The following is a 60,948-nucleotide window of genomic DNA, read 5'->3' as shown; positions in this document are numbered from 1 at the left end:
ACAGGCCATTAAAATAGAAAACTGAAACTTAGGCTGAGAGACTTTTTTTTTTTTTTTTAAAAAGGGAAGAAAAGAGGACATTTAGCTTTAAAACATTTATTATGAATTAAACACTTTTTGTACATTTAAATTATTAAAATAGTTAATGGAAAGTATTAAACAGTTCATTTTATTTCTTTTTAATATTTATTATTGCCCTATAATAATAAACACAATGTATTGATTTTTCTAAATAATATTGGCTTGTAGCTGTAGTAAGTGTTGATAGCTACAGTGACTGTTTAGCTTTTATGGCATCAAATAGTTTTACTTATATTTTTGTTATATTAATGCTATTATAATTGACATGTTTTATTTATTATTCTTTTTATTCAAAGAGGTTGAACACTTTGAAAGCCTGATTCTTTAGTTATTAAACTATTTAATAACTGATCAACATACTGATTACTCTACAAATACTTGGGTACACCATTTGAAAGCTTGACTTTTTGCATTTTTCACCCTGACTATGTAACTCAACAAATAATTTTTTTTAAATCTATTGTCCACCTGGCTGTTCCTCAGTTTTTAATCTGATTCAGTGCTGAGTTCAGATAAAATAATCATACTAGGTAATTTTATCATCAGTGTAGATGCTATAAATGAAAGTCTACACTCTGCATTTAATTCATTCATGAAATATTATATATTCTGTCAAAATGAGCCCACCCACCACTTTAACTTTGAGTTTTACACCCAATACACTAAATCCCAAGGTAAGTTTTCAAACACATCAAATGAATGACTTACTGCACTTTGAAGTCACCTGATCTTAGTAGTTGATGTGCACATGAATGATTTGTGTTTCCTCTGCAGGTAGAAAGTGTGTGTGAGCTGAGCAGCATGGATCAGTGTGAGGACAGAAAGGAGGGAGCCCCTCCCTCTAAAAGCACTCTGTGTGGGGAACATGAGAGCCAGACCAAAGCTCAGAGGTGAGATGACCATCTCTAACTGTGCATGACTCTTCTCCATGTCACAGCTCAGCACTCACATCACTGCTGCATCATTATTCACAGGGACCAGCCTGGACCTCCACCCAGCTCTGCGTCCTGTAAGAGTGACTCATCTAATGATCGCTACATTCATTTTAAAGTCAAGCAGGCGTCTCCTGCAGAGAGGTGAGCTGTTATAAACATAAAGTCTTTGATGTCTGACTTAAATGAACTGCTTGATGTTGTTTCCTGGTCAAAGGAAGTCACTAAGCAAGGAATTCCTTTATTCTATAAAACAGGTCCAACATTCAAACTCCTGCTGCTCACACAGGAGTCAATCAGTCGTCATGCACAGTCTTAATGACTGTGTTTACCTCTGGGTTGGGCTCTGTTCTTAATTTAGTTTGGAGTTTCCTCCTGCTCATGCTCAGCTGCAAAGCAGTTTCTCTTTGGGATGATGAAGGTATTCTAAGTCTTCGTGAGCTTCTGTGGCTGCAAATGAAAAGCACATTCTTCTCTCACAGGATCCACAGGAGACCTACTGAACTTGAACCTGGACCCAGCTGTGTAAACACTATGTTGAATCATGTCATTAATAGATTTAAAAAAAAAAAACAGTCACCAAGAAAGATGCAAGTTAAAGTCAGTATTATAATGTCTAAAATGACAAGTCCTTGATTGAATATTTGAACTTTAATTATCAGGATCCAAACTGAACCTGGACCCAGCTGTGTGACCTTTTGGAGTGAACGGTCTAGGGATGAACCCATTCAATTTAAAGATCAGCCTGTGTCTGCTGCAGAGAGGTGAGCTGTTAGTAACATGAAATCTTTGATTTAACTGCTTGATGTTGTTTGATATAAACTGCAGTGCAAACACGTCATTCCCTCAATCCCCTTTAAAGTGTCTCTTAAAAACAAGCTTTTGGTTTCTAAACAACTGAAAATCCGCTTCAGCAAACAGGAAGTGATGCGCGTGCGAATGTTTTCTTCCATCAGTCATGTTGTGCTTTATGTTGTTGGAAGTTAGAAGAGGGAACACTAACTTTGTGGCACAAATTTTCCTCATAAAACTCAGAGCATCAAAAATGACTCAAACACTGTCAGTCAGAGAGGAAACTTTCCTTTCTACATTTTAACAGATTAGACTTTTATTTTTTTTAATGAATTTTCTGAAAAGTGGAGAGTGACTTTAGTTTCTAGAAGTTAAATAGACCAGCATCACTCTGTTATTTTGTGTACTGACACTGGTTTGGCCTTTGGTCTGATGATGAAGTCCACTGCAGATAAACAAGTCAAAGTTAGCCAAACTTTTAAGGTGTACAGCAACCTGAGAAGTTCTAGAGTAAGATGGCTGACGTGTCAAACAGCTGTCAAAGGCAGCACGTGGTAGTCATGATGACCTCTGTAAAGCTGCTTTGTGTATGTGACCTTTAGATAAAAGAATTTGTGGATTTAGTGTCATCTCTTGTAACTCTTAGTGAGGCTAGTCAACAGCCAATGTAGCTCATACTTACTGTTGTTGGTGTGAGTCTGTGAATGTGCAGCTCTGCTTCAGCAGCCTGCAGGTTGTGTAGCACTTGAAGGATACAGTTGTACTCATTGTGTTTCGCTTTGTGAGTAAGGCTGGAATTCTAGTTTTTGTTGTTTGGTGTAGTTGTTGTGAGGCCTACTCCTGCTACAACTGCAGCTCCACATTATTCAGTGTAACATAGTTTTGCGTTATCATTTAGGATCATATACAACCAGCTGCAATATGAACATGATTAAGAATGGTAGAACACTTGAGTATAATTTGTATATTTGATTTCCTATTCATCATTTTATTATCTGAAAGGAAAACTCAGGCAAAAGTGACTATGCCTACATCTTTTAGGTGGTAAAATCACCTAAAATTCCAACAACCAACAGATGCTGTCATTCACGTCGAGGTGTGTGTGTGTGTGTGTGGCGAGTAAAAATGTCTCAATGTGAACTACTTCCCACAATTCCTCCACAGAGTGGACCAGCAGAGCTCAGAGGGTCCCAGTGGTCAGTCTGCCCAGCAGCATCAAACAGACCTGGACTCCATATTTATGGTCTGTACATGTACAGCAACTACTTTTACATCTATTGTGTTCACAATCATCTCCATGCTGCTCTTTGTAGACCAGTGGATTGTCAGTGTGTCCAACATGGATCTGATGTTTGGCTGCATGATTTCAGTGTCTAACTGGGGTAACGTCTACAGCAATCTGGATAAATTAAAAATGCTCCACGTCCACACTATCATTTTCAATTTTTTACAAAAAGTTTTTTATCCATACTGAAATGACTGAAAACACTTGTGTTCTGTACTGCGCATGCGTTAAAAAATAAGGTCATTCGACCTGCGTCATTTCTGTCTGCTGTTTATTTACTTTCCGGCTCTTTGAAACATTGTGGCAAAATGTCGAAGAAAATCAACAAGTTTTTTAAATGAACTGACAATGAGTTGAAGTTGTTGCTGTGAGTAGCACAAAAGTACAAAGATGCAAAGTGAGCGCAAATATAGACGGCAATGCCTTCTCGTTGAATTGGTCACATGAATGTGTCATCGTTTTTAAAAGCCTCTGTTTTTGCACACACTGCGACACAAAAAGGGCGTTTTCAAATGTATCCACTTTGGAGAGTGTTTTTAAAAAGCTCAGTTTTCCTTGACCAGAAACACCATCTCAGTGTAGACAGAAGGCCAAAACGGAGAGAAAAAGATGTTTTTTAAAATTAAAACGTATTAGTGTGATCATGGAATGGATCATTCATAACACATTCTGTTCCAGCTGCTGGAGGACAACATCATCACTTTTGTGAAGAATGAGCTGAAGAAGATCCAGAAGGTTCTGAGTCCAGATTACCCAGAATGCTTAGAGAGTAAGAGAGAGGATGATAAGCAGGGGAGGAGCAGCAGAGAGGCCTTTGTGAAGATCACACTGGACTTCCTGAGGAGAATGAAACAGGAGGAGCTGGCTTATCGTCTGCAGAACAGTAAGAGGATTTCTATCAAGATTTAAGCAGTTGGGTGAATAAGAATTTGCTAATATCTCAAGAGAGATCTAATTTAATTTAATTATTTCTTTATTTGGTCAAATCTATCATGAGCACTTTGTAAAACATGACAATTTTTTAAAAAAATATTATATTTCAGAACTTTCCGCTTCAGTTTGTTGGCAAGAACATAAAACTAAACTAAAAAGTAATATTGACTTTTTAAAAATATTTTCTTTTTTTATTTAGAACTCTATGGTGCAGTTTGTCAACATAATCTTAAGTCTGTCTTGAAGAAAAACTTCCAGTATGTCTTCGAGGGGATCGCTAAAGCAGGAAACCCAACCCTTCTGAATCAGATCTACACAGAGCTCTACATCACAGAGGGAGGGACTGCAGAGGTCAATGATGTGCATGAGGTCAGAAAGATTGAAACAGCATCCAGGAAACCAGACAGACCAGAAACAACAATGAGACAAGAAGACATCTTTAAAGCCTCACCTGGAAGAGATGAACCAATCAGAACAGTGCTGACAAAGGGAGTGGCTGGCATTGGGAAAACAGTCTTAACACAGAAATACACCCTGGACTGGGCTGAAGACAAAGCCAACCAGGACATCCAGTTCATATTTCCATTCACTTTCAGAGAGCTGAATGTGCTGAAAGAGGAAAAGTTCAGCTTGGTGGGACTTGTTCATCACTTCTTTACTGAAACCAAAGAAGCAGGAATCTGCAGCTTTGAAGACTTCCAGGTTGTGTTCATCTTTGATGGTCTGGATGAGTGTCGACTTCCTCTGGACTTCCACAAAACTACAATCCTAACTGACCCTAGAAAGTCCACCTCAGTAGATGTGCTGCTGATAAACCTCATCAGGGGGAAACTGCTTCCCTCTGCTCGACTCTGGATAACCACACGACCTGCAGCAGCCAATCAGATCCCTCCTGATTGTGTTGACATGGTGACAGAGGTCAGAGGGTTCACTGACCCACAGAAGGAGGAGTACTTCAGGAAGAGATTCAGAGATGAGGAGGAGGCCAGCAGGATCATCTCCCACATCAAGACATCACGAAGCCTCCACATCATGTGCCACATCCCAGTCTTCTGTGGGATCACTGCTACCGTTCTGGAGGATGTGCTGGAAACCAGAGAGGGAGGACAGCTGCCTAAGACCCTGACTGAGATGTACATCCACTTCCTGGTGGTTCAGGCCAAAGTGAAGAAGGTCAAGTATGATGGAGGAGCTGAGACAGATCCACACTGGAGTCCAGAGAGCAGGGAGATGATGGAGTCTCTGGGAAAACTGGCTTTTGATCAGCTGCAGAAAGGAAACCTGATCTTCTATGAATCAGACCTGACAGAGTGTGGCATCGATATCAGAGCAGCCTCAGTGTACTCAGGAGTGTTCACACAGATCTTTAAAGAGGAGAGAGGACTGTACCAGGACAAGGTGTTCTGCTTCATCCATCTGAGTGTTCAGGAGTTTCTGGCTGCTCTTCATGTCCATCTGACCTTCATCAACTCTGGACTCAATCTGCTGGAAGAACAAAAAACAACCTTCCAGAAATCTGAAAGAAGTGAATCTGTAGAGAAACATTTCTACCAGAGTGCTATGGACAAGGCCTTACAGAGTCCAAATGGACACCTGGACTTGTTCCTCCGCTTCCTCCTGGGTCTGTCACTGCAGACCAGTCAGACTCTTCTACGAGGTCTGCTGACACAGACAGGAAGTAGCTCACAGACCAATCAGAAAACAGTCGAGTACATCAAGGAGAAGCTCAGTGAGAATCTGTCTGTAGAGAAAAGCATCAATCTGATCCACTGTCTGAATGAACTGAATGATCGTTCTCTAGTGGAGGAGATCCAGCAGTCCCTGAGATCAGGAAGTCTCTCCACAGATAAACTGTCTCCTGCTCAGTGGTCAGCTCTGGTCTTCATCTTACTGTCATCAGAAGAAGATCTGGATGTGTTTGACCTGAAGAAATACTCTGCTTCAGAGGAGGCTCTTCTGAGGCTGCTGCCAGTGGTCAAAGCCTCCAACAAAGCTCTGTAAGTACATATATATTAATACCTTAATTTCTAAAAGGATTTTTTTAAACTACAAAATTCAGATTACAATTCATTTTTAAATTTTTGGTTGTTTTTGTGGGTTTTCTCCTGGTTCTCCGGCTTCCTCCCGCAGGCCAAAGAGGTGGGGTTAGGTGAACTGTTAATTCTAAATTGCCCATAGGTTTGAATGTCAGTGCAAATGGTTGGTGGTATCTCCATGTTAGCCCTGGGTAAGAGTTCCAAGAGCTTTAGCCTGTAACTAGGTCAGGCTCCAACCACTCCGCAACCCTGAGAAAAAGGATAATTCTCAGGATCAGTGCCCTGCTTAGTTGAAGATATGACTTCACTTTTCAAATGTCACAGTCACTTATATACCCAGGTACTTCAGTTGCTGGTGAACTGAATCTTAGTCATTATGTTGCATTTGGTTTCCTGCTGTCAGCACTTATTAATCTTATTCACCGATTCCTAGAAATCAGTTTTTGTCCACTTATTCAGTGTAGATTGATTTGATTTCAGTTTGTCCCTGTGGGTAACAAAATTCATAATCAGTGTTCTGGAAGGAGTATTGTTAATTCTCTCAGATCTGACCTGGTGTTCTCTCTCCAAAATAATTTAGCTGTCACACTCTTTAAACAGGGACACTTTTTTTATAAATTTCATATTTGAAAGACTAAATGCAGTAAGAAGTCCTCAGTAAGAAAGCAATGATTTTGTATTTGTTGACGTCCACTATCATATTCCAGAATCAGGCTCTGAAATGTACAAATGGATGCGAGAAGATTTTATTGGTAATTGTAAACCAGAAATTGTCTATAAAGGTTTTACCATTTGCACAACCTATGCACATATAGTGGACATGGTGGAGTTCAAAAGGACAGAGTGGTGCCTTTAACAGGCATCCTTAAATTGGCTAATCAAAAGAAAGTAGGATTTTAGGAAGGGCTTAAGAGGAAAAAGCTAAACGAGCAAGTATAAAGGATTAATTCAGACGCTAAAACACGGTCAAGTATGTAATAAAAAGTATTGGTTTGATTGCCATTTAGCAACAGTAATTGTATATTTTACAATTAGAAATATGAACAGGGCCTGTAGCCCTGCAGGTACTGAACTAGAGTTACTAAATGAACCAGCTCCTTACTGGTTTACATTTAATTATAGAGTTATCATTAGGTTGTTACTGGTGCAATTCCAAATCTTTAAATGTTTTTCCAGATTAAAATGTATTTGTAAGTTAATAAAGACTTGTGCTCCACACTGATGTTTGATTTCTTCATCTAAAGTGATTTAATTTTAATACATGCCATTCTTTTTCCTAGATTGAATCACTGTAAACTCTCAGAGAGTAGCTGTGAAGCTCTCTCATTGGTTCTCAGCTCCCAATCCTGTTGTCTGAGAGAGCTGGACCTAAGTAATAATAATCTGCAGGATTCGGGAGTGAAGCTTCTTTGCAGTGGACTAAAGACTCAACATTATACAGTGGAAAATCTGAGGTCAGATCAAAAGAGCTTTTGTTTGTTTTTCAAAAAACAAGTAATAAAAGTCAGCTTCATCCATTTATTGTTGTTTTATTAGTGCTAATTGTATCTAAAAACTACCACACCTCTGGTCTATTTATAATAAGACAATAAGAGTTCCAGCCAGTTCTAAAGTAAGATTAGAACCGTCAAATCTACAAACTACCACTATCAATACACTGTAAAGCTAGTGTTTTCTTTGTGTGTGTCCTTCAGATTGAGTGTGTGCAACCTCACGGATAGAAGCTGTGATGTTCTGTCCTCAGTTCTCTGCTCCCAGTACTTTAGTCTGAGAGAGCTGGATCTTAGTAACAATGACCTACGGGACTCAGGAGTGAAGTTTCTGTGCATTGGAGTGATGAGTTCATATTGCACACTGGAAATTCTAAGGTCAGGATTCTGATTGATACTGTTGATAATTAAAATGTTATTTACATAAACTGCTAACCTACTGTATATAGAAATTGCAGGTGCCATTTTAGTTGCTTCTTCAGTGGATTATTAAACTCTAAAATTTAAAAACTGTGACACTTAGTGTGACAATAGAAACATGTTTTATGCACTGGTCTTTTCAAAGATTTAGGTCTATTTTGCATCCCTATTTTCATAATGGAAATTGTGAACATTGGCAACCTTGAAAGAGTGAGTTTTGTCCTTTAGAGGAACAGCTTAATCTTGTTCTGCCAAGGTGGCTCTTCTATTTCGCTCAACAAGGTCCACATCAGGTTTTGAGGAACCAGGGCACCCTGATGAGAAGTGGACTATTGAAACAAGAAGGCATCGGTGGGTAGAGCTGTTCGATATAACGATATATACCGGATGATGGTATATAAACATCTATAGTTTCATTTTACGTTATCGTTTGTTTTGTGGTGTCACAAAATAAACGTTTACGGCAATATTGTTTTGATGGTCACTGTAGTGGCTATATTAATTTCTTAAAGTTCTCTCTTTCTCTTATATTTAATATGTCCACACAACGGACAGACAAGTGCCTGTTTTTATGCGTTGTCGTTAGCAACAACAATGGTAAAAACAAAGTCTGCTTGTTTATTTTCCACAAACCTTTCACAATAAAGCTCAAGATCATGTTGAGACTTTTCAAAATAAACTGAATGATGTGAAAAAGTATGCAGAGTATTTATGGCTGAGAAGTAAAAAAGAGCCGCCACGTGCTAAAAAATAAACCTTAGACTCAAACGTTAGAACAGGCTTTTCCCGCAGCACGCCGTGTCTGACGAGCTGGAACACACCTCAGCTGTGGCTCATGAGGCAGATCTGCAACACAAGAAAAGGAGAAAAAAACCTCTTCCACAGAGGGAGAGCCACTATATCGTTCTAATGTGAGGTTGTTGTCCCTGGCTGTCTTTCTCTCTTTCCCTTCCGCTCTGTTCCTGTGGTACTGCGAGTGTAACTACCGCACCTCCCGCCTCTTCCCAGCGTAAAGCACAAGGCTCGTGTGCCGAGTAAAGAGGAAAAAAAGGGCGACGGAGAGGGTGAGAGAGAGAAAAAAAAACAGGGCAAGGAGCCGGCTAACGTCGTTCACGTCAAAGATCCGGCTCTAAGAGCCATTTCGTTCGCGACCGACATATCACTAGTAGCTCAGTGTTACAACATTCGAAAGAAGAGATTGCTCTTGCAGCCAGAGATTGGGTACCAAGCCTCAAGTGCAATGGAAGAAGGATCGTTGAGTGCAAGAGGAACTGGGAAACCTGGGTCCCCGTAGCTGGTTAGCAAGAATAAATGAAGTACCCTCAGCAGATCTACTAGATGATGTAAATGCAGCGCTATGGACGATACCTACAGCCACGATTACTGAGACTAACAAGCTGATATACACTACAGCAGGAGTGATCAGTGAGATGCTTGGCTACAAGTTGAACAGCCATAAGAAGCAATACCCCCTATGGGGAAGGAGTCTGGAGGCTAGTATCAAGGTAGCATGGAGAGAGGTTAGCCAACTGTCGGAGCTGCAGAAAGGTGTGACAAAGGTGTCCAAGAACTATAGCAAGCTGTCCATACCTGAGGCCTGCCTGAAAAACTGCCAAGCAATTACTCACAGCCTTGGCCAGCCGATTGAAGAGGTACACTTGGGAGAGAGAAGGCAGAAGGATAAACCAGCTGTTCTCCAGAGAACCAGCTAAGGTGTACTCTCAGTGGCAAGGGAACAATATGAAAACCACACGCTGGAGACAAAGCAATATTGGAAGACAATATCGGAGAAGGATGCAACCCATAACGGCAATGCTCAGTGGCTAGTGGACCTAAGGGCAGGCTACAACGACCTCCCTGAAAAGGGTCCAGTAACCATCACGGTGGCAGACATCCAAGAACAGGTCTCCAGTATCAAGAATTGGACAGCATCAGACCTGACATGGTTCACACCTGGCTGAAGAAGATGACTGCACTCCATGAGTATCTGGCAGCACAAATGAACCAGCTGCTAGATGTGAGTGAAGTTGGCCCCCCACCTTCTTAAAATCCAACAAAAGTGGTATCAAACGTTTGTGCTGTAAAACTTTTAATTTGTGCCAGGATCATTTTAAAGATATTAATAAAAATTTCTAGAGGTCATCAGAGGTCAACCAGCCAACTACATTAATGGAATCAAACAAAATTGATGTCACACGTTTGTGCTGCAAAAATTTTTGTTTGTGCTGCTAACATTTTAAAAATTTTAATAAAATAACGTCTTGATGAGTGCTTAATCATCCAGGTAAGTAAATCCCAAAAGGTTGATTCTGTTCATCTGGACATTTTCAGTTAGAGAAACGTTTCGTCACTCATCCAAGTGACTTCTTCAGTCTCAGCTGACTGCAGGTTTCCCCAACCTTATAAACACATGTGAGTGAAGTTGGCCCCCCCTACCTTCTTCAAATCGAACAAAATTGATGTCAAACATTTGTCCTGCAAATTATTTTGTTTGTGCAGGTTATGTTTCCCTAATTTTATCAACAGTACATGTACAGTGAGAGAGAGATGTTACATCTGTCTTCACTTGCATCCCAGTTATAGAAGTGTTGGAGGTAGTTCATAAGAGATTACAGGATCACCCCAACCTCAGCAACAGGACCAGTCTCAGCACTGATCAGTTGTGTTTGCTTTTGGAATTGTGTCTTAATTCCACCTATTTTGCATAAGGGTCAGTACAGGCAGAAACCTAGGTGTGCCATGGGTTGCCACAGGCCCCTGGTCAAAGTCACCAAACCAGTTCGTAAGCAGGTACAGGTGTGGCCAGAAGGGTCCTCAGAGGCACTGCAAGACTGCTTTTCCACCACAGGCCGCCACACACGACAACACCACAGACTTTCAGGAATATACAGAAACTGTTACTGCCTACATCCCAAAATGCATTGATGATATCACAGAGACCAGGACTATCACTGTCCGGGCCAATCAGAAACCATGGCTCACAGGTCAGGTTTAAATGCTCCTAAGGTTGAAAAATGCAAGCCTTCAGAGCCGGGAATTAGGTGAGCCTAAGAACAGCAATGGCAAACCTGTCACGTGACATCAACTACAGCAAAGCTTCAGCGACAGCAGAAATACTTGGAGGCAGTGGCAAGGAATACAAACCATCACAGACTACAAGCCCACTCTACAGACCGTGGTGACACAATCCCCAGACAGTGTGTGGAGATCCCTTGCCAAAATCAATACACTCAAAGCTCCAGATCCTGATAACATCCTTGGACGAGCACTGACGGACTATGCTGTGGAACTCACAAATGTCTTCACAGACATCTTTAACACATCACTAGGGTCAGGCCGTCGTTCCCACATGCCTCAAAGCCTCCAACATCATTACTGAACCCACGAAGTCATCTATCTCCTGCTTTAAGGACTACCGTCCTGTCAAACTCACCTCCATCATTATTAAGTTAAGTGCTTTGAACGGTTAATTACCACTTTCCCCCAACCTGGATCCATTTGAGTTCCCATCTTGGTCAAAACGCTCAACTGATGATGGAATTTCAACTGCCCCTCACTCAGCCCTCACACATCTGAACACTAGAGACTCATATGTCAGAGTGCTGTTCATAGACTTCAGTTCAGCCTTCAGCATCATCATTCCCCAGCAACTCATTCACAAACTGGATCTGCTGGGGATCAGCACCTTGCTGTTTAACGGGCTGCTAGGTTTCTTGACAGGAAGACAGCACACAGTACGGGTCGGCAGCAACACCTCCAGCCCAAGAACACTAAATACGGGGGCTCCCTAGGGATGTGTGTTGAGCCCCCTTCTCTTCACTCTGCTGACCCACGATGAGATCTACTACAGGGGTGAAGTTAACCATCTGGCAGAGTGGTACAGCAACAACAACCTGTCCCTGAATGTGGAGAAGACCAACAGCAACTCTACTTCCTCTGCAAACTGAGAAGCACAAGAGATTCAACCCCCATTATGAGCACCTTTTACAGAGGCACAGTTGAGAGTATCGTCACCAGCTGCATCACTGTGTGGTATGACTCCTGCACTGGGTTCTGCAGGAAAAAATGACAACGGGTAGTGAGAGCAGCCGAGAGCATTGTGGGGACCTCTCTTGCCTCCCTCCCCAGGAGATCTACTGCACCTGCCTCATCTGGAAGGTCCTCTCCATTACAGGTGACTCCACTCATCCCTTCAACAGCATCTTCAGTTTGCTGCCATCAGGAAGGACACTGAAGAGCCTCCGGGCCAAAACACGCAGACTGAGAGACAGCTTCGTCCATTGGGCTGTCAGGATGCTGACCATCTCTGAATCGAGAAGGGGGGCCCAAGGGTACATCTTTCGCCATCTTACAATGCTGTGATTGTAGCCAATCCCCACTTTCTGTGAATGGTACTCATGGCCATTGATCAGTAGGCTTTGATTAGTTGTCATTGATCAATGGTCATAAGAATTTGCATACTAACAATCATGGAACTAACCCCCCAGCACATTGTTCATTCAGTGGCGCTAGTTTCCTTCACTATGCAAAAATGTACTGTTTATAAGGTTGGGGAAACCTGCAGTCAGCTGAGACTGAAGAAGTCACTTGGATGAGTGACGAAACGTTTCTCTAACCGAAAATGTCCAGATGAACAGAATCAACCTTTTGGGATTTACTTACAGTACCTGGATGATTAAGCACGCATCCAGACGTTATTTTATTAATATTTTTAAAATGATCGCGGCACACACAAAATGTTTTGCAGCACAAACCAGCACAAACATAGCACAACTGATTGAGATCAATTTTGTTTGATTCCATTAATGTGGGGGGGGCTGGTTGACCTCTGATGACCTTTAGAAATTTTTATTAATATCTTTAAAATGATAGCAGCACAAACGAAACTTTTTGTAGCACAAACCAGCACAAACGTAGCACAAACGTTTGACATCAATCTTGTTTGATTTGGGTAATGTAGGGGGGCTGGTTGACCTTTTGACCTTTACATTTTCATTAATATCTTTAAAACAAGCAGCACAAACAACAATTTTAGCAGCACAAACCAGCACAAACATAGCACAGTTGATTGACACCCATTTTGTTTGACTTAATTAATGTGGGGGGGGCTGGTTGACCTCTGATGACCTCTAGAAAATTTTATTAATATCTTTAAAATGATAGTAGCACAAACAAAATTTTTTGCAGCACAAACCAGCACAAACGTAGCACAAACGTTTGATACCACTTTTGTTGGATTTGAAGAAGGTGGGGGGGCCAACTTCACTTACATAGCTGCTAGTCGATGAGAGACATCCACAATGGCTAACCAAAGGCCAGACAGTCCCGATCCTCAAGGACCCTAGAAGGGACTGGTCCCATCCAACTACCAATCAATAACCTGCCGTGATACCACGTGGAAGCTCCTGTCAGACATCATAGCGACCAAGACGAACAAGCACATGAGTCAATACATGAGTAGGGCACAGAAAAGGATTGGCAAAAATACCAGAGGTGCAAAACACCAGCTACAGGTAGACCGAGCAATTAGCCAAGGCTGCAAGACCAGGCTGACCAACCTGTACTCTGTCTGTATGGATTACAGAAAGGCCTTACGACTCAGTGCCCCTGGAATGCCTAGACCTATACAAGAACAACAGGACCCTAAGAGCCTTCATCAGGAACTCAATGGGGATGTGGCGTACAACACTAGAGGCCAACTTCAAGCCCATAGCACCAGTTCCCATCAAGTGTGGGATCCACCAAGGAGATGCTCTGTACCCACTGCTGTTCTGCATTGGCCTGAAGCCCCTCAGTGAGATCATTGGCAAGACTGGCTACGGATACTGACTACTACCTGCCACCCACTGTACATAGATGACATCAAGCTGTATACCATTGTGTCACAGAAATGACACTGTAATGTCATTTGGACTGGAGGAGTGTAGTCAGTGGTAACAAAGAGAGGGAAAGTAGTGGGAACTAAAGGGATCAAACTACCACTAAGCGACATTGCAGACATAGACAACAGTTACAAGGCAAATGGGAACCATGAAGAGGCTGCTAGAAAAACGGTAACCAACAAGTAGCTGCAGAGGGTCAGGCAAGTCCTGAATAGTCAGCTGAACGGTAAGAACAAGATCCAGACTATCAACACCTACTTCCTGCTCGTTATCAGATACCCTGCTGGGATAATAAGTGTGTGTGTGTGTGTGTGTATACACACACACACACACACACACACACGTAGGAAAATATTTAGTATACACATCCAGAAATGCATACACTATTATATATTGTACATATATTTATTAGTTTCAGATTAGCCATTCTTGTATTTTGCTCGTTTGTGTTGTTGTGTTTGCACATCTCTGTTGCTTGTGGGGCTCGCACACAAGAATTTCACTCGCATGTGCTGTGCCAGTGTGCCTGCACATGTGATGTGACAATAAAAGTGATTTGATTTGATTTGATTTGAGATGGCCAAAGGAGGAGATAAAAGCCACTGACATCAAGACAAGAAAGCTCCTGACCATGCATGGAGGGTTTCACACCAAATGCAGCACCCTTAGGCTGTACATTAAGCAGAAGGAACAAGGCCAGGAACTGGTGAGTGTCAGCACCACAGTCCAGGATGAGGCAAAAAAAAAATGAGTACATCGGGAGAATGGCCCCAACTGACAACGTGCTCATTGAATACCTCAGGCAACAGAAACCAAAAAAGATGAGGAAGAGGAGGAAAATCCTGTAAGGACAAGGCACTGCACGGTATGTACAATTGGCAGATCAAGGAGATTGCTGACATCCAGAAATCCTACCAGTGGCTGGACAAAGCTGGACTAAAGACAGCACAGAGGCACCAGTTATCGCCACACAGGAACAAGCTCTGAGCACAAGAGCCATAGAAGCTGGGGTATACCACACCAGGCAACACTAGGGATGGGTATTGATAAGATTTTCATGATTCCGATTCCATTTTCGATTCTGTTTAACGATTCGATTCTATATCGATTCTCTTATCGATTCTTTTTAAAAAAGGAGAACACTAAGTTTGATTAGCTTAGAACTTTGTTTTATATCTTCTCTTTGAGAGTAACATGGCCTTACAAACCCAACAGTGAGATCTTAAGAGATCTGCAGCCTACAGCTCTTCAATGGGGTGTCACAGGGACCCCGGGAAAAAAAATTGTAAATGTAAAATAATAAAATGAATATTCTTCTGTAGCAATAACAAAGTATAACATAAATGATTCTATAGCAATTACACAAGAATATCCAGTAATGTCCCTGCCTACAATTAAACACATTCACTTACCGAAAATCGGGGGCATCTGCTGTGGCAAACGGGTGCAAGCCTTTGACCACAAACTGCTCGGTGACATTCGTCTATCCTGGCTTGAAAGGAGACGCTACCGGTAGACTGCAGCGAGAATTGCCAGCGTCTGAGCCAGACTCTCTCTCATCATGGTCACCTAAATGCACAGTAATGGCAGGTTTTGTAATAAGGCAGATCGCGCTTATAATATGCACTGTTAGTTGATTATTTACCTGCCGCATTAACGGGAGAGGACGTGCAAACGTTACTGCTGCTGCTGGGTTGAGATTCACGAGTCCGGAGCTGAATTAAAAACACGACATTCATTTAAGGTCGTGTGTTTTGTGAGCAAATGGTTTTGCATATTTGTAATGTTTCCTCCCTTAAATGAAATATCTACTTTTCAAGTATTGCAAGTTGCACTGTTGTCATCCGCTCTTGTAAAGTATAACCAAACTTTTGAGCGTTTCAGCCAACGCAACGTGGTGACGTCATTCGGGACGACTGCAGTGGCGGTCCTAGCCTGTTTGGTGCCCTGGGCGAACACTCCCTCTCTAACATAATGTATTGTTTGGAGTTTAGTCTGTTACTGTTGCTATTTTTACCATTTCTTCTTGGAGCAACTGTAACCCACATTATTTCCTTAGGGATTAATAAAGTATTCTGATTCTGATTGTTTCAGGATGACCTGCCATTATCCAATGACACATCTGCTTATCTGCATCTTTTGCTCGTTTCTCCTCCTCTTCTTTTCTATTTTTTCTAAACTGAGCACCTGATGGTTTTGAACTTTTCTTGTCCATCTTCCATTGGTTTTAATTTTGCACTCCAGTATGAACACCCATCCTTCATCCCGAGGATCACCACAACATAATCACACCTACACCTTAGTTCACAGATTCACTTTGTCTAGGGTGCATTTCTGAGATTTCACACAACCCAGGATTCAAATCATGAATCCATAATGGGCTTGGATTTACATCATTATGAATGAAATGTGCTCTATTTGGAAGCAGCAGGGCCCCCTCCCCTTTCGACGGGTTGTGTGTGAGACTTTAAATCATCAAGCTTTAAAATTTTAATTGTTATTGATCCCTTTACCCCAAGTCCTAAAGTGTATATTTGTTTTCTTACTCTTCTTATATATATTGTTTGTTTACTTGCACTGCTCTAACTGGAGCCTCGTCGTCTCGTCTCTCCATATACTGGACTGTATGTAGCGGAGATGACAATTAAGTTTACTTTGACTTCAGCAGCGAGCAGGCGCACCGAGGGCTCTTGTGCTCACCTTTCCTGTATAGAATTTTGGAAAAACATCAGTGCAAATTATAAGTCTGTATCATGATGTCTGGTGTTTTTGTTGGTTTGTTTTTATTTTGTTTTATTTTGCGAGTTGGTTATTAGATGCCGCTCCAGCCGGTCAGAGAATCCCCCGCCGTCCTGCCCTCTCCTCTCTGCGCCGCAAGCAGCAGGCGCACCTTGCAAACGGAGGGCGCCCTTACTCTCAGCAAATGGGCGATAGAAAACCGATTGGTGCCTATGCCATTCCCAATATGCGCTGGCTGACATTGGGGCAGCATGAGTACGAGCATTTTTTTTTTTTTTTGCCAATGCCAATGCCCGTGATCCCACCCCCCACCATGATGCCGCCCCGGGCAACCGCCTGTGTCGCCCGTATCTAAAACCGCTACTGGGCAACTGGAATCGACAAGAGAATCATTTACAAAAACGGCAAACAATTCCAGGGAATTGAAACAGTGGGAACCGGTTCTCAACAAGAACCGGGTTTCGATACCCATCCCTAGGCAACACCCTAGGTGTCACTGTTCTGGGTCCTTGTGACCCAGCAGTTTTGAGTCTTTTGTATTTTATATTATGGTTTCTGTTAGGAAATAAATATATATTCTTAGTGCTTATTTTCTGATTATATTGTTTTATGTAGGCCAGTATACTAAAGCAGGCCATCTTTCAGTCATACAGTATGTGAAAGGTCATAGATTGCTGAGTGAGACAGGAAACTGTGCAGAACGCTTTGTGCAGAGCTGCAAAGGAACAGGATGCAGACAGAAAAGAGGAAGTAGGCAGAGTGAAGCGCAGAAGTTGTTTTGATCGAAACTGTGTGTGACATATAACTGACTATGTTATACATATCCAGCTTAATGCTTCAGATCTGCAAGTGGCTTAGCCTCGTGCACATCCCTTTCCGGAAAGTAATGATTGAATAAAATAATTATAAATACTTTGCATACTCTCACTCCGCATTTTCTCTGTCCAGTAAAAGAATAAAAAGAAGAGGATTCAATACTTCTGTTCTGAGTTCTTTGTTGTGCTGTTTTGATCATTATAGATAGTATTATTACGCTAGGTTTGATTATGGCTATTATCTACATTATAGAAAGTAACAAAAATAAAGAAAACACATTAAATGAAGTGTGTCCAAACCTGGCTGGTAGTATATATTTTAGAGCTGAAATTAGCTAAAATGAGAAAACCACACAGAATTATGTAATGATGATATGATAATGATTTTCACTCCATCTATTCTTGATGTTAATGAATTCAGCGGTAAAATAAAAACTTAAATTCAGCAGATTGATGTTTTTTTCTGCAGCACTTATCTTGTCTTATTAGCATCAATTGTACTCATCTATGAGTCTTTATGATCTGAGGCACCATTTCATCTGTAAAACATGCACCATCAATCCAATAGTGCATATGCTCAATTTTTTTCTTCCTTCTCCTTTGTGTATGCTTTGTTCTTGTATGTCAGTGCTGTTTGTTTCCCACCTAAGAAGCCAGTCCATTTGGGAGTAATGGGAGACAAGGACATGCAATGTTTGTCACTTATGTCAACCATACTTCACAATTTGGTTTGGATCACAGTTTTTTTCCTGGAATAAGTCTCGGCACAAGCTTTCATTACTCAAATTCTGACCAAGGATCTCCCTTTAGTTAGCCATCTTACTTCTGTGTGTAAGAGAAGGCATTTGTGCTTTGCATCCATCTCATCACAAAGCCGCTTGAATAGACCTGAGTTTAGGGCATTCGCTTTGATGTAGTTAATGACTTTAATGACACTGTTTATTGTGTTTTTAGGTTCAAGTAACATTTTTTGGATAATCACAATTTCCCTGTAAATGACAGTGCATAGACTTGCAGTCAAGTGCAAACTCCACTCAGCTCTCTGTGTATATGCAGACCAAGAGAAACCAATCCAGTTTTTCTGATATGTAACCATTCAGAATTTTGAATAGTTCTACACCACTGGTTTTGCTTGGTAGTGACAGCGCAAAAAAAAAAATGTTGTCATGTACACATATATCTTTCACATACAAGTAGTATTAGCCGTCAATTTCAGTAGACTCATTAACCTGAATTATGTACCTCTTCAACAACTGTGTCTTAGTGTCCCCTGCTATATCTTCAATTTGCCTGGTGATGGTATGAGCCAAAGGTGGAACCTACATATTTTTTTTCCTTTTTTTTAACAGCAGTCTCTCCTAGAAAGTTGAATCGTGACCTCGATTTGTAGGGTGCTCTCTTACACTCTTAAGAAACGTGAGATGACTGATGGGAATAATCACTTATATGCTGCTTAATTCAATTGAAAGGATGCAAATAGATTGAATTGTTGCTGTTTTTTTTGTATGTAGTCTGTCAGGCTGTCTGATCACAGAGGAAGGCTGTACTTGTTTGGCATCAGCTCTGAGTGCCAACCCTTCCCATCTGAGAGAGCTGGACGTGAGCTACAATCAACCAGGGGGCTCAGGAATGGAGCTGCTGTCAGCTGGTCTGAGGGATTTAGGCTGGAGACTGGACACTCTCAGGTATGGATCTGTGCTCTTTTTCAGTCCAGTTTTATCCAACCACTGATAGGATTTCTGGATGTGCGAGGAAGTGTCTATCTGCCAGTGGTACATATCGTGCAGGGGCCTCTCCTTACATGATGGTTCCTCCTCTTGCTTCTCTTTCTTGGGTTTCTGCTGCATGAAATATTCACTGGGCATTGGGTTGTCATGGCCATCATTCTCTTGTATGTATTTACCATCTCTTGACTCAGTGGTTTTAGCTAATTATAGGCTAAACTCCAGCCTTCCTTTCATATCAAAAATTCTTGAAAGAGTAGCTGTCAAACAAGTCCTCTGGAGAGGAAGGTCTTATTTGAAGAGTTTTAGTCAGCTTTCATAGAAACCGCTTTAGTGAAGGTTAGAAATGATCTTTCTGAACTTGAATTAAAAGCCAAAGTGAAAAAGTGAGCATTAAGATGTGATTTAAAAGACTGAATAGACTTTGAAGTCAAATATCCTCTGGCAGATTATTCCAGTGTCTGAGTGATACTACTGTAAATGCCAGATCTCCTCTATGCTTCAATTGAGACCTTGGTTGTACTAAGAACATCTGGTTAGACAATATCAGTGCTTTTTTGGGGTCATCCATGTTGAGGAGTTGGCTTAAATAACTGGGTGCCATATTATTTGTAACTTTAAAAGTAAGTAAACTAATATTAAAATTAATATGATATTTGACATGGAGCCAGAACTAAAGTGATGTGTGCATTCTAACACCCGATAAAGACGTGCAGCAGCATTTTGGACTAACTGTGAGCAATGAAGAGAAATAGAGAGAATCTCAGTAATCCAGACTAGAAGTGATGAAGGCATGAATTTGTGTTTCTTGATCTCTTCGAGAAAGATAAGGCTTTGATTGGCAATTTCGCGTAACCTGGTTTTCACTACAGTGGATGCTTGCTTCTCTAATTTAAAATAGTTATCTAAAACACTCCGAGATTCCTTATAGTGTGAGAAAGATGAGAAGTAAGCAGACCGAGGGTATCAGTTAACTTATCCAAAGGGACTTGACTTCCAATAACCTTAACTTCAGGCCTCCAGGAGGCATCCTTCTCTAGATCATCTCTAGATGAGGCATCCTTCTCTAGATCAGCAGCGGCTCTACTCTTAGCATTTCTCAAATGGCTGAGCTTCTCACCCACTTGGCTAAGCCTAGAAGCCTAGAATTTCTGTCCATAAAAATTATGAACAGAATTGATGACAAAGGGAAGCTCTGGCGAAGTCCACCACCCACCAAGAACAAGTCCAACTTATTGCCGGCTATGCAGACCAAGCTCTTACAATGGTGTATAAGGATTCTGGCCCGTAGTGATGGGCCAGACACCCCATATTCCCGGAGCACCTCCCACAGGACCCACCAAGGGACATGGTCGAATACCTTCTTCAAGTTCTCTAAACTCCTATGTACCCTAAAGTATTCTTGAGATGATGAAGAGCTGATCCAGTGTTCCACGACCAGGACGACAACTGCATTGTTCCTCCTGTATCCGAGGTTCAACTAACGGATGGACTCTCCTCACCAGCACCCTGGCATTGACCTTCCCAAAGAGTTTCATAACCAGCTTGTTTGGTTAGTTGTGACTTACAGCTAACGTAAACAGTGGCGTGTCTAGAAAACTTTTGTTGGGGGGGGGGCAGGTAGGGGCACAGATTTGGAAAGGTGGCAGATGTTATTGGCAGATAATGCTAAAAACAATTCTACCAACTGTTAACCATAATTCAATAACCCTATAAACCTAATAACCAAATGCGCTTTTAACTCTTATTAGAATGAGATTTTAACCACTACGGTGCAAAGTTTTTAGATACTGCGTTGATAAAGTACAAGAGATACAATCAGTCAGTGTTCAGCAGATAAGGACATCAATATTTGCATAGTATTTTTACTGACATGTAGTGCACATATGTCCATCCATCCATCCATCTTCATCCGCTTTATCCGAGGCCGGGTCGCGGGGGCAGCAGCCTAAGCAAAGAGGTCCAGACCTCCCTCTCCCCAGCCACCTCCTCCAGCTTGTCCGGGGGAATACCAAGGCGTTCCCAGGCCAGCCGAGAGATATAATCTCTCCAGCGTGTCCTGGGTCTGCCCTGGGGCCTCCTCCCCATATGTTTTGGGCAAAAACATTTTTAACATACAATTGGCAAACTAGCCAATGCCAATGCAAAACCAATGCCTATTAAAAAAAGAAGATAATCTTCTCACAAACTGGTGTTTGATTTTGAAACAGGAAAAAAGTGGGGAAACGAATGAAAAGACTAACATTTGAATGAAACCTGAAAGCAAGTAAATACTTTCTATGCTGCCTTATGGTAAACTTTGGTAATATTGATAAAGAACAACACTGGCTGATGATGAAATACAGTCAGCTGGCATGGTGACACTGCCAGTATTAACCTGCAGGGCTGGACTGGGACAAAAAATTGGGCATTTTGACTACAGACCGGCCCACCAGGTATTAAAGCCATAAAGTCTTTGAATGAAAACTATGGGTTCAAAATATGGTCATAAATATTTTGTACTTGTAAATCAGTTTTGTATGTGTAAAAAGAATGTGTGTGTGTGTAAAAAAGATTTGTGTGTGGACTTAGCAAAAAAAACCCCTGCAAGTTACAAGTACGAATCTTGACCCTATTTTTCTTCCTCTCATCTGATTGGTCAATGTCATGTCAATCACAAATGTAACAATCCAATCAGAGAACAGATGGGTTTGGCTGTCGGAGGGGCACTTTTTTTGAACATAACTTTCGCCGAAAAAATGTTTTCTGCGGTGCCGTCTTTCGTGCTTGGCTCTCCTACCTTTGCTAACATGATGCTCATAGTGCAGAAGCCAGTGCTACATTCACTTAAAATTTAGTTTTTCTCTTTAGGGCCTTTATGAGCCTATACTGGTGGTTTTTAAAGTCATTTTTGGCTTTTCTGTATAGTTTCTGGCATGCTTAGAACTCAAATTTCACTGTGGAAATAGTCTATGTTGATGCACAAGCTGTTTTTTGTTGTTGATAAGCTCTGGTGGACAGCAAATGCAGGCCAGTTTCCTCCCCAGCTTAACATAAGAGGAATATTAAGATAATGAAGGTCAGAGTTTGAATCATTCATATTTCATTCAATACAGCTGTGTACAGACAGATACAGGATCAATCCAACTTATCAGCAGTTTGATCCACATATGGATTGAAGTGTATTTGTGAAAATGTTGGACTGTTCCTTTATCAATGTCTAACAGTATGTATATGAGAGCCATGTAATGTCCATGTATGCATGCTGACTGTGCTGCTCTGACCCCCCTCCTCCTTTCAGGGTGGAGCCTGCTGGAGAACGATGGTTGAGACCAGGTCTGAGGAAGTGTAAGTGTGTTTTTAATGGGATTCATGAAAACAAAGCAGCACACATTCACATCTCTGATGTCAGGAGTCATCATCAAAGTGTCGATCAATGAACAGATGATGGATCAATAACTGCAGCTGGATTGTGTTTGTTCTCTCCATCAGATTCCTGCCAACTCACAATCGACACAAACACAGTGAACACAAAACTCCAACTGTCTGACAACAACAGGAAGGTGACACATGTGGAGGAGATTCAGTCATATCCTGATCATCCAGACAGATTTGATGGCTGTTACCAGCTGCTGTGTAGAACTGGTCTGACTGGTCGCTGTTACTGGGAGGTCGAGTGGAGAGGAAGAGTTTTTATATCAGTGAGTTACAGAAGAATTGGATGGAAAGGAGACAGTGATTACTGTGCGTTTGGATGGAATGATCAGTCATGGAGTCTTTCATGCTATGATGGTCGTCCTGATTCCGTCTATCATAACCAGACATCAGAATCTGTCTCCTCCTCCACCTCCTCCTCTGTCTCTAACAGAGTGGCAGTGTATGTGGACTGTCCTGCTGGCACTCTGTCCTTCTACAGAGTCTCCTCTGACACTCTGATCCACCTCCACACCTTCAACACCACATTCACTGAACCTCTTTATCCTGGGTTTGGACTGTGGTTTGGTTCCTCAGTGACACTGTGCTGAGTTGAGTGTAAAGAGTGTCTCCCTGTTAGAGAAACACTCCAAGGAACTGAGAATCGAGATCTTGAAAGCAAAACAGAGCTACAAAAACCTTCTTGAAAGCAAATTTGCTGCAACAAATATTGGGTCTGCTTGGACTTGTATGAAAACCACAGCAGGGTTTCAAAATCCCCAGAGCAGCAGTCAGATCATTTTAGATGGTTTTAATTCAGACAGAGATTTTGCAAACGCTTTAAATATGTTTTATGCTCATTTTAGTTCTTCTGATTTCAGCGAGGATATTTTGGAAGTGAAACAGAAACTGAGAGATACTCAGCACTTTATCATTGACCTCAGCGATGTCAAAAAGGCCTTTCATACAGTCAATGTGAACAAGAGCCAGGGTCCTGATAATATTAGTGGCTGCCTAATTAAATCTTGTGCTGATGAACTCAGTCCTATATTTCAGGTTATTTTTGATAAATCCTTGCAAACACAACATGTGCCCACTCTTTGGAAAGAAGCAGTCGTGGTTCCTGTCCCTAAATCTAAACGACTTCAGGCCTGTTGCCTCACTTCAGTTGTCATGAAAGTCTTTGAAAAAATCCTCAGAAATGTGATTATGAAAGAAACTGAACATCAACTGGATCCAATGCAGTTTGCATACAGGCCCAACAGAGGAGTGGAGGACGCACTTTTGACTTTACTAAATCTGATTCTTAAACATGTAGAGAGTAAAGGGACTTTTGCAAGACTTCTTTTCATTGATTTTTCTTCGGCTTGTAATACAATACAGCCCCATATTTTAATTAAAATACTTTTTAGAACAGTTTGAAATCAGGAAAAACCTGGTGTGCTGGATTTTAGATCTTTTAACTGACAGGTCACAAAAAGTGAGAATAAATGGGGTTCTGTCTGACCCAGTGTTCTCCTCCACAGGTTCTCCTCAAGGGTGCGTCCTATCGCCCTTATTATTCACTCTCTATACAAACATGTGTCAGAGCAGATATGAAAACAGGGCCATCATTAAATATGCAGATGACTCTGTTATTGTCAGCTTTCTGAAAGAGGGTGAAATTAACCACGGCCCAGTCATTGATGACTTTGTTCAGTGGTGGGAGGAGTCTTATCTCCAGCTGAACATATCTAAAACAAAAGACATGGTTGTTGATTTTAGGAAACAACAAAATGGGCACGGAGTCACTTTAATTAAAGGTCAGAAAATAGAGCAAGTACAATCATATAAATATCTTTGGACCATAATAAATGAAAAACTGAACTTTGATCAAAATTGCAAATCAGTTTGTAAAAAGTGTCACCAGCACCTTTATTGCCTTAGGAAACTTGTTCATTTCCACATTGACAAAATTTTTTTAACTTTGTTATCTCGTTCTTTTATTGAGTCTGTTTTATCCTTTTGTTTGGTGGCATGGTTTGGTCAGACCTCTGTCACAGAGAAAAACTCTCTAAATCTGATAGTGAGATGGTCCAGTCGTCTGATAGGTGAGCCACAGTCTTGTTTAGCCTCCCTGTACTCTGAGCAGGTACAGAGGATGGCTTTATCAATCCTTAAAAATGGTTCCCATCCTCTAAGGGGTGAATTTCAGCTTCTTCCCTCAGGACGGAGGTTTCTATTTCCGAGATGCAGGACAAAGCGTTATAAAAATAGCTTTGTCCCCGTTGCTGTCACTGAATTAAATAAGAACTGTTTTTGATTCGAAATATTAAAATTACTATATATGTGCCACAGTGAGGTTTATATCTGTACTAGGTATGTGTGTTTTTAAAGGGATGCCAAATGCTGTCATTTTTTCTGTAAAGGAAATTTACCTTGCCTATGAGTATAAATAAAGTTACCTTGACCATAATAGACCCATTTCTGTAATATACTTACATATCTATATTATTGCTAACATATATTGTAATATATCTATATCATGGCTAAAGCACTTCTGGATGGATGCAAACAGCATTTCGTTGCCCTGTACCTGTGACATGTGCAATGACAATAAAGTTGAATTCTATTCTATTCTATTCTAAACTGTTCTAAATTATCCATCTTGAAATGTTTTGTCTCTCAGTTAATAGCCAATTAAATTAAAAATCAGAGGTAGCTTAAATTAAAATAGTTGAAGTTTTTTCTAGTTTGATGTCTTTAGTGTGACGATGTTATTCTGATGTGAATAACTTTTTTATTTATGCTCTTTTATGAATAAATATTTTATGTGTATATTCATGTCTTGTTAGTTTCTTACTTCACGGCTTCAGGCTGCCCAGGCATCCACTGCACATCTTCCTGTTGCAGGTGTTTGGAGCCTGACAGGAAGGGCATGGTTTGGTTTTTGGCTTTCCCATTCCTGCAAATGAAGATAGTGTCACGGCGGAGCAGGGAGGACTCGGCGCAGACTGAAGTCTCAGAAAAACAGGTTTATTTACACACTCCAGGTGCACTATATACAGGTGAAGGAGAAGGGGCCAGGGTTCCCAGGGGTGCAGAGAGGAGTCGGGAAAAGCATCCAGAGTCCCCAAACCAAGCACGAGAGATCTGCATACAGAGAACAAGAGTTAACACGGAACTTTCACGGACAGAGCTCAAAACTGGCTGAGGCTAAAGTAGCACTGACGAGCGTTACTCAATAGTCCAGCGGCGAGGTGCTCTCAGTCACTGCCTTAAGTAGCGGGAGCAAACAAGGTGAGGAGCCACAGGTGATAGCCTACAGGTGGTGGAGGCCGGGAGCTCACAATGAGCTCCGCCCAGGCAGCGAGCAGAGAGAGAGGAGAGAGAGAACAGACAAAAACATAACATGTAGCCACACAGGGCCAACCGAGCAGGCACGGGGACCATGACAGATGGAACATGTAGGGATTATTTCAGGTCTGTTTTGGTGAGAAGATTACAAAAATAATTTCTGACCATAGAAATAAATAATATTACGAGGCAGTTTTACACCATATTTAGGGAAAAAAAAGTCAGTTACGAGATTAAAGTCATTAATATTGAGTTAATTACGAGAATAGGGTTAAAAATACTGAATTAATTATAGAAAAGATTGCTAAAATAGAGCAGTACTAACGTTAGCTGGGTTGCCAAGCAAGTGTCTTACACATGAGAATATATCACAAAAGAAAAAAATATATAAACTTTTGCAGAAAGTGTAAAGTGTAAAGACCTCAGAGCTGGACTGATGTGGTCCACTTTTTTGGTCTTAGTGAGGACTCGAGCAGCAGAGTTCTGAGTGAGCTGCAGTTGTCTGACTGATTTTTTACGTAGACCTGTAAAGATGCTGTTACAGTAGTCAAGCCTACTAAAGATGAATGCATGGAGTAGTTTTTCCACAGCCCCATCCTCCAGGGCATGAGGTCCCAGATGAGGGGTCACTCAGAAGCCGCAGAGCATAAGCTAGGGGGGGTTGCAGTCACGTGCCCATGAGCTCCGCCGGCAGCCAGCTGTGCCAGAGTGACCGAGCCCCAGGCCGAGAGGCCGAGGGCACCCCACCCCCGAAGGGGCCCGAGCAAGCCCCAGGCTCCAGGCCTCGACACGCAGCCACCAGGAGTGAGCCTGTGCGTACCTGGATGCATACATACTCTTTTCTCTATCATACTTTTTTTGGTTTACAATAAAAGCCAAATTGGTTTGCAAAATCTAATGTCATGTAAGAAGCATATAATGTGTACAAGTCTGTATAATCCCTTGACAAATAAAGAATGGATAAAAGGGAATTTTTCGTTCCCACTGTCGCCAAAGTGCTTGCTCATATGATTGTTGGGTTTTCTCAAAATTTGTAACATTTTACGGTCTACCTTAATATATAAAGTGCCTTGAGGTGACTGTTGTTGTGATGTGGTGCTGTATAAATAAAATTGAACTGAGTAACTGAGTGCTATGAGAGGAACTTTAGACTGGCAGCGTGTCCAGGATGTGCTCCAACTTTTGCCCTCCTGAATCTGAAATGGGTAAGCAGAGGAAAACGGATGTATAAATGCTGTTTATTTAACCCTTTACGACCTACCATAGAAGTCTGCCACAGCTTATCTTTATATTTTTTCATGCTGCATTTTAAGTTGCCATACATCAATACAACTGTTATAGACCAAATTGTAATATGTGTATGCATTAAGTCCATAGTAACTACATAAATTGCAAAAAAGTGAAATAAACAACAAAAAAAATTAAAATTGTTCTTCATTTTTTTTACATATATTTGTAGTTATAGAAATTTCAGATGTTTATCCCTCAAAGCTGTAAATACAAAAAAGTTGCACAAAATAGCTCCAAGAACAAGAAATTTATTTTGAGTGTCGTCATAGTTTTATTTTTGAGATACACCAATTTTTATATACTGCAGGAAAAACGAAAATAAATATTGTAATCTAAATTTGCAAAAAAAAGCCCAGCATGTGCATCAAAATAAATTATTCAAAGCAATTTGAGTTCTAAGCATTCCAGAAACTATACAGTGTAAAAACACCAGTGTAGGCTTTAAAGGTGTGTTACGAACTCGCATGTCCATGTGTTTGTTTTGTGCAGGTGTTGTGTCTTTTTATGTTAATTTAGCTGTGCCAGGGCCCTGCTCCGATTGGTGCGTGGATACACCGCCCCGATGTGACTGGTCCCAGCTGGAGGACCCGCCCATTAAAAGGAGGCTGGAGTGCTACAGCGGGGAGAGGTCCTCGCGTTTCTCCTCATGACCCAGCAGTACTCCTGTGGCAGCCGCTGGCTGCAGTGCGCTTGAAAGTTGTGGAAGTGGAGTGGGTAGGGGTGAGCTGCCGTTTCTTTTGATCACCCGTTTTCTCCAGTTTTGAGTTAGTTAAGGAGGTCAGACTCTGTCTTTATTTTCGACTTTGTTTTGGTAAGGTCAGGGGTGCGGGATTTGTGTAGATTTGTTTTGTTTATTGTTTTGGCCTTGGCTCACCCTGAAGTGTTGACACTCCCGTTTTGGTTCCTTTATTTCACATTGTAAACAAATCACCTCATATCTAACGGATTTGTTTCTTGTGGCTGCTTGGGTCTTGGGGGGGGGGAAGCGAGTGCCTCACTCATGTTATGGCCTGGCCCTAGACGGGTCGTAACAGGTGTCGAAGGTAAAAAACCCCCAAAAAAACAACCTACAATTTTTGTGAAAATGACGTTACTTCCAGTTTCAAGCAGGTAACATGGACATGCCATCGTTCGTCTAAGTCTATTTCAACATAGGAAGTGTTACAAACAGCTGATCGGATCGGCAAAGCGTGTTTCTGGAATATTATGTTTTTGTTGCTGCAAGTGCTTTTTATGCAATTTTTGCAAAGCTATATGTGGGAGGAAACCATGACCTAGGACAAGCTGATGGCATAAGATGTAAGTACAACTCCTCCGGTTTTATCCATCCATCCATCCATCCGTCTACCGCTCCTAACAGTTTTAAAGGGTTAATGAATACTTGTGTACCTTAGTCTATATAAAATGTTCATTGAACAAATGTATAAATGGTGCTTCACATTCTTTCACATCACATGCAGATGATATTGATATATTTCTTGCACTGTACTTTCTTCATGTTACTGAAACAGCCAACAGTAAAGTGACACTGTTGCTTGTCTAATCATACTGAGAACTGACAAATATGAGGACAGACTGTTGACCTCACTGAGACTAATAACAAACAAAGGGCTCAGTATCAGGTGAAATCATCTTCCGCCCTTCATCCATTGTCTGTTCATGATGTCCTTCACGGACCTTTGCTCTTTGAAATCAGATTAATAATGAAACGAACACATCAAACTGATTGATCATTGGACCTGATCCTGATGTTATCTGTTTGTTTCTTGGCCTGGTTATTCCCTGCAGAGGAAACAGAAGAGAGTCACACAAACAAATAAATAAACCAACATGAAAAATCATGAACTAACTCACTAACTAACCTATGACTGTGAGCCACACTCTCTTGTATCTCCAGGTTTCCTTGTTGTTGACCTCACAGCCGTATCTCCCACTGTCACCCTCCGTGGGGTTTTTCAGGGTCAGACCGAGGTCTCCAGCGGTCAGCAGGTCTTTCTTCATCTCCGTTCGATCTTTGTAATGTTCGTCCTGTTTGTCAGGATGGTCAGAGCGGTTCTCATACACATAGACCTTCATGTACTTGGGTTCAAGGCATTTCCACACCACTTCAGTGTCTTCAGGCAGGTTTTCTGTGGTTTGAAAGGGCAGCAGGACAGACTCTGCCCCGTCCTTCACTTCTACATGACAGTCTGAGAGGACAACAAACACAACATGAGCTCTATAAAGACAAACATTTGACTTTTTAATCCACCAGTTTTTTTTCTGTTAAATCACTTGCAGATGCTTTCTAACATGCAGTACCATGAAGTAATTGATTTCTTTCTTCTTGTTTTTGCATATTTGTCACCCATAAATGTTTCAGATCATGAAATGTTTTTAATCTTAGACAGAATAGTCTAAGGAGCTTGGGAAAAAAAGCATCTGGTAAGTTGCTTGAAGACGTTTCACCTCTGATCCGAGAAGCTTCTTCAGTTCTAAAGGTCAAATGGTGGGGAGTCCCAGATTTAAACCCAGTGGGAGTAACACCCCAAAGAGGGACAAATGACCCCCTGATGATCCTCTACAAAATCACATGAGCCAAGGTATGAAAACGGGTGTCACAATCAGCCAGGGTTTTGGGTGAGCTCCTTGTGAACAAGAGAAACTCAGCTCACTGTCATCCATCAGCATTTAAAAACGTATCTTATCTAACGTTAAAAACCATATTAACCCTGGAGAACCAATGGGGTCAGAGCCGACCCCATTGGTTTCCTGAATTGTTCAAATAATTATAAAAAGGTAATGGTGAACTGGACTTTACGCAGAAGCAGAGCATGGGTTCTCCAGGGTTAATATGGTTTTATTTATTTGTCACCCATAAATGTTTCCGATCATGAAACAATTTAAAATTTTAGACAGAATAACCGTAGTATCTGCTGTGTTCAAATTTATCTTCGAGCTTGGTCGCCTCATTAACTGCTAATATTTAACAGTTTCTCTTCCATCAATTTCCCACAAATAGCTTCATTAGTTCTTCCAAACCATCAAATTGTCACACACAATCTGTGAATAAGGATCATTTGCAACACTGACCTTTGACTTTCAGCTCCACTTTTTTCTCCATCAGGACTTTTCCCTCCCTGCTGTAGACGGTGCAGGTGTAGGTGTCTGTGTCAGTTTCTGTGGGGTATGTCAGGGTCAGACTGAGGTCTTCATTCATTTCTGTTCGGCTCCTGTAACGTCTGTGCGGTTTTTCAGGCTGATCAGAGTCTTCCTGATACACGTGGACTATTCTGCCATCTCTGTCCTTCCACACGACTTTATTTACCTGAGACAGGTGAACTGTGGCTTTGCAGGGCAGCTTGGCAGACGTCACACCTGAACCCACCTCCACCTCACGAACTGAAAGAACAACCAAGCACAACATGAGCTGCACAGCATCAGCAGCAAACTTCCTTTGACAGATTCCTTTCTGAACCTAGCTGTTATGAGCAATGTGCAATGTCACCTGATGCTTTTAAGTTTCATTTTGAAGCAGGGATACAAATAACAAAGAGATCACAAAAGGGAACTAACATCAATGAAGCAACAGAACCAGAAACAGGGTAATGAAACTCAGAAGTGCTGCAAAATATTACACTCAAGGAATGAAACACTGTAGAACTAAGTAATGGATCAATGACACTAAGGATTATGAGGGATAGAAGCATCCAGATTTTTCATAGAATTATTGAGTAACACGCAGACATACACTCCTACATACCTTCTTTATTTTTCAGCCTTTTATATCCACAAAACATGCCGATACCACAGCAAATAGCCAGGACAACCACAGGAACCAAGACAGCTGAGAGAACTTTGGGCCAGACTGGAGGAGGTGGAGGAGGAGGTTCTGTAATTAGCACAAACACAAAAACCTGAACATCATCCAGCAGATTTTGATAAATTTAGAGTTCACTTCTCCTCTAACCTCTGTCTACGTCACTGACCTGTGACCTTCAGTTGTAAGTAAGTCCAGCTCACATCTCGTCCAGCGATGCGGAGGATGCAAGTGTAGGTTCCACTGTCAGAGATTGTCGGGTTTCTCAGAGTGAGGCTGAGGTCTCCAGTTTGCAGAGCATCAGCACTCATTGATGTTCGGTTGGTGTAACGCTGGTTTTGGTCATCCAAATCATCACCACTCTTCACACGAACATGGACTGTTGGGATGTTGAGGTCCTTGCGGTCCCACACTGCTGCTGTGAACTCACTGGGAGCAGCTAGTAACTGACAGGGCAGCAGAACAGACTCTGCCCCCTCGTACACCTCCACTGCTGTGGCATGCTGGGAAACTGAGGAGAGAAAATATGAAGCAGATGAATGCAGTGATTTTGTAACATCAGGTGAGACAGTATGAGGACCCAAATGCACACGAGGTGAAAGTTTAACTACAGATGCAAAGGTGGGTTCTGTTTACAAGTGATCAATTCAGCATCAGAGATTTTCACACCTATGTCATGGTCTGAGCTGGTGGACCGTGAGGAGTGGAGAGTGAAACCAAAAGCAGACACTTGCAAAAGAAAGTTATTTTTATAAAAAAGGCAAGCTGTTTATTAAAACTGGATGACACTACAAAACAAAAGGCAAAACAACAACTGAGACACAAAAAAAACTAAACTGAGCAAACAAAACCTAAAACCAACATACAGAACACAGGGAAGATGGAGTCATGAGGCAGTGGCTGGTAGCCAACCCACTACCTTTAGGAGAGTGAAACTAAAAGCCTGTCTAAGAGCATCAGTTTTGTAGCAATGAGTTTATGTCAAAGACAAACCACGGATATACTGTCCACTTTAATTCTCTGTCTCTTAAGCTGCAAGTGATTAAAGAATTAATAAAACATTATTCATTAGAGAAGAAAGCAAAATTCAAAACAGACTTGTGTATCTTGAAGTGTGTTCTTACAAGTCTGTGTGCATAGTTCAGTGATGACAACAATCACATCAAAGAGTTTTTGGTTATCAAGATTTCCCTGTGAGGTTTGAAAACTTGGAATGTTACATACATTACATTTTTCGACCAATAAGAAAGGGCGGAGTTTTTTTGGAGTCGTTTTTGCTCACAGGCTTTCGAGCGTTTTCTTTATAAAACGCAGTTTTTACCGTTTCTTCCTGCAGTAAATATAAACAACGATAGTATTCAGGAAGAAAAACAAACATTGCAGATATTTTTATCATAACTCTGGTTTTACGTGGCCGATCAACACAATTTAAAAACTGGTATAAAGTCCACACTTTTCCCGTCAATTGTTCCGTCTGTCCTGCTCACATCTCCAATGGTTGTACACGTTGTCATTAACGTGGCTTCACTCCACATCAGCAGCTTTGCTCGCTAAAACACCGGCACATAAGGACGCTGTCATAGCCTGTCAACCACGTTGATTAGCTGCATTTATACGAATGTGAATCGCATCATTAGCTGGACTATGAGATAAGGTGGCATCGTTGTAATCCCATACAGGAGCAGCCAGTCACTTACTGACTAACACTGCTGATGAACATAGCTGAGCAGTAACGCGTTGCAAGAAACGTGTTACTGTAATACCATTACTTTTTTCAAGTAAAAAGTAAGGGATTACTATTGCAAACAAGGTAATTAGATTACCGTTACTTTCCCGTAGGAACACTGCGATACTGCGTTACTAAAACCGTGATTTTTTTTTGCGAGAATGTCTCATGACAGTGACGTAAGCAAGGGCGCCGTTAGTGACAACAGCTGTGTGCAGATCAACAATGGATCACATATCGATTGTGGGAGAGAGTATGAGCGTGCAGCGTTTAAAGCGTGGAAGTACTGACCTTACTTTGAGTTTGATTCCATAAAATGTGACGAAAACATTAGTGTCCACTGTTCACTGCGTGGGAAGAAAACTTCTTTTTACAGCGAAAAAACCCCCTAAACTTCAGAGCAAGCACCGGGTACGCTACCACGTAATGGGAAACTCACAGACAAACTTGCTGATTCTTCCACTGACCGCTGCGGCACACCTGCACCAGGGTAAACACCTGCCTGCCACACTCCTGCTTTACAGGTGAAAATAGAGCAACAGGACCGCTGAGTCTTTGATTTTATTTATTTTCTGCTGTGTTTTACTTGCATCTATTTGAAAGACTGAGTGTAAACACAAAAGCCTATTTTATTTTATGTCCTGGAATGTGCAGAAAATAGGTTCAAATGTTAAAGAAATCTCTTCCAGTTAGGGAATGTTGCAGATAATTAAATCTTTGCTTGAAACATGAAGTTAAAAGATTAAAACTAATACAAAAAAATTAAAATGAGACTTTTTTAAAATTTGATTACATTTTGTATGATGGATTATGCAGAAAAAGTAGAATTGGGCTGAAAGATCTATCAATTTATCAATTATCTATTTATCTAATTTATCTATTATCACATCCGGTTCTTTTATATTCTTTTACTGACCGAGAAAAAACACAACTCAGTGTGGTCAAAGCTCAAAAATCATCTTTATTCTACATTTCCAGAAAAGGAGAGCTGCAGATGCTAGCAAGCATCAACAGGTCTAAGGCATTACAAGCCGAATGGGTATAATATAATTCGGTTATACGTCACACATGGTCACACAGAGTTTCAATCAAAACAGCTCCTGCTACCTAGTCTCACTTCCTGTACTCTGCAAGCCTGCACAAAGCGTGCAGTTTCCTGTCTTAGACATTACTCTGTGACCTTTCACACTCCTTATAACTTAAAGTGGCATTTTTCTACACTGGACTCTATAAAACAGTATAAACAGAAAATAAGCACTAAGAATATATATTTATTCCATAACACTATTCAGGTTGTAAATCATGTTTTTAAAAAGTAACTAAGTAACTAATTACTTTTGAAAATAAGTAATCAGTAGAGTAAGAGGATTACTTTTTGGGGGAAGTAATCAGTAATGGTACTGATTACTTTTTTCATGTAACTTGACAAACACTGCTGATGAAGAGGAAAGCCAGATGATGTGATGTCGGGGTAGTGATAAAGAGTGTGGAACTGATAGGTGACCTAAGTGCTGCTGAGCCTAAATGCCAAAGAACTGTCTCAAAGATCCAAAGACTTAAAATGAAGATGCTTCAGTGATCTGACAGCTACTGCACTGAACAATCAGCCTAATGGCCTTTTGGTCTGTTGACACATGACGATTAGTTCATGTGGTTTCATATCTGAGGAGAAAGGACATATCTGAATGAGAGAAAACAATGATGTTAGTCAATGTTTATAATGGTTATAATTTAACTGTTCTGACAGATCTGATAAACAGTTAATTTTTTTTCTTTAAGCATAATTGTACTGCAGAACAGTGCTAGTTGGTAAGATTCATGTATTTACTTTATTTCTTTCTCATTTACAACTACCCTGACCACCCTGAGTCTGGTCCATTTCCTATTGACTATTAGAAGGGTTAGTCATTAACCCCTAACCCTAACCCTATAATTTAGTGGTTTGGGCTTGGAATGAACCTTTTCTGTGTTATATCTCTCGGCTGGCCTAGGAATGCCATGGTTTTCCCCCGGACAAGCTGGAGGAGGTGGCCGGGGAGGGGGAGGTCTGGACTTCTCTGTGTAGGCTGCTCCCCTTACGACACAGCCCCGGATAAGCAGAAGGAGATGGATGGATGGTTTATAGATCAATATATTAAATAAACACCTTAAGAAAATCTAGCTAAATAATTTAATTCATTCATAGTGACAGAGGAATCAGAAAAACAATGAAAAACGTTTTTCATTGAACTTAACACAATTACATAAAAGTTTACATATAATTAAATACACAAAGTCACCATTTAGGCATAGGTACTTTTGTGTGTGTGGTGCTCCAAACAACTATCAAATATGAGAAAGTAATTTGAAATTAATTTAAGTCCTGATTGATTTGGTCCCCCCTGAGTGAAAGCTGCAGAGAGAGGGTCTTCATTCAGGAGAATACACACAGCAGTCATCAGTGTCGTTGTTACAATATGACCTCAAGTTACAGACGTGTGTGTGTGTGTGCGTGTGTGTGTGTGTGTGTGTGTGTGTGTGTATGCATGCATGCAGAGGATCAGAGTGTCTTTCTTACTGAGTAAGAGGAGCAGCAGAATCTTCATCCTGCAGTCAAAATCCCATTAAGTCTAATCCTCAGTCAGACTGCGGACACATAAAGCAGCACACTGCAAACACTCCCAGAGACTGAAGCACAAACACCAGTTTACTTTCAGGTTCACTGTTCAGTCATGGGGGAGGGGATCCCGAGCAGAGAGTATATAGTGTTGCAGTGCTATAGTCCTATTTTTATCTGGGAGAAAACAGAACTACACTGTAAAAAATGGCAGTGAAATTGACATAAAAACCATGTAAAATCCCTACAGAAATGTATAGTAAACCCCAAAACACGTTTTTCTGTTTCAATCACAGTGAACTTTTGTAAACTATTAAACAGAATGTTTTTGTTATATTTACAACATCAATGTGTGATTATAATCAAATTTATTTGTTAAAACTACAAATATTGGGAACAAAAACAGTGAAATACTTTAATACTCATAACAAAACAATTATGTTAATTTGACATGCAAATATTGTAAAAACTATAGTTTTAGTCAGTTGTTTTTAAAAATACACGAATTATATGTAAGTCACTTTACAGGTTTATACTGTAGGCCTGTAACGGACCTACTTTTAACATGATTCATGAAATTATTCAAATTCAGGTATAGGGCTATTAAAAATGTTTTCACAGAAAATTGTGAACCTGAGAGGTTACTTCTCTATTTTTATGCTATATAAAGATATACAATTATAATGACATTGTCATTTTTCTAATCATTCAGGCTATTTGCAGCCTATTGTAGAGTAACCTATAAGAAATTATTATTATCAATAGCCTAAGTAACACTTCTGTTCAGTCATAATTCTTGTGTTCTTTATGTTTCTTTTCATTGTAATGTGATACTTAGACTAGACTACTGTTTTTGGGTTAGGTTAGCAATGTTGTTAAGCCCATAGAATGTCTATGGTGCCTTCTCTCCACAGAGCTGTAGGCCACTGTAGCCTGCACTGAGTGCGCCTAATTTTGAGAAGGGTCTGGCTGCAGCCAGTGGGGAGCGCCATATTGTGATCTCCACAGTCACCGGAAACACGTAACCTCCACATTTTGTTCACAGAAAAAGGCTGAGTACTTTGAACTGCCACTCAGTTCATAAGCGCAGACAACAGTTAGGACCCTTCCCTCACCCTGAAGGTGCTGGGAACAAACCCTCTTGTCCACTGGAAGAAAACCCCGGTGAACCCCAAGCTGAGGGGATATTAGATACCTACTCCAGCCCGCCGTCATCTCATAGGGGTCTTCTGAATCACACTTTGTCTGGTCCCTCACCCAGGACTATTTTGCCATGGGAGACCCTACCAGGGGGCATAATCCCCAGACAACATATCCCCTGGGATCCCTGGGATACACAAACCCCTCCATCATGATAAAGTAGCGATTTGTGGAGGGTAAGTAGTTTGTCTGATAGATGAGCTCATTTTTAGTAACAACACCACAGCAGAGGACAGGTGCAAGTGTCTGTCTCCTGAATCCAAACTGGAAGCTGGTTCCACAGAAGAGGGGCCTGAAACCTGAAGGCTCTGCCTCCCATTCTACTTTTAAATACTCTAGGAACAACAAGTAGGGCTGCAGAGCGAGAGCGAAGCACTCTAATAGGGTGATATGGTAAATGGCCTGCATTTGTATAGCGCTTTTCTAGTCCCTAAGGACCCCAAAGCACTTCACACTACATTCAGTCATTCACACACACATTGGTGATGTGGCAAGCTACATTGCTACAAGCTACAGCTGCCCTGGGGCGCACTGACAGAGACGAGGCTGCCGGACACTGGCGCCACCGGGCCCTCTGACCACCACCAGCAGGCAAACATGGGGTTAGTATCTTGCCCAAGGATATTTGGCATGCAGGAGGCAGCCTGGGATCGAACCACCGACCTTCTGATTAGTGGCTGATCTGCTCTGCCACCTGAGCTACAGCCACCCCATCATAATACTAATGTGTTGTACATTATTATTTGTATATTAATCTATTTTTTATTTATAGTATTTACCAACATCAAAAAGTTGCAAGCAAAGAAAGACCACACCATGGTGCATGTTTAAACAAGGAAGGTTTATGCATAAAAAATATTACCGTATTTCCTGGACTACAAAGCGCACCTGAATATTAGCCGCACAAGCTAAAATCAGGGGGAAATCCTGTTTTGTACCTACATTAGCCGCACCTGACTAAAGCCACAGGTGTTTCAATGTTGACTTATCATATGTAAGAGAATATGCACAAAGGGAATTGTCAGGAAAGAGATGGCTGTTTGGAGACACACCCCTTTTATTAATATTTTGAAAAACAAGTTATGGGTACATATTTGCATAACCTTTTAGGTATATGTACAAGTAGCGGTAATTACAAGTAGGAAACATGTACTGTGCTTCATAAATGAGTAACAAATGTAGTACATAACAATAACCTGCAGCACACCAGAAAAATAGATCCGGCCTACCTTTTAGGCTCAGGTGCAGCGAAACGGCTTTAACAAGAAGAAAAGTCAGTCATTCACCATCTTTCTCTTCTTCCTGCCACTAAAACCACCAAAGTCCTCTTCTCCAGTGTCGGAAACGAACAGGCTCAGGGTGGCTTCGTCATCCACTCTCAGCTTCTTTCCTTCGTTGTCACTTTCAAAACCAAAGAAATCCTCGTTGTCAGTGTCAGAGTCGAACACCCTCTGAAGGGCCGTGGCGGTGTCCTCCTCTCCATCATGCAGCATTCAGCCCTTCGAAATCCGTTGGTGATCGTGGATGTTTTCACACTTTTCCACACTGTCAGATTCCACCGGTGGAGTTGAGCATAACTTGCTTTTCGCAAGTTTATCACCGCCCATCATCCATGACTCCCGCTGAACGTGTAGCGCTACTTTGAAGTTTGTTTTTCGCGCTACTTGTACGGCACTATGTTGCCTGGCGGATGGACACGTGACCAACATACCACTCTTGAACCCCGATCCTTCCGCCAGGCAACGTAGTGCCGTACAACAGCGGAACAAACAAAACAAATCATCTTACGATATGACAAAAATCAGGAACAATCCATAGAAAAGCCGCACCTGACTAAAAGCCGCAGGGTTCAAAGCTTGTGCAAAAAGTAGCGGCTTATAGCCTGACAATTACGATAATTAAACATAAGTCCTCTCTGCTGACATCTGGCCACCAGATGTCAGCGTCATTTAACACAAGCTTCAATGATTTAGAAAGCTTCGTTTGGCCCTCACTACATTGGGACGTTTGAAATTGAGTCAGTGGGCAGTCAGTCATAAAATAAATTACTATAAAACCAAAGTACCCCAGAAGAGGAGCCCTTTCTGTTTTCCAGATTTGCTGAATAGTAAATGGGGAACTTTATAAGTGCTTTCCCCCATGCAGTTATCGTTAACCATTACACAAATATTTGATTGTCTTCAATTTATTGCTTTATCAATTTATTTATTATAAACAGTAGGGAACTGAAGCCAGCCCATTGTTCCTTCAGTGGGCTAGTTTCAGTCATTATGCAATGTACTGTTTATAAGGTTGGGGAAACCTGCAGTCAGCTGAGACTGAAGAAGTCACTTGGATGAGTGACTGAAAACGCTACGTCCAGATGAACAGAATGTGGAAATTACATTTTTTCCAATCTGTAATTATCTCAAAACTTTGGCAGTTAATTTAGTATATTTTGAGTTATTTCAGTTGTGGAAAACATTGTTTAACCTTGCTGAATCGTGGTGTAGCCGGTCTGGCCTTAAACTCTGATCGCCATTAATATATACCATATATATATATGATATACCATAAGGCTAAGGCGAACTAAGTGAGAAAGTGATATTAATCAATACATAAAAAAAAAAAATCTGACACGACACCCTCCTGAATCTGAATTTATTTCATGAATTCTTGTGTACATTAGTTCAATGAACATTTTATATAGACTAATGTATAAATTGTACAGGTCAGATCAATAATCGAACAAACATATCAAACTAAATGATCAGTGGAGCTGATCCTGGTGTCTTCTGTGTGTTTCTTGGCCTGATTATTCCCTGCAAAGGAAATAGAATAGAGTCACACAAACAAAGAAATAACATTTCAAATCTGCAGGATGCAGATAATCTTAAACAAAGAGGACCCAAAGCAGGCACGTGGAACAGGGAAAGCAAAACTGGACACAATGCACATGAGACAAGGACTATCAAAATAAACCAGGAAACATGGCAAATGGGGAAACCAAGATCCAACACACATAAACCTGATGTGGGAAGAGAACAAACACATGGCATTACATGGCCGAGAGATACAGAGAGAGAGCGATTGATACATGAAGAGACATGATGGGCTGAGAGGCTGAGGTGATGCTGAAGTCAGAACACAGAGACAAAGAGGCGAGATGCTAAAACAAAGAGAGGACTGAGGGACAAAAGGAGATCACTTAAGGAAATTAAACCATCTACAGGCATCACACACACAAAAAAGACAGAAAATTCATAAGCACAAGGTAACTAAATTGTACCAATAGGGACTAGAAACATTAATCACTTAGTAACATCACAACATTGATAAGTGGACAAGACTCAAAGATTAAAAAAAAATACTGGTTCAAAGACCGAGAACCATGACATTAACTAACAAACATGAACTAACTCACTAACTAACCTGTGACTGTGAGCCACAACCTCTTATATCTCCAGGCCTCCTTGCTGTTGACCTGACAGCCGTATTTCCCACTGTCTCCCACTTTGGGGTCTTTCAGGGTCAGACTGAGGTCTCCAGTGGTCAGCAGGTCTTTCTTCATCTTAGTGCGACCTCTGTAATGTTCGTCCTGTTTGTCAGGCTGGTCACTGCCGTTCTCATACACGTGGACCTTCATGTATTCGGGTTCATGGCGTTCCCACACGACTTCAGTGTCTTCAGGCTGGTTTTCTGTGGTTTGAAAGGGCAGACAAACAGACTCCGCCCCTTCCTCCACCTCCACCTTACACTCTGAGAGGACAATAAACACATCATGAGCTGTATAGTGACAACCGTGCATGTAAAATACGAATTACTCGTTATTGATGACACATCACTCACATGCCCACTAACATAAATCACACCATATATGCATAGTATATCAGAGTATTCGAGCCCATATGGAAAAGAAATAGAAAAAAACTTGCATAAGATGTGGCCTACTTCATATAAAGCTCATATGATTTACTCATGAAAGTGGCCACTTTCTCATGACTTTCATACATTGTTTTAGTAAGTATCCAAAACATACAAGTTTCATTATATAATTTTTCAAGAGATCTTATATCTGTTTTCACTCTTGTATGCTTTTCATACAAGTTTCACACAAGACAGATACAAACTTTATAAGATTTATATATATATTTTCCATATGGGAGGAGACAGGGCAGTGCATGTGTCAAACTCAACTTTGCTGGCTAATCACAAGCATAGGCTTGGCGAGGTTGTGCTCACTCACAGTTGCTGCAATCAGAGTTCACAACAATGTCAGACTCTGTAGTTCTCCCTTCTCCATCTGACTAGTACGTACATAGCTCAATGTTATGCTTTAATCACTGGATTTCTAAGTGGCTTTTAGAAATTAGGTGGGCCTTTTAGATTCTTGGGAAAACTGGTCTGATGAGGAGAGACAACATCAATCCAACTTTGAATGAAGCAGGTCTCATTTAGAGAACCTAGGAGGCTAGGAAGCAGATTTCCAGGCTTACACTCCTCTGCAGATTCACTGCTTGTGTTGGAAAGTTTTTCATCGCACTGAAGAAATGGGGAACAACCACAGGTTTCTTTTCTAGACTAGCCAGGCTCACAAAGACCGAGAGCTCTGAAGCCTTATACTGAATTCCCTTACACTCGTCTTACTTTCCCACAAACCTATCTTTGAACATTATCTTTCATTAACTGCTGATATTTATTGAGATCTCCCACAAAGAACTTCAGTCATTACTTCCTCCAAACCATCAACTTGTCACAGAGAATCTGTGAATAAGGATCCACTGCAGCACTGACCTTTGACTTTCAGCTCCACTTTTTTCTCCATCAGGACTTTTCCCTCCTTGCTGTAGGCGGTGCAGGTGTAGGTGTCTCTGGCTGTGTGTGTGGGGTATTTCAGTGTCAGACTGAGGTCTCCAGTCTTCAGTGGTTTTTTATTAATTTCTGTTCGGTGTCTGTAATGTCGATCCTGTTTTTCTGGATGGTCAGAGCCGTTCTCGTACACATGGACGTTCCTGTTATTTCTGTTCTTCCACACAACCTTATTTATTTGAGACAGGTGAACTGTGGCTTTGAAGGGCAGCTTGGCAGACCTCACACCTGTATCCACCTCCACTTCTTGAACTAAAGGAACAACAAAGCACAACATGAGCTGCACAGCATCAGCAGCACACTTCCTTTGGCAGATTGAAGTGAAATATTTACAGTAAAACATAGTGAGTGAAGGAGAAACACTCAGTGCATCATGGAAACCCCCAGCTGCCTACATCTTTTGCAGATGAACTAAAATTATTTGGTCCTTAAAAAATGTATTACATTTAGATAAACACATCCTCAGATGAACAGCTAAATGCAACATTTTACAACAGTGTTATGATTTATTTAACATAAAACCTAGCTCCTGCTGATCAACTGTAGTCAATTAATTGAACAACATCAGACAATATGGGGTTAAAATGTAGACAGACAATGGGATGATGCAGTGAGAAACATTATTCACAGTGGACAAAACTATATAAAGTTTATTTATATAGCCGGATATGAACCACAACCTGAACTTTTGGGAATAAACATGCTTTGTATAGATGAGAACAAAGTGGACATGTTTGTCCTTAATGAAGAGCTCCAGGTTTGTAGAAAACCAAATGTAAGCATGATGGTGAAGAGATGATGTTTAGGCACTATCCGGTCCCCTCTACACCAAAGTATTCTAGAGTCAAAAGTGAGGCCATCTGTCCCAGAGCTGACCCCAACCCTGAGCAAGGGTAGAGGGACCAAGAGACAGAAGAGACTTGAAGAACAAACTACAGAGACGCAACCTCGACACGCAGACAGGAAAGGAATCGTGTGTGGGTATGTGTCTGGTGTTGGTATATTCATTTTGTAAATAGATTTGTAAAGTAGCATTTTAGATTGAGTATTTTGGTCACCTTGTACATATTGTTCACTGCAGCAGCCTAGTAGGTGTGAGAAGCCATTTTTGTTGATTAAGTTTTCTCCTGTTTTTCATGTAGAAAGTTAGGTAAGTGAATTGTCTTTTGTTTGGTTTTCATTTTGTGTAGGAAAGCGTAGGGACCATCAGGGAGTTTTGTTTGTTATTTTTGGCACTGCTCACTGCTGAAGCAAATAAATGGCTGCTTAGCACTTCAAAAGATATTGTTGTTTGTGTTCTTGCTTGGGTGGTGTGTGAGTGGGCCAACTTCTTGTTGCATTCAATACATGTCTAGACAAAGAACGTAACACTACATACCTTCTTTATTTTTCAGCCTTTTATATCCACAAAACATGCCGATACCACAGCAAATAGCCAGGACAACCACAGGAACCAAGACAGCTGAGAGAACTTTGGGCCAGACTGGAGGAGGTGGAGGAGGAGGTTCTGTAATTAGCACAAGCACAAAAAACCTGAACATCATCCAGCAGATTTTGATAAATTTAGAGTTCACTTCTCCTCTAACCTCTGTCTACATCGCTGACCTGTGACCTTCAGTTGTAAGTAAATCCAGCTCACATCTCGTCCAATGATGCGGAGGATGCAGGTGTAGGTTCCACTGTCAGAGACTGTCGGGTTTCTCAGAGTGAGGCTGAGGTCTCCAGTTTGCAGAGCATCAGCACTCATTGATGTTCGGTTGGTGTAACGCTGGTTTTGGTCATCCAAATCATCACCACTCTTCACACGAACATGGACTGTTGGGATGTTGAGGTCCTTGCGGTCCCACACTGCTGCTGTGAACTCACTGGGAGCAGCTAGTAACTGACAGGGCAGCAGAACAGACTCTGCCCCCTCGTACACCTCCACTGCTGTGGCATGCTGGGAAACTGAGGAGAGAAAATATGAAGCCGATGAATGCAGTGATTTTGTAACATCAGGTGAGACAGTATGAGGACCAACATGCACAAGAGTTGAAAGGTTAAAGTCTCAAGTCTAGCTACAGATGCAAAGATTGTTTGTATTTACACACTTACAATATGTTTACTTTGGTCTGAATCTGAATCTGAATCTGTTGATGAGTTTATAAATTTTGTCTTTTTTGTGGCTTGGCTCCTTTTCACACAGAGGAAACTCCCAGTGAACCAGAATCTCTCAGTAAAAATCACATGAGAAGATTCAGTCCTCTTAAGCTGGGCAGACACTGCGATTTTTTCAGTCGCGCGATTCAGCTCCTGCTCAAACTGCACGATTGACTCGCAGGGGTTAGAAGTTCATAGGTCACGATGCAGGTCTCACACTATACGGCCCGATGCTCTGATGCGACCTGAGTGCTCACACTGTGCCTCCATAACATGAAGGTTATAACAGAAAAACTGTCGCTCGCTCTCCCTGTCTTTCACTCACACAGACACACCACCACCATCAACTTTGCTAAATTGCTAATGAAAAACATGATCAGCTGTGATTGAGCAGCAGTGTCGATCCAACTATTTTCACGGTTGTTGTGGTCGTGATCATTTTGTGATGCCACATCGAAAAGGCTCAGATGAGCCATAGTCCTACAAGTTGTGCCTCCATCGCTTGTGTCCAGATCACACGCTGCTACGTCTTTTTTGCTGACATTTGTGTTTGCGCGTGCGCAGTGTGACAAACTGCGGAGACACCCTCACGACGGTTGCGAGGATTTCAAACAGGTTTGAAATCCTCCCGACCAAGCGATTGATGATTGGGAGCTGGTCGTGAGGTGTTAATCGCGTCTCGTTAACCCACGTATACTACACGATGCACGACGCACGATGAAGGCCAAAATCAGGCCGATCGCCAAATCGGTCGCACGACTCAAAAATCGTCTCAAAATGGGCCAAAAATCGCACAGTGTGAGCCCAGCGTTACTGGTCACACGTCCCTATGACAGGGGTGACAAAAGTAAGACTCATGGATCTCATGGAGGACTTACTCACAATTGGTAAAAAATAAATAAATCTATGGTTGTTATAGTTTGTGTACTCTGCACATTTGTGCACAAAGTATACAGAAGCTGTTTAGCTCAGACTTGGAGCGTACACTTGGCAGTTGTTTGTTTTTCCTCAGGTACTTTCCCCATAAACAAATACACTGGTTTTTATTTGGAACTGGACAAAAAGTACCTCTTCCAAAGACTCTCCGTGCAGTTGGTCTGCAAAGACCAATATAACTGCACCCAAGGGTGATCATCAAGTTTACATCTGCACAAATGAAGCAGCACATATTGAGCATCATAGAGGGTGATTATTGGAAAAATGATTGGATTGAGCTGCATAGGGAGGGGCTTCATTCACGATAATACACACAGCACTCATCAGTGCAGTGGTTTTACATTATGATCTCAAGTTACAGACATCTGTGTGTGTGTGTGTGTGTGTGTGTGTGTGTGTGTGTGTGTGTGTGTGTGTGTGTGTGTATGCATGCATGCAGAGGATCTGAGTGTCTTTCTTACCAAGTAAGAGGAGCAGCAGAATCTTCATCCTGCAGTCAAAGTCCCGTTAAATCTAATCCTCAGTCAGACTGCGGACACATAAAGCAGCACACTGCAAACACTCCGAGAGACTGAAGCACAAACACCAGTTTACTTTCAGGTTCACTGTTCAGTCATGGGGGGGGGGGTGAGAGTATATAGTGTTACAGTGCTATAATCCTATTTTTATCTGGGAGAAAATAGAACTAACTAGGAATGCACCAACACAGCAACAACAAACACATGTACCAAACTATTATGTCTTGTTTTTAAAGAGTGAGTGAGCTACAGAGAGCTCAGACTTTCATAATAATATGTGACCAGTGTCACCTGGCAGTCAGCGACCTGCTCTCTGGGACTGGAAGAGTAGGAGTGAAAAAGAAGTGGTGGGTGGGTAAGGAGTGGTCAGCTTCCAGAATTTCAGGAGAAGATGATCTCAGTAGTACAGAACAGAGTGAAACAAGACCCTGATGCTACATACGACATATAAAACTAGAATTACTGAGCCTTTTTTTTCCTGGTGCAAGTCGCTACTACTAGATTTACTAAGCCTGCGCAAATTTCCCCTGGACCTAACACCTCCTAGCACCCCGCTGAGAGGCCTTCAGCTCCATCGTTCTCCTGCTTTTGTGGTGCAAACACACCCTCCCCCAACCCCCAACCAGGAGAGATTCAGAAAGTCAAAAACAGCTCCATTGGTTTCATGACCACGTTCTCTACCAGCCTCTCACCCCAAGGGGAGAAGGGTCTGGCTGCAGCCACTGTGGAGCTCCACACTAACCGGAAACACGTGACCTCCACAGTAGCCGGAAGCACGTGACCTCCACACTAGCCGTAAACATGCATGGATACCGTGGAAGTCTTGCAAGTTGATCACAAAGGTTGGTTAAGTCTTTCTTAAATAAATTTGCCGTTAGTGATTTTATAATTCTAGGGATCGTCTAGTTTACAATGATCATGTTGCCACTTATTTAAACAACATTCCTCCTTATTTTAATGTTTTTTCATCGTGCTCCATGGCAGAGAAACACACAAATATGCTTTTTCCTGGGCCTGGTTTAAGTAAGAGAGCTGGATTAACGGCTTCTGTGGGCGAGAAGAAGCAAAAACCACATTTTGCATTAGAGTATGATTTATTGTTGGTGTCAGAGATGCAAAATAACGAATACTTCAATACTGTACTTAAGTAGAATTTTCTGGTATCTTTACTGCTGTACTTTTTTGTGCCTACTGTATACTTCTTTATACTTCTACTTCTCACATTTTAGCACGCGTATCTGTACTTTGTAATCCGTACATTTGTAAATCAGCCCCCCACACGCGTGCTTTGGACGCAAGATTACTTCAAAATTTTGTACATAAATGATATTTTAGACCCTGTACTTCTTGCTTCGACTTGACTAAAAAGTCGAGTCGGTGCTTTTTAAACAGAGGTATCTAAACTGTAGTAAGGAACGTGTGTACTTGTGACACCTTTGGTTAGCGTCAACACTGTAAATTTCGTCACAAACAGATTTATATATTTATCAATACTTCTATTCATTATTCTTTTCTGTACAGCTTTTTTATTGCCCAGATTTTAGTTAGCCTCTGTTCAATTGACTGTTATATGTCAATAGAAACATGTCTCACAAATTAAAGTGTCTTGTAAAATATTTGTGGGGTTTTTTTTTCAAGAATTTTCTTCCCAAATCTATTACATGCCAACTGTAAATTGTTATTTCTGCTAAATCCTTAACTTAAATGTATATATGGTGTTTATCTGTTTCTCTCTCTGTTTTAGATGCACACATCAATCTGGAATTCGGGCTTAAAGCCAGAATTGCAGGAATGCAACACGTGTTGCAGAGGACTCTTTCACTGCCCTCTGTGCCCCACTTTCAGCCCTACTGTCAGGGCAAAGATTGAGGAGCATCTAAGTGTGCATATAAAAAATGCTTTGCCTTTCAAAGGTATGTTTGTATTAAATATACTTTATAGTTATAAATATGCACTTTTTTAGGCACTTCTGCAGTATCTTTGTTGACTTAAAAGTTGCTGTTGATATTGTACAGTTCAGTGCATTCATCTGCAACAAAAATAGTGTTTTTATAAAATATATTTTTATTTACTTTTCACCACTTTTCTTGACATAACTTTTGTGATCCATACCATTTAACTTTCATTATTGAGGTTGGCTTGGATGTTTTTGTTAACATGTACAATCTGATTGTTAGACAAATTGATTGCATTCTATACAACTACATTTAAATTACATCTGTTTGTTTGTTTGTTTTTTTCTCTTACAGATAAAATGATATGCCGGTGCAGGCTGCCTTGTAGGACAACAGGACACTTTCACTGCCCTGTCTGTAAGATTACAATCATACGGCGTGGGGATATGGCAAGGCATTTATTGTCTTGTCAGCATTCTTCAATGCCAAGTCAGCCACCATTATCAGGACTGCTCCCCGCTGAACTCTCCGAGGAGACCCGTATTCCTCCGGCAGTACTCTTCGAGGAGCCCCGTTTCCCACCCAAGGTTTTGTCTTCGGTATCTGAACCATTTTCTGAGTCTTTGTTAGAACATTCATTGGCTCTACCCTCTGTGTTCAATAAAACTGCAGCTGATGGAAAGTCCATGAAAATGACATGCCCTCACTGTGGCCTTACTCTTCATAGCTCTGGCAAGCTATTTGCACACTGGAGAGAGGAAGCCAAAGCTGTGCTTGAAGGACAACACGTGTCCATTTTCAGACTGAAAAAGCGCAAGTTCCAGGAAGTCAGTCAAGTCAGTATTCACTTTAAACAGTAGTGTAATTACATGGTTAGTGACATTTGAATAACTGTTAAAAACTGTTCTGCAACAGAGAAATAACTATGTTTTCATCCCCATTTGCCTGACACAGGAGCCAGCAGTTGTTGAAGATCTGCGTCCTGCTGTGCAGTGGGCTGTCCAAAATAAGGCACTTTTCTGTGGACATGTAACAATGCCCAAATATCTGTCCTTAAATCAAGGGGACCAGCAGAGGGTCTTAAGAGACATGTCAGAGGAAGAAGACACTGGAGCAAGGGACTTGTTCCTCTTTGTTTTTCAGTTTGCAAAGGACATGGAGCTCTTTTTGAAAGCATGTGCTGATGAGCAGGGGCTAAGGGTCAGTGCTATGTTTGACATGTAATGGACAAATGAAGGCACTGGCTGTGTTTGTTTGTTTGTTTGTTTGTTTGTTTAATATGCTGTTGTTGTTGTTGTTTTGTTTTGTTTTGTTTTTTGCGTAGTACAAAATTCCAATTAAACTTATTTCAAAATGTTGTTCACTTGATTCTGTGTCCATACTTATAATAAAGGATTACAGTGTAACAGCATTAAATGTAAATGTAACAGCATTTTTTTTAAACTTGTAATTTCAAAATAAAAAGCTTATTGTTGATATTAACAGTAAAGAATTGTAATCAATAATATTTTTATACATTTTAAACATTAACACTCTGGGCTCTATCCTGGCCATCTGTGGACACTTCACTTATTCTTTTTTTTGACTACTGCACTGCAGTGGACCAAAAGAATGACACGGGTTTGATCTTAAGGATCTAATAGTTGTGTGTGTTGTGCATGACATTGCCACACAAATATGTATTTGCAAGATAGAGTAGAATAAATTTTGACGCATGAAATATTACATAGGCTGCAGTGAATTTCTGTTGATACAGACTATTGAGCTTTGAGTTTCCCAGTAAAACTTAGCTTTGAAGCACCTGCTAAAAACACTTTTACTCTTGTACATTTCAAAACAAGACACCATAGCCAAAATATTAACAAAATATATATTATTAAAAAATTCAAAGCTGCACATACAGCAACAAACACCGTTAGTAAATGTGTCCTGGAGTTTATGCAGGTGCAGAAAGTGCTGCTGCTGTAAGTCAGCCTAACAGCTTCCAGATCACTTCTTTTTCTGGGAAGATGGTAGGAAGGCCATCACTGCTCATTTCTACAGTCTCCCAGATCTTGGAATACAATCCCTTTGTACCATGAAACCACTTCGCAGTACTAGGAGTCCACTAAAACCTATAAAGAGAGTGATCCTGGAAGAAATGGGGCACTAGTGACCTCAACAATTGCAAGACAGCCTTTTCCCCGATGCTCAGATACAATTTTGATTTTGATGAAAAGGACTGGTACTATTTTAAAGAGTCACGTCGGCAAAAGTAGATAAATGTTTTAAGAAATCTACATTTTATAGCATTTTGTGAACATACACAAAAAGTGGCCATTTTTGGCAACAAACAAGCTGAGAGTTTATTTTTTGCTCTCCTTGAACAAAAATAATAGTGCATAATAATCAATGTTGATGTTAATCAATTAGATGTCCCAGACACTACTATTAATAATACAGCAGCCCCTCGTTTATCGCTGGTGTTACGTTCAAAAAATAACCCGCGGTAGGTGAAATCCATGAAGTAGCCAACTTTATTTTTTACAATTATTACAGATGTTAAGACTGTAAAACCACTCACTACATGCTTTATACACTTTTCTCAGACAGACATGAACATTTTCACACTTTTCTCTTTTGTTTAAACACTCTTAGAGTTCAAACCTTCGTAGAAACATAAGTCCAGTATCATGGAATGAAACCTAAAGGTGCATTTGAGGGTGCAAAACGTTTCGTCGGCATTGTTGTGTTTGTTTGGGAGAAAACTTCCAAACATACAGTACAGCACTTCAGAGTTACATTGCTAGCGATCGAAGATTTATGTAAATTCGACAAGCTAAACGCATTCTGTACTGTACAGCAGGAGTCCCGAACCTTTTTGCACCACAGACCACTTTAATGTCAGACAATATTTTCAGGGAACGACCTTTAAGGTGTCGCGGATAAATACAACAAAAGAATAAAAAAAAGAAACTGTGGTATTTTGAAAATATAATAATAAACGTGACTTGAGCTGTGCGCCAGCAACAATGAAAGTGACATCCTCCTCTCTGCTTCTTAACGCTCTCTGGTCGCTATGGTAACGCGTAAATAGTTCTTTCAAAATAAGACACACAACTACAACCATACATTTCACACCGGAAGATCAACTCTCGCGGAACGGTACCAAAAGACTCACGGACCGGGACCGGTCCGTGGGCCTATTAGGGACCGCTCCTGTACAGGAGACACTGGACTAGATTGATTGACAATGGTCTACAGCAATCAGAACGCACAACACGATGTACTGTAAAAAAAATAATAAATCAGCGAAACAGCAAGTGTCACTTTTGGCCACGAACAATTTAGGGGATGGTGAATTTTTTTGAACAAACCCAGCGTGTTAAAAAAAAACCCCACTTAAAACCATTTTTATTTCTCAGCAGCATCAATAGTAACAAAAACGCAATTTAGTTTTCGCTGTCAAAGTCGATTTAACTGAAGTTACGTGTTTCCGGTTACTGTGGAGCTCCACAGTGGCAGCCAGGTGCTCTTGCCCAAGGGGCCCTTTCCCAAGTAAGATGCATTGGAGACATATTTGGTGTCCAAGTCCGTGGCCATCCTGTCACGGACCCAGCTCTGGAGGACTCGGGGTCCGTGAGCAGTTTTGACTGTTGATGTTATTGTTGTTATTATTATTATTTTGGTGATGTGTGTGTTTTTCTGCACTGTGCTGTGTTAGTCTGTGTCCCACTCATATGTATAGGCAGGGTATGGGTGTGTATGTCTGCGGGTGTGGCTGGAGGATGGAGCTCAGCCACCTGCAGGCCTGAGGGGTGTGGCCCTGCGGAAGGACTGGCCACACCTGAAGTTCATGCCACACCTGTTGGTGATCAGGGCTCGTCGGGGGAGCTACTTAGGAGAGAGTTGGAGCTCCCACCGGCGCGGGATCATTGAGTTATCTTACCAAGTCAGTGTGTGTCAGCTTATGTCTGTGCTGTGCGTATATGCCCGCCGAGGGTTAGTGTTGACGGCTGCGTCTCTGGTTTCCCTACAGTAGGAGGAGTGGTCCGGAGAGGCAGCACGCACGGGGGTGCGGAAACACAACAGCGGGGAGCACGAGCACAGATATCGGAGGGAAGCACGCACACGGGGTTCGAGGGAGCAATGGGGAGTTATTGTATTTACAGCCTTTTCATTGTAAATAAAGAGCACTGTTTGCACCGCAGAGTCTGCGTTTTGGGTCCTCCTTTCCCCACATCCCCACGGTCTGCCAGCCAGACCGTGACACATCCAGAACTTGATCCCAAATTTGTCTGGCTTGGTTGCGATATACTGTGTGAATGGACAACGAACCTTGGTAGGGAACAGCTGTTCATCTATGGTCATGTGTTCTCCTGGAGTGAAACTCTTAGCACAGTTCTAGTTGAAGCGTGTCCAGATGTCGGAGATTGCCACAAATTTGTCTGTTTTCACCTGTTCTGCCCGCATGTCCTTGACATCAAATCGAAGGTGTTGCATAATTGAAATGAAGGAGACATTGTCTCTTTGATTACTGGCACCAGAAATCCTTCTGACCAGCAATCCACACTGGCACCAACAGGACACATGATTGCTCTTACAAACAGGATTGAAATGAATGTCATCAGTTCATGAATTGACAAATTCCAGTCCTGCTCTGGTCTGCGGGCTTGATGGACCGTACACTCCCTGATGGGGAGTGAATAAATAAATAGAGAATGGTAAATTAACATAAAACTCACTCTAAATAGGTTTATATAAATATCATATGTACTATGGCAATTAAAAACATTAGCAGACTCAGTAGGTCCAGCTTGCGCAGTGAAGCACGAGCGATTTGCTACTGCACTGAGTATTCCAATATCCTCCTCCATTCATACAGTGCCACCTTTGACGTGTGGCAAAAGAACAGAACTGAGGGACAGAATTTATTTTTTGTTTTTTAATTTTTGCTATTTTTACATGAACAGGCAGAGGAGGGAACATGCAAAGCTGGAGAGATCACACGTCACTCACGTCATTGTATTAGCAACTATTCAATCTGTTTTCACAGATTTTTGTTTTTAAATTAAACAGATTTGCATTTCCATATATTGTGAATGTGTGTCTATCTATTTGCAGGTCAGTCAATGTGTGGGATATACGGCAGGCATTTTTGAGGGTTGTAACAGATTTTTCTCCGCCTTGGATCTGAGCTACTCTGAGTGAACAAATGCAAACGTGCCAGGCCTCAAAGATAATGGGTGGTTTGCACAACAAAAGCAGGAGGAGAGTCAAGCTGACGACCTGTGAAAATCTCAGCAGGGGTGAATAACACCTTGGGACTTGTGTCAGAAAATAAAAAAGTCAGCAATTCTAGGAGGTTTTAGGTCCAGGGGATTCACGCAAATTTGCGCAGGGTCAGTAAATCTAGTGATAAAGGACAAATGCAGGACTACATGTTTAGTGCTCAGCTCAGATAAAATAATTATTGTGGATGATTTTCACATCCATGCAGATGCTAAGAATGACATCTTCAACATAGAATAATTTGTTATTAGACTCAGTTGGCTTCCTAGGTTCCTCTTCAGCACTGCAGCCAGGCTGATAGAAAGTCCAATCATTCCAAGTAAAATGAAAAAGAAAAGAAAATTATCTCACTCTGATGTGGGTTTGATTTCTGTGACACATTTTGTTTTTATTTTTCATATTATTTTTCAGTGTGTGAATGTGTGCGTGAATGGGTGGATGACTGGATATGTAAAGCGCTTTGGGGTCCTTAGGGACTAGTAAAGCGCTATATAAATACAGGCCATTTACCATATTATTTAGCATTTTTGGTGGACACAAGTTTTTATGGTGGAACTTATTAAGGCCTACATTTACTCTGCATGAAGAAACACATCTATTTTTAGTGATGTTGTTTGTGGTGCTGGTGTTTTTAGAGTGTTAACTCTAAAATGGCACGTTTTTTAATTGTGAGTTGCACTTCTTTTGTTTTTTTTTAATTGTTAACTTTGTGGTTTTGCAGACCTCAACTTGCTTTCAGTGAGAACCTGCTGATGTGGGTCTGAAGAACAAATGGTCACATGACCAAAGAACTATTAAAACAGCACTGAGTGGTCACTGTTCCCATAGATCAACCATCAGCAGTGCCCTCCAGTGGTGAAAACACAGGTATGAACACCACAGGTCTGATCCCTGACTCCTACATCATAGCGAGCAGCATACACTTCAGCAGCATCAGGAAATGTTAATATGTTGATTCATTTTTTTTCTTTAGTTTTTTAACTACCGTATTTTTCGAACCATAAGGCACACCTGATGATAAGGCGCATTAAGCGAAACAAAACAGATAATAACTTTATTCAACTCATTCTTCTTGCTTCCTTCACTTCTGTTCCATGGGTTCATTAATACCGAACTCTCTCGCAGCTGCTCTCTTTCCATGTTGTTGCAGTATATTAATGACTAACCTCCTTTTGTGGATGGATTATCTCAGTTGTTCTCCTGACTGAAGTTTGGTTCATTTATAGCAGGGGTCAGCAACCTTCAACATCCAAAGAGCCATTTGTACGGTGGCCCCTAGAGACAAAGCACGTACAAACTCCAAAGCACTTGCAACCCCAAAATGCATGCAAATTCCATAACACAACGAAAGTGCTCCAGGACGCTAGGGGCAGTGTTGAGCTTTTGTTACCTAGTAACTACACAAGCCAGGAAGTACCAATGACCGGATTTGGGGTCTGCAGCCTTTTTTTTTTTTTTGAAAGCTTAACACAGGCTGTCTCCAAATTCAGGGTCCGCAGCCTTTTTTTTTTAACTTTATTTATCACATTTTAGACATACAGTCAAGTAAAACAGGGATCACATAAAAGATGACTTTGTGGTAGTACAATGAGGAACAGAAAGAGTGACAAGGACAGTGAGACAAAAAATAAAATAAATTAAGGGGAACATAAATAAACAAAAGTTTGCAAGAGCCAAAATCAAGTTAGCAGTTTCAATCGGTTATAGATGTTAACAGTCTTGAGAGCCTTAGTGTTTTTTGATGAGGAGATTGTCCTTATATATTGTGCAAGTTCCATTTTTAATACAAGAAGTTCAGGCTTTCTGCCGAGGACTTTGCTTTTGTGCATATGAAATTTTGCCAAAAATAAAACCAAATTTATAAAGAAGAAAGCATCATTGTCCTTGTCTTTAAAATTATAATAGCCAAAGATAACATCCTTATAGTATAGTTGAAGATTAGGGAGAACAAAGTCAGTAATAAACTTGTGGAAATCCTTCCAGAATTTACACGTAAATTTACATGACCAAAACAGATGAGAAACTGTTTCAGGTTGCTCTTCACAGAAGGTACAATTTACATTTATTTCAGCCATAAATTTGGACAAATATTGTTTGGTAGGGTAAAACCTATGAATCAACTTAAAGGAAATCTCTTTAATTTTGTTTGTCAAGAAAAACCTTTGTGGTAAAGTCCAAACTTTTTTCCATTCAACATCTGTTAAAAAATTGGCCCAATAAAATATGACTGATGGAACAGAGACCATTGCATCCTGAAAGAGAGATCTTATTTTGGTATTTATAGACTTATGAGAGGAAAATCAGGTCTGCAGCCTTAAAGGCCACATTTTAAGGCAGATTACGTCACAGCGACACGACAACGGCTGTCCCAATTCAAAGGCTGCTCCAAATGCAGCCCTCAAATGCGTCCTTAATTTCCCTGAATTTTAAGGATGGGTCGGTGTAGCCTTCATGGCCCAACATATCCCAGACTTCATAGTGCGGCTGTGGTGTGGATAATTTTGCTGAAAAAAAAAAAAACGGCGGAAGCAGAGCGGACGAAGAGTAAACTTTCAGAAGTAAGTACTGAATATTATGTCACTTATTTATGCGCAAAATGTTTTTATAACGAAGAACATTAAAACATCACTGTTGGCCACATGTCGGGAAAGTTATGTGACATTAGCGATGTTTGTACTAACTTGGTTTTAAAGCCTTCACTTCAAAATATACACCGTTCAATAGTTGACTTTAATCTTACAGAGAATGTGATGATTTTATGGATAATTAAAGTCAGTCATATATCCACAAACACAACAAGCTGAAAGTCAGTGATGCTGCTCGGTTTGCAGTCCTGAATATCACGGCACAAGCAGGATTCACTGCACTGTTAATGTGCAAATTCCCTGCTGACTCGGCCTCAGGATGTGTAGAGGCAAGAATCAAGCGCACCCAAATGAGCGCATCAGTGATCATGTGCGCATCAGGCAGAGGGAGAGTGAGAGACGAAAAGCAGCAGCAGAGCACGGCAGTGGTATCGCAGTTTGTGTGATTCCGTGTGCGTTAATGAGACTGTAAGTGTTATTACCTTTGACAGGTTAACTGGTAGGATAATAGTTATAGTTGTTTGTGTATGTTTAAGCTAAAGTTATGCCTCAGTACACTGCTATCACGTTAGTAGGTTTATTTCATTCTTTAATTAACTAGCACTAAGTTAATACCAGTGGCCAGAATCTCCCCCAATGACTATATCCCGCGGTTAAAGGATTTTTCTGTTATTTATTGTTTAGTTTAGCTGTTGTTAGCTTGCCACATGCTTGCCTTAGTACTAGCAACTGGGAAGATATGCGCTATTTAACCAAATTCTGGTCTTACGGCGACCCCTTGTGGACATTGTAAAATATTGCTGTGTCTGAGTAGATGATGTCTTCTGATTGTTGCTTAGTTATCTTTGACCCTGCTGATTATAGTATTACCTGTTTCTGTTTCCAGACAACCATGCTTATAGTCACCTATACTGCATCTGCCACAATTAGAAGTGCATATCTGGCTGTATCATAGTTGGATTTATCCTGGCAAGCCCTGTGAAGCTTCATTAAAGATGGTGAACTAAACTCCTGGACTGCTGCAGTCTTTCTTTCTTTTTTTTTTTTTTTTCTTGGAAGTGACATCAGAAACAGCAGCATGTGACATCACGTGATGGCGGAGCTTCAGTTCATCCTTTGTCATCCTTTTTTTTTTTTTTTTTTTTTTTTTTTTAATAGGACAGGGGGAAAGAATGAAAGAAAGAGGGGGAGAGGAAGAAAGAAAACCAAAGGGGAGAAGAGACAGTGAGAAGGGGGGGAAGAGAGAAAAAAAAAACAAAAAAAAAAAAAACTCCTGGGTCACCTGTATGGAGAGAAAGAAAAACAAAAAAAAAAACAGGGGAGACAGCAAACAACAAAGAGCAACATAATAATAAAAATTAAAAAAAAGCACCATCACAATAAACTAGCTAGTCATAGATATCAATAGTTACTAAATAGTAAACGATATTGTGCAGCACGCAAGATAGACAGCGCACAGTGTGCTTTGAGACAGCAGCCAAGAAAGCTGTAGTCCGCATCTGTTAATACCCCTGTGTGCATACCTGTGTGGATCAGCATGCTTGCATTCCAAAGGTTTCTCCATGTAATGATCTGCTAGAGGGTCTGGGGAGCCACAGCCCTGTCCTCTATGGTATCAAGCAGGAATGGAGGAGATCAAAACTCCAGACATCCAGAGGCCCCCCAGAGCAGTCTTTCTGACCGACGACTTAGGCCAGACTTGTATACCCAGCACTTCATACATATATATATATATATATATATATATATATATATATATATATATATATATATATATATATATATATATATGTATATATATATATATATATATATATATATATTTCTACAGTTAATGTTAGCTATGTTATATTGCTGCCTCTGCTCGGTGGTGTCGAGCCAAACGGACTTTAACGTGTGTTTGAACGAGCTGACGGTTCACTCGTTAAGCTGAAAGAAAGATGCTTTAATCACAGCAGTCACACATTTGTCCACTGCACCATCTGGAACTCTTCTTGTTTACACTCGTAATAACACAAACACTAAATCCTGCTTCTCTGGTGCTGTTGTGTAGCAGTGTGTACACCTGAGACTGTCACCTGTCTGTCTGTCCTGCACTCTCTCTCTGTTTCTTTCTCTCTGATTGTGGAATAAAAGTATGAACATGTGTTTATAAGTTACACTTGTGTTTGAATCCTGCAGCTTATCACACATTTGATTTCCATGTGTGACAACTGCAAGTGTCCAGAGTGAGGACAGACTGAGGGAGCCACTGCTGCACATCATCTGTGAGGCTTTGCAGCCCTGATGATCCACCAGGACAAACTCAGCATATTTTGGATCAGTAGCTGCTGTGTTTGTTGCAACATATTGCTGTAACTGTTTATATGCTTTATATATTCTGAGCTAAGTTGATCTATAGTGTTACATCATATTCTATAAGGATGTTATGTGTTTGTAGACTTTCTGCCCAGTTTGACCCATTTAGCAGAAGTCAGCCTGTTTAAGGCTCTGATATCTATTCTGTATGACTTAAAGCAGTTATGACATGGTCTGATTTTCTCACCCAATAAAGGAATATTTACTATATCAGTCTACTCTTCATTCTATCAGACACAGTTATCACAGCTTGTACATTTGCTTTTTATAAATATATGTAAGCAATGAGCCAAATTTAGTAATGCCAACATACTGAAGTAACAATATTTGTCTCTTATATATGATACACCTATATATACACTGTCACAGATACTTGTCTTTGAGTGAAGATTTAAGGTGATAAGACATATAAATAACTGCAACTTGAATCTGTACTGAGGCTCAGTATTTGACACAGAGTTCATGTTCACTGCTGTAATAGCTAATAATGATTAATATAATAACTATAATATTGGCCATATTCTATTTACATTACCAAAGTGAGATGACTTTAGTCTCATGAACAACATCAGCTAATTGTTATTTACTAGCTAATCTTAAATGACTGTTCAGCACAGAAATGAAGCCCAACAATCATGTTTTACTGTCCTGTGGTCTCAGCCTCAGATACTCAACTAATCACACAGAGCTCATGTAGAAACAAATGAACTAAATATGTTCTCCTTCATTTCTGTCAAACAAAGTTGTATGACACGTTTCCAGCAGTTAGTATCATGGTTGCTAGGCAACCTGGGAAGCGCAACGGAGACTAGACCGTCCCATACAGACAAACTTGCCGTTTATTTTGCAAATCGAGCTCAACACTGCCCCTAGCGTCCTGGAGCACTTCCGTTGTGCGTTGGAATTTGCATGTGTTTTGGGGTTTGCATGTGTTTTGGATTTTGCAAGTGTTTTGGAGTTTGTACGTGCTTTGTCTCTAGGGGCCACCGTACATTTGGACCCAGTTTCTACGCAAAAGAAAACACTGGGAGCCAAATAGTCAAAAAAGTTTTTGACATCTAAAATATACACTGTATATATTGTTTTTTTACCTTTATGCTTTCTGTGAACAACTAAAGTGTGTTGATTATGAAATCCATGAAGTGGACATTTTATTTATGTAATGAAATGTAATGTCGCAAAGAAAAACTGTTGGGAGCCGCCACTCTTATATCGCCTTTGGGCTTTTGGAGCGTAGCGGAGCCTTGACCTGAATTTAAAAAAAATAATTGGAAAAAGCACTATGCTATTAAAAAAATGAAAAATAAATATTTGCAAAATTCTGCATAAATATTTATTTTACCTGGTTAATGTGTGTGGTGGGGCGTGGTCTGCAGTGCTGCTGCATGGGAGGCGGACACACCTGAGCGGCATCTGTAATCACGTCTCACCAGCTTAAAGTCTGTGCTCTCTTTGCCGTTGTTGTTGGGCTGTGAGCTGAAAAGCTACAGCCAGCTGTATGCATGTGTGAAAAGTGGTCAATAAAGAGATGCCTAAAAGCATGCTCATGAAAACATTGTTGGGTCTGCCGTGATATGTTTACAATGGAACTTCTGCTCCTGAATCTCTGCGCACAGCGTCTGCAAATCGGGGCTGTGCGAAGTCACTTTCATCTTTACGCAGGACTGTAAGCTGTCGTCTGTGAGGCGTGAGCGTGTTTGTTTGAACACAGTTCACGGTGGAGAACAGCTGCTGACATAATGTGGATCCGAAGATCCATAATCAGCCTACCTGCGGGTGAAAGTCTCAATAAATGCACGGCGTTTCTGCGGGTACATTAGCTTCCTCGAGTGTGACGCTTATTTTGAGTGACGAAAAACAATACAATATAATTCTTTTTTTATATTTCAATATCACAATAATCCTTCAGTTAAGAACTACACAGCAAAATCTCCAGTGTTAAATTAACACTAGAGAGTGTCTATATGGGTCCACACCTCTGAGTGTTAAATACAACACCGTTGAGTGTTAAATTAACACTTTGACAGTGTTATATGTTTAAAAGTAACCTGGTCAGTTTTGAAGATTAAGAAAAGACTAACACTGAGCAGTGCTGATTTTCGAACACTGGAATATTTCTAACATTTTGAGTTATTTTCCAGTGTTAGAAAATCAGCACTGCTCAGTGTTAGCCATTGTTAATCTTCAAAACTGACTAGGTTACTTTTAAACATATAACACTGTCAAAAGTGTTAATTTAACACTCAACAGTGTTGTATTTAACACTCAGAGGTGTGGACCCATTTAGACACTCTCTAGTGTTAATTTAACACTGGAGATTTTGCTGTGTACAAGTTAAAAAAGAACTAACACAAAAAATACTCTTCAGCTAAATACTTGTAATTTATTTTTCCAAACCACGCGGAGCCGCAGTATAAGTACTAAAGAGCCGCATGCGGCTCCAGAGCCGCATGTTGCCGACCCCTGGTTTATAGTATCCTACACATCCTCTCGAGCTCTTCTCTGAGCCCTTGGTATTTCTCCAGCTTCTCGTGTTCCTTCTTCCTGATGTTGCTGTCATTCGGAACCGCTACATCGATCACTACGGCCGTCTTCTTCTGTTTGTCTACCACCACTATGTCCGGTTGGTTAGCCACCACCATTTTGTCCGGCTGTATCTGGAAGTCCCACAGGATCTTAGCTCGGTCATTCTCCACCACCCTTGGGGGCATCTCCCATTTTGACCTCGGGACTTCCAGGTTACTCAGCACAGATGTTCCTGTACACTATGCCGGCCACCTGGTTATGGCGTTCCATGTATGCCTTGCCTGCTAGCATCTTGCACCCTGCTGTTATGTGCTGGATTGTCTCTGGGGCATCTTTACACAGCCTGCACCTGGGGTCTTGCCTGGTGTGATAGACCCCAGCCTCTATGGATCTTGTACTCAGAGCTTGTTCTTGTGCTGCCATGATTAGTGCCTCTGTGCTGTCTTTCAGTCCAGCTTTGTCCAGCCACTGGTAGGATTTCTGGGTATCAGCCACCTCCTCTATCTGCCGGTGGTACATACCGTGCAGGGGCCTTTTATATATATATCTATATATATATAATTTAACATGGGACATACATGACTGGGAGATAGGAAGGAAGGGAGGGAAAGAAAAAGAGAGAGGAAGAGGGACCGTGAGAGAAGACTAAAAAAATCTGCTGGATCACCTGTTGAGAGAGAACAAAAAAAGAAAAGAAGAAATAAGAGAGCAACACGATACACATAACATCATCGCACAACCTAAATAAACCTTAGTAGCAGTAAATACTAAAATTGAATGACGCTGTGCAGCACGCAGGACTGACAGCGCACAATGTGCTTTGAGGTAGCAGCCAAGAAAGGTGTAGTTTGGGTCTTTGAACAGTGAACACCCGTGTGCACACCTGTGTGGATCAGCGCGCTTGTTTTCAAAGGTTTCTCCATGCAACTATCTGATAGAGGGTGTGGGGGAGCCATAGCCCCGTCCCCCAGGTCATGAAGCAGGCATGGAGGAGATCCAGGCCCCAGAGTTCAAGAGTCCAAGGAGGACCATCGGAGGGGCAACCATGACACCCTCCTGGGAGGGGCTGAGGACAGCCCCAGACATGGGATCACCCAGAAACTGTGGTGCAGAAGCCACAGGGGGCTGTAGTGGCACAGGCTCTGCCAGCAGCCAGCCACAGTGGACCGATCCCCAGGACCAGGGGCCCGAGGGCTCTATACCCCCCGGATGGGGCCCAAATGAGCCATGGGTGCCAGGCCTCGTCAAGCAGCCTCAGGGAGTACATACCTGAGCGCCCAGCCCTGGACAGTGAGAACCACCAATGCACCAAGGTCCAAGAGCATCATCCACTGGCAGTGAGTGTGGTGGGCTGAGATGCTCCCAGACGTGGAGTCTAAGACTCAACATGACATATGGACACA

At 41.2% G+C, this 60,948-nt stretch overlaps 3 protein-coding genes and 2 long non-coding RNA genes across 5 annotated transcripts; 3 read left to right on the top strand and 2 right to left on the bottom strand.

The window, feature by feature from the left end:
• The first annotated feature begins 855 nt into the window (after nt 1–855).
• Nucleotides 856–25,339, top strand: LOC146712582 (NLR family CARD domain-containing protein 3-like). Its single transcript, XM_085452248.1, has 11 exons — nt 856–971; nt 1,056–1,157; nt 1,676–1,777; nt 2,970–3,048; nt 3,769–3,973; nt 4,223–6,020; nt 7,340–7,513; nt 7,754–7,927; nt 18,917–19,090; nt 22,410–22,456; nt 22,601–25,339. Exons 1-11 carry the CDS (start codon nt 883–885, stop codon nt 23,131–23,133), a joined length of 3,477 nt encoding a protein of 1,158 aa, XP_085308374.1. The 5' UTR covers nt 856–882; the 3' UTR covers nt 23,134–25,339.
• A 2,041-nt stretch (nt 25,340–27,380) lies between these two features.
• Nucleotides 27,381–35,388, bottom strand: LOC146712581 (uncharacterized). Its single transcript, XM_085452176.1, has 6 exons — nt 35,231–35,388; nt 31,117–31,458; nt 30,891–31,019; nt 30,221–30,529; nt 29,011–29,337; nt 27,381–28,930 (listed from the first exon to the last, which is right to left on the bottom strand). The coding sequence occupies exons 1-6, from the start codon at nt 35,256–35,258 to the stop codon at nt 28,866–28,868; spliced, it is 1,200 nt and encodes a 399-aa protein (XP_085308302.1). The 5' UTR covers nt 35,259–35,388; the 3' UTR covers nt 27,381–28,865.
• Nucleotides 35,389–39,110: 3,722 nt separating this feature from the next.
• On the bottom strand, nt 39,111–44,998 carry LOC146712580 (uncharacterized). Its single transcript, XM_085452169.1, has 6 exons — nt 44,854–44,998; nt 42,923–43,264; nt 42,696–42,824; nt 41,243–41,569; nt 39,881–40,207; nt 39,111–39,270 (listed from the first exon to the last, which is right to left on the bottom strand). The coding sequence occupies exons 1-6, from the start codon at nt 44,879–44,881 to the stop codon at nt 39,206–39,208; spliced, it is 1,218 nt and encodes a 405-aa protein (XP_085308295.1). The 5' UTR covers nt 44,882–44,998; the 3' UTR covers nt 39,111–39,205.
• A 617-nt stretch (nt 44,999–45,615) lies between these two features.
• LOC146712579 (uncharacterized) lies at nt 45,616–47,379 on the top strand. The gene is made up of 3 exons (XR_014919065.1): nt 45,616–45,752; nt 46,655–46,823; nt 47,160–47,379. It is a non-coding gene; the product is annotated as an uncharacterized LOC146712579 (long non-coding RNA).
• Nucleotides 47,380–47,398: 19 nt separating this feature from the next.
• LOC146712578 (uncharacterized) lies at nt 47,399–48,163 on the top strand. The gene is made up of 2 exons (XR_014919073.1): nt 47,399–47,641; nt 47,760–48,163. It is a non-coding gene; the product is annotated as an uncharacterized LOC146712578 (long non-coding RNA).
• Nucleotides 48,164–60,948: the final 12,785 nt, after the last annotated feature.

This window comes from Copadichromis virginalis, linkage group LG3, assembly GCF_057382275.1.
Source record: "Copadichromis virginalis isolate Kocher_CV1m ecotype Utaka linkage group LG3, C_Virginalis_male_GT1.1, whole genome shotgun sequence".
NCBI classification, from domain to species: domain Eukaryota; kingdom Metazoa; phylum Chordata; class Actinopteri; order Cichliformes; family Cichlidae; genus Copadichromis; species Copadichromis virginalis.
This window is presented reverse-complemented; position numbering and strand designations above follow the sequence as displayed.

Excerpts from the sequence above, each read along its gene's own strand:
- LOC146712582 (XM_085452248.1), top strand. The coding sequence starts at position 883 with ATGGATCAGTGTGAGGACAGAAAGGAGGGAGCCCCTCCCTCTAAAAGC. Across the intron at positions 972-1,055 it reads AGCCAGACCAAAGCTCAGAG|GGACCAGCCTGGACCTCCAC; the intron begins GTGAGATGACCA and ends CATTATTCACAG. Across the intron at positions 1,158-1,675 it reads CAGGCGTCTCCTGCAGAGAG|GATCCAAACTGAACCTGGAC; the intron begins GTGAGCTGTTAT and ends TTTAATTATCAG.
- LOC146712581 (XM_085452176.1), bottom strand. The coding sequence starts at position 35,258 with ATGAAGATTCTGCTGCTCCTCTTACTCA. Across the intron at positions 31,020-31,116 it reads CTTACAACTGAAGGTCACAG|AACCTCCTCCTCCACCTCCT; the intron begins GTCAGTGACGTA and ends TGCTAATTACAG. Across the intron at positions 29,338-30,220 it reads AGTGGAGCTGAAAGTCAAAG|ACTGTCATGTAGAAGTGAAG; the intron begins GTCAGTGTTGCA and ends TTGTCCTCTCAG.
- LOC146712580 (XM_085452169.1), bottom strand. The coding sequence starts at position 44,881 with ATGAAGATTCTGCTGCTCCTCTTACTTG. Across the intron at positions 41,570-42,695 it reads AAGGCTGAAAAATAAAGAAG|TTCAAGAAGTGGAGGTGGAT; the intron begins GTATGTAGTGTT and ends TTGTTCCTTTAG. Across the intron at positions 40,208-41,242 it reads AGTGGAGCTGAAAGTCAAAG|AGTGTAAGGTGGAGGTGGAG; the intron begins GTCAGTGCTGCA and ends TTGTCCTCTCAG.